The sequence below is a fragment of the Lathyrus oleraceus genome, chromosome 4 (assembly GCF_024323335.1).
Source record: "Lathyrus oleraceus cultivar Zhongwan6 chromosome 4, CAAS_Psat_ZW6_1.0, whole genome shotgun sequence".
NCBI lineage: Eukaryota > Viridiplantae > Streptophyta > Magnoliopsida > Fabales > Fabaceae > Lathyrus > Lathyrus oleraceus.
In genome coordinates, this window is record NC_066582.1 from 183,669 (window position 1) to 255,757 (window position 72,089).

Below are 72,089 nucleotides of genomic sequence, written 5' to 3' on the forward strand. Positions count from 1 at the left end.
TTTCTTCTTTAGACAGACGTCCTTCACTGACTCCTTCTTTTAACCTCGTCCTCATGTTTACCGTTTCATAATAAAACAAACTCAGCGTTTTCAAGAAGATCTTCGTCATCTCCTTCTCTTCCAATGGTGGACTTATCTAGGCAGCAAGCTCTCTCCACCTCTGAGCATACTCTTTTAATGTCTCCTTATATTTCCGAGACATAGACCTTAGTTGGTCTCTATCGGGCGCCATATCAACATTGTATTTGTATTGCTTAACAAATGCCTCGCCTAAGTCGTTGAAAGTACGGACACTTGCATTGTCCAACCCCATATACCATCTCAAAGCAGCACCAATTAAATTGTCTTGGAAGTAGTGAATCAGCAACTGATCATTATTAGTTTGAGTAGATATCTTTCTGGCGTACATCACAAGGTGACTCAATGAACAAGTGTTTCCCTTATACTTTTCAAAGTCAGGGACCTTGAACTTCAGCGGGATTTTCACATTAGGCACTAGGCAGAGCTCGGCAGCAGTCTTCCTAAACAAGTATTTTCCTCTCAGAGTCTTTAACTCTTTACGCAGCTCAAGGAACTGGTCCTTCATTTCGTCCATCTTCTCATACACGCCTGGGCCCTCAAATGGCTTAGAATGGTAAATAATATCCTCAACACGAGGCTGAGTATGAACAACTAGAGGTGGCACTGACATGACCAGACTAGTGCCGGCAAGGAAACAAATGTGGGTGCATACCCTTCAGGCATAAAATTTGATGGCATTCCCCAAGGGAATCCAGCAGGCATAGAAGGACCGGATTGGATGGCAGCAACAGGTACAGTCGAGGTAGCAACCTCAGAAATAACAGTCCTCTGGGGAGGAGTTGCGGGAGTTGGTGATGTCTGGTTCTGCGTAGCAATAACGAATTACATCGGTGATGTTAACCTGGAAATTTCATCCTTCATCTCTTTGTTCTTTTGCTCTAAGTGTTCCATGATCCTCGGTTGATTAGCACGAGTGTTGTATCAGTGAGTCAACTTGGCTGAAGCACAGAAGAATGACCGATAAGACATCTGGCGGAAGAAAACCTGTTATGCAAATGATGCATGAAATGCAATGTTTTTGTTTGTTTAATTTCAAGGAACATATGAAATTCTATTTGCAAATATTAAATAGTAACAATTTTATTGACCATAAAATCTCTTTTTATTCATAAAATTTGGAAGGATTACACTGAGTACAATTTCAGAAACTAAAGTACAAAATGCAAGAAAAGGAAATTAATCATCCTAAGGATCCCCTAGCAATGGTATCAGATGATCTGGTTGCGGGCGCGTACTTCCTTTGGATGTGTCATATCTCAGACTCAAAAGATGTCTTCATCTGAGCTTTCTCAAGAACAAGCTGATCAACAATCTTCTTCCAAGCACCGGAAGGCTGAAGCATACTAGAGGAAGGTAGACCCTCTAGCTATCTCTGTCTCTTCACTGCTCGATCTTCAAGAAATTCAATAAGCGAATCCTTGTCTTTCGACTCAAGTTGCAACTTCTCATGCTTTCGGCTCAAAGCATGGAACCGCTCTTCCCACATATCTCTCTCTTGCTTTATCTTGGTGAGTGCGTCTTCCAACTCCTCTACATCTTGATTAGGGAGAGTTGATGGCTCAGGCACAACCAAAGACATAGTTATTTCACAAGCATATGGCATCTTCAGATCGAAAGCTCTCTTCTTCACCCAAATAGTGTAAGCTTCCAAAGCTACATGGTTGCACGGACCAAACTCGGATCTTTCTTTCCTATGCACTTTATGCCAATCATGTATTATCTTCTGCTTCAAATGTTGGGGATCTTTACCCTCTTGATAGAAAAGACCTTCTAACTGAGTGTTATTAGGTTTGTCTCTCAAGGGTAACTCAAGTTGGCGACGAGCCAAAGTAGGGTTGTAGTTGATTCCTCCTTGTGTCCCAATGAGAGGCACATTAGAGAATTCACCACAACTATCAATAATATCTACACTACTCAATACAGAATCGTACCAAGTAATATCATCGTTACTGAGAGACATAAGTCTCTGAGACCACCGTAGACATTGATTGTTCTCTAAAAAAGCAGGTGTCTGTGGCAAGTGCGAAATAAACCACTTGTACATAAGAGGAACACAACACACAATCGTCCCACCACCTTTAGAATTCCTTAAATGCAAAGAGAAATACATGTCACCCAACAGAGTAGGAACAGGATTCCCAATTAAGAAGATTCTAATGGTGTTATCATCCACAAAACTGTCAATGTTAGGGAACAAAGCTAGACCATAGATGAGCAATACAAATATGGCTTCAAAAGCATCCACTCTACCGGATTGAGCAAAGACAGTAGCTTTACCAATGAGGAACTCAAAAGTCAACCCCATAATACCTCCTTTCTTCACCAAATGAGATTCAATCTCAGATTTCTTCAAATGAAGAGCTTCAGCTATGATATGAGATCTAGGAATCTCCTCCAATCCACTAAAGGGTACCTTGTCAGATACAGGTATTCCCAAAAGATGAGCATACTCCTCTAACATAGGCACAAGCTGATAATCGGAAAAAGTGATGCACCGGTAGAGAGGGTCATAGAACTAAACCAAAACACTCAAAAGGCCTTCAACTACATCAGCAGATAACACAGACAAAAGTGTCCCATGATGTTGCTTGAATTCCAAGGGATCTAATACAAAGGAGGATGACAACTTCCTTAGCTCTTTCAAATCAGGACATTCGAAAATGTACTTCTTAGTGTTCCTTCGTCCAAAATCCATAGTCTGGAAACATTTGCAAATAAGACCTCAGTTCCTTGAAATTTATTTTTCTGTGATGAATGTTATGATGTGCACGTATGCATGAATGCAACAATTACAAACAAGGGATCACACACAAGGCAAACACAAAGAAAGGTCAAGGGATGGATCAAGTCATCCAAAAAGCTTTATTTTTGGCATTGCACACTTGCACCAGCACGATTTAATCTCACACCTTTTGCGCTTGCACATATGCAATATGTTGCTCACATGACTACATATGTTATCTGCATCGAAGGGCTGATCACATCTTTATCCCTTGCGATGAATCTTCATGATGAGTTGGTCACGCTAGTGCCATTGCCCACACCCTTTCTTGATAAGGATTTCTGCCATAGTATGCGCATGATAAGTAACAAACAAGATGGTAGGTATTATTTGATGGTTAGAAATAAAGTTGTTAAGAGTATTATCCTTCCTTGCTCCACAAGGATTGATATCCAAAATGAGCAAAATTTAACTTTTGATTAAATGCCCCAGAACCTGGAAATAACATTGACGTTCAGGTTAATTAGGGCCATGATATTGAAGATGATTATGATGATTTGAAGCATGGTGCTCTCGAAACCTCTACACACTCATACACCGCACACGGTATTTCTAACACTTTTGCAGGTACATCCTCCAGGCGTCAGCCCCATAAGAGGGATGATTATGCCATTATCAGGAGCTCTCTTGACTATTTCCTTTCTGAGATGAGACATTGCAACACACTGGATGTCGTATGCGATCAGATGATGTGTGACATACAAGCTCAACAGCTTGAGATGATGATGCACATCTAGCAGATCCAGCAGCAACAGCACGACTATGCTAGTAGGACCGAGCATAACATGACGAGCTTGATTGACGAGATGGCGGAGATGAGGGTATGTGTGGAGGATTTACAAGAATACATCCATCATGTGGGTATGCCATATTACCAGCATAGATGAGGTGGGCATGGATGAGCATGAGGCAGAGGTCATTAATAGCCGTCATTTCTAGGTTTTCAATTCTTTTTCCACATGCTATCAAAACATTGGGGTCAATGTTTGGTTTAAGTGTGGGGGAGGAACTTTTATCGCTTTCTATATTTGTCTTATTTACTGCTTTCTAGTTTAATTTTTGTTTTCATTTTATTTGCTTCTGGTCGAGTCGTAACATGTGTTGTTGAGTCCTGTTTGACTGATTTTGTTCACTTGTTATTGAATTCCCTTAGATTTGACCCCAACAAAAAAATAACTTTGATTCATTGCACACACTTGAAAGTATGTAGGTTGTCACACTTTAGGCTTGTTAGAAAAACTTGGGAAAGTTTCAGTAACACCAATACCATTCTGACATCCTAAACCCCCTCGTTATGTGATATCGATTTGAATAACCATTATCTCAATACCTTAGGATCCGAGTTTTCAAAGTAGCTCCTAAATAGTTTATAATAGTAGTCACCATCATCCTTATGCACGCACTACGTAAGTAACCGATGCAAATATATGTACAATCTCTAATCCAAATTGAAAAGAAATTGAAAAAAAATTGAGATAGAAAAACGAACGATGGGATATGTTCCCTCTAGGTGGTTCTCACCCAACCACTTAGTCTAACGGAGCGGACTCTTTGAAATCGATAAGCGGAGAAAAAAAAAGAAAAAAAGAGAAGAAAGTTCAAAATGAGATCATTAAACACTAACAGGTTAACTTACCATGTACGAGAAGGGATAACGGGATTAATGTGATTGCACTTCAATGAAAAGGAGTGAAAGAGAGCGAGAGACATAGGTGGAGTTATAATGGCATGATTCTGATTGGTTTGCATAAAGACAGAGTTTTTGAAAAATTATGGTGTTACGGTATCCTTGGTCTTGATTTTTATTCCTAGTTGATTCAAATAGCCTAGAAATCACATACGATTAGAGTCTTATGTGTTTTTGTTTTGAACTGCGCTTAATTCATTTTCATCCAAGTTGGTTTATTGCTTGAGGACAAGAAATGGTCTAAGTACGGGGGAGTTTGATAGCGTGAAAATGCATCATGTTTTTAGACTCGTTTCACATGTTATTTATCGTTATTTTACTATGTTTTGTCACTGTTACATTTTGTTCTGTCTATGTTTCAGATACTTGTTAATTATGTAGCATATGCGTGTACGAAGTGGAAAAGGGAGTGAAATGATGAAGAAAAGTGCAAAAATGTAGCATTCGTGTGCATGGCGTTTGCCATGGCCTTATGGCGTCCGCCATGGCACCGAAGCACGTCAGCCTCTTCATTAAAGCTCATGGCGTCCGTCATGAGCCTTATGGCGACCGCCATATGACTTCGGAAACAGAATACATGAAAGTGAGTTGGACTCACTCCTTCCCACTTCCCTACTTGTCCTCAACTTCCTTGGAACGTGAATGAAGAAGTCATACAGTATTGTAGCTCTATATAAGACGCTCTTGTACCTAGTTTTCGATATATGGAGATATATGCGAAGCGTTATCAGTTTAGTTTTAGCACAAAATTACATTTTTTCAAGTGATAATCACTCCATTGAGAGATTACGACGAATTAGTTTTAGGATATGCTTGTACTCTTGGATCAACAACCTTGCTGTTATAATTGAAGTTTATTCCAGTTCCTCATTTACTTCCAGTCCCGCATTTATTTTTCCACATTTGCAGGTTCTTTATTATATCGCTTTATTATTGTTATCGTATTCTATAATTGTTTAAGCATGATGTTTTCAATTGCAGTTACTATGTCTAAGTTGTTTTCAATTAAGATTATGTCTAGCTAAATCGTTTTGAGTCTGGTTTGTGAGGACTGTCGTTTCCGACGGGACTCGGTAATGAAATTGGTTTAAAGTCTTTATTAAATTTTGTTTTGGTCTTTGTTTCTAAGTTAAATTAATATGATTTGTTACGAGAGCGAGAATCAATTAAGGTTCGAGTCGGCACTGCGAGAGTGTGGGGGTCGAACCAAATAGTAGGAACGGGGCATCGATCCTAAAGAGGCCGAGAGCGTTTTAGGCATCGATTAGGATTTGTTAAGTTTTCAAAATGCTTTTCTTAATTAAAATGGGCGAGCGAGAGCAAAATCTCATTGTTAGGGAGCGTGGCTTTATTCAATAGCGCCAGAGTGAGAGGTTTAGTCTGTAAGTTGATATTTTATACGGAACACGATTTAACCGTAAGTCTGAGTTAAACCGTTGCAGAGTCCCTGTGATGTGCGGAATCCACATTCTCGTCTCTCTCTCTCTCTTTATTATCATATTTTCTAAATTAACTTTAGTTTCAGTTTTTATTTGTTTAATTAAAGAAATCATTCGCCTTAGCTTTACATAGCACCGATAGATAACATTAGTTTGATTATTAGTCCATGTGGGTTCGATATCTTTTAAAACTATGCGATAGACTGTGCACTTGCAGTCAGTAATCCGACAAACTCATATAGTCACGCGATCAATAATTATGGTTGTCATATATAACACTATTTTACATAATATTCCTACTTTTAAACTTTTACGTAAATCTTAGTCTTGTATTCTTTTTGTCTTGCATTTTCGGATTATTCTATGACAATCAGGCAACGAGCTAGACTGTTTAGGAGGGAAGGCTATGGAGTGATGGATTATGATAACGTCAAGACTGAAGGTTGCTAGTATTTTGTCAAACGTTGATCACATTGCTACTACTACGTAATATTATGTACAGTCGGTATAAGTGTCAGCCTCGTTGGACTTAGAAGGTCCTTTTTGTTGCTTTCTTTTGGGTTTTTTCATGTACTTTGGAAGGCCACTATTCTTAACGGTGTCAAGCTCTATATAATTTTTTGTATTTTATTATAAAGATTTCTAAATTTTAATTAGAATTTCACTAATAGGACATAGACTTATTATTTAAAAGTAACAATTTTTTTATAAAGATTTTTAAATTTTAATTAGAATTTCACTAATGCAGGACATAGGATGTTGAGGAAATTTATGCAAAAGTGAACTATTGTGATAACCATATTGAAATTACAATTAGGTTCAAATAGAGTATCATTTCCAAAAAGTATTACAAACATTAAACACCCACTCCATTTTACTCCAGATTGCACGACTTCATTTTAAGATAGTGCATACAACACATTACAAATGAACTAGAAAGGATAAAATTTGTTGATTCTGAGAAAGTTGTATGTGGTTGCTTCATTAGAATGGTTTTATTTGGCCTCTCTAACAAGAACAAAGAAAGACCCTATCAAATTTTACCATTTAATTTTGGTTTTAAACATGTACTTGAGGTCTTTCGTTGTCATGCACGTGATATAACTGCATCCAAGAATATTCCTTACCATCACGCTATGGATAAACTTAACGTCAATAAAACCAGAGCCACCACCGAACTTTTATTGTTTCCAAAGGAAAAGGGAAAAGTACGAATAAAATCCAAAGATAAGAAGTTTTCAAATCAAAATTAATAAAATGCCAGAGTTATAGGTAAGGGGGTTGGTTACACAGAGGGATGGTGTTAGCACCCAAAGTGTCATAGGTACTCCTAGGGAGCCCTTTTTATTTGTGCATATGTCTTTAGTATAAAAGATATTTGAGAAAAAATAGAGTGTGGGGATGAGAAAACAATTCATTGATTATATTTTTGTGTTTGACAAGACCTTCGGACTCGTGCCTACGTACCAACATAAAAATGAGGGATCAAAACCTCGTAGTTCGTGGTAAAAATTTCAAAGTTGGTGAATTGCTTTTAATAAAAAGTTCTAAATGAGAAGGGGCACAAAGGGCCAAAAACTTGAATGGGGTTGTTAGTTCTTTTTTGCTTTTGAAATTTTAAGTCAATATGATTAAGTTATTTTACAAATTTGATTTAAGAAAAAAAGTTTGAAAATTCATTGGCATAAGGTCAAAGCTTCTATTTAAAATAAAGGTCTAAGTTTGAAATCACAGAGCAAATAAAGTTTTTGAAAAAGAGGGAGAGATTTTGAAATTTAAGAAGTGGGAGGAGATGAAGAGGCTATCCTAAGCATAAAATTAAAAGTTAATAGTTGAAAAGATCTGACCAATGGGATATAATCCAACAGACAAGAATGTCATATAGAAAACCCACTTTACCTTTGGACTTTGAATCAAGCAGTAATCAACAAGCAACTAGCAATATCAGACATCATAAAGATCAAGGCATCAAATAAAGATATCCATATCCAAGAAATCAACTCCATAGCTAGCAGTCTTCTTTGTCTTCTCATGTATCAGATGAAATATTCCTTGATCAACTAAGAAGAAAGCATCAGACACAAGATCAAAATAAGAGTTAGCACAAAGACAAAGTAGCATATGAATTCAAACAGAGTCTAGAGGCTTGCATCAGATGAAGGCTCAGTTCACAATAACTTGGTCTAAAAAATGTTCGCATTGGCCAAGTACTTTTGCATATGAAATGTTGCCTAGTTCTAAGTCCAAAAGTTCATATCAAGATCAACAGTCCACCAAACACTTTTTTAGGGTTTCTGTTGTTTATTAAGTGTTTTAAGGTCCTAAGACCACAAACAAAATCAAAATGGACAAACAATATATACAATCACAAGATATGGCTCAAATGAGCAAAGTAAAAATGGCATAAACATAAACAAGTTAAATGAAATGTAAATTACATTGAATGATAAATGACTGAAAACTAAATTGCATAAAGTATATGACTTGAAAGTAAAGCAATATTAATAAGAGATAGTCAAATGTTGGCTAAGTGTTAGTGGTGTTTTGTTTTTTTAATTGATTAAGTCATTCTTTGGAGAACACTCAACAATCCATTCACAAGCATGGATCCTTAAACCAAGACATCTTCCATAGGAAGGAAAAAAAGGTCAAGTTTCCATAGAATACCATGAAGGATGGGAGACTTACAATTTCTCTTACTAGAATGATATGCCTTTATGGTCAAATTTAGCTCTATGTTAAACAATCGTAATTGGACTTATGTAGAAGTCACAACTATCTAAGGTCAGGCAATAAAAATGTAGGTGTTAATGCATGTTAATGATTTGGTATAATGAACCAAACTCCTAAAACATATCATACACTAAAAGAAAAGATCAAGAGGGATGGACCTATCTCATCCATACTTGTATTGATTCATTTGACACAAGGTCATTAATGAACCAATTAGCCTTAGTACATTTGAGATTTCATTGGTCAATGAAAGGAATGAGAAATAATAGGGAGAAGATGAAGGGGGAGGGGAATGAGAGAAACACAAATTGGTCATGGAAGGAATTTTATCAAATTAAAATCATCCATTCATTTTGGGAAATCAAATGTACATTTCATATATCCCCTAAATCCAATAATTTTAATCCAACAAAAGTCAAATCAACCTTGACCAAGGACCAAACAAATAGTCAAACATCACAAGACCATAAAAATGGCTCAACATAATCTTTACACAATTAATCAACTTAAAAATGCATTAAAATTCAATTTAATTTGGGCAAAACCTAAAATCTCTTCAAAACACCAAATATATGGCCAAGAGATTTATCCTAGGTCAAACAAGGTTAAAGAACCTTAGACAAAAAAATTCATCATTTTTTAAAAGTCAGAAGTATTTTTAAACAATTAAAAATATGCACAAAAACATTCAATTCATGAAAAATATCAAAATTAATCCAAAAAATAATTTTAATTCAGATAATGAAAGAGGAAAATATTTAAAGATTTTTGGTGAAAGCCACATATTTTTTGGATTAAAAATGAAATTATTATGAATTAAACAAAATAAAGAAATTAAACATAAAATCAGAAATTAAAAAAGAAAGTCAAAAAAACAAGGGCCATCAGATCTGCCTTATTAATTGAGGTGGCAGATCTAATGGCCAGAACTGCGCATTCCACCAACACTTGAGTCAAACGTGTGGCATAAGTGGTAATCACATTGAATGATCAGGATTAGAAAGTGGAGGGAAGATCTGATGGATATGAGCAAGCCACCACACCACCGGAGCTAGGGCTCCGGTTGTCTTCTCCGGTGGACCTCACCGGACTGGTCCACCACCAACCACCATGAAAATGAAAAACAAGGACATGGATTTAAAGAAAAAATGCTCAGGAGCTCGAATCTGACCTCAATTTTCTTCAATTCTAAGTATATCAAGAGATACAGGGATTTGAATTTTAAGGATCATGAACTGAGTTGCTTCGATTTGACCTCAAAGCAACTCAATCTTGTTGCCTACATTGGTAGGACTTCAGCCAACCAAATATCACAAAGAATGGTGAAGAATTGAGAGAGAATCAAAGAGATGAAAATTTTGAAAAATTACCTTCGAAAGAGCTTCAACCTTGCTTGATCTTGATTCTAATTGTCCTTGGCTTGGTTTCAGAAGCTTGTAGGAAGTGATTAGGATCAAAGAAAAGCTTGGACTCTTGGAGTTTCAATCTCAAAACAGAATGAGATTTCAAGCTCGATTTTCAAATGAAAACCTCTAAGTTTATCCTTTAATGGTGAGGGTTTGGATTTCATGTTCAAAGCTTGGGCATGAGGTCCTCAATTCTGATCTATGAGGGTTGTATTTATAGCCAATGTGAATCATTTCCACACACTTCCAAATTTTTCCAAATTTAGCAATTTGCATTGCATGCTTGCATGGGCGTGTGATAGGATCGTCAAGTGATGTATTCATGTCCAAAAATGCTTGTGTACAATGCTTAAATCATGTCATATGGCCATGCATTTGAATTTGAAATGTGAAGGTGAAATCCATCCAAATGGTCCTTTGAAAAGAACCCATGTGTAAGTCCTTCATTCCTTAGCCAAATGAAGTGATCTTGGACTTTTTGTAAAGGTGAGATCAAGGGTAACAAATTTCATGTTGAACACTTTTCTATTTGAAGATTTTATCATGATTAATTTTGAGGTGGAAGTTTGGAAAATCAAACATATTTGAAAATTTTCTAAGTACCAAGTCAAATGTTCACTTCTTCCTCCTTAAATAACTTTTTCTATGGACTTCAAATGGAAACAGTTCCTTCATCATATTTGTATCACTTTCAAACCTCTTAAATTTGGTCACAAATTTCACCTCATTTGTATTTTTCATGAAGGAGTTATGCATTTTACAAGTTGAGGAAAATCACTTGTTCAATGGTAATGGCCCAAAATGACCTATAATGTTTCCTCTTGGCACATGCACTTTCAAGTTGAACTTGAACTTATTACAAACATAAAAGTTTAAAAGGACATCTTTAATTTTATCATGGAACTTGAATTTCTTTCATCTCATAAAAATTGAGCAAGTTATGGTCCTTGGAAGTTGACCTCCTAACTAGGGTTCAGACAAAATGACCTATAATCTTTCATCATAAAAAATGACTTTCCAAGAAAAAATAGCTCTTCACTTCAACATGAAAGTTTTTTCTAATGGAATAAGGAGTAACGTTTATCTTGGAATCATTTTCATATGACAAAAATTGTAGGAGATAGGGTCTAGGGAACCCCAGTTTTGACCAATTGACTTTCTCTGATCAACCACCATGAACCAACTTGCAAACTTCACATTATCTTGATATTTGGGTCTCATGGAGGATAATATATGTGTAAGATTATGTAATATGAAGTATCCCTTGAAATATTTGATCAAATGTTGAAGAAACTTGTTGAGGAAGTCACACAAGATACCTAGATGAATTAGGGCTTCCAAGACAAACAAGCTTCAAAATCTTGATGTTTTCTTGATCAAAATGATATGTGAAGACTATGGGGATCCATATATGATGTACATATCCAATGTAAACCATCTCGTTATTAGTCTCCTTGCATTGGGGCTCTCAAACCCTAGATATGAGCTTGATGAGGCATTGGTGGATGTACACACTACCTACAAAAGAAACAAACTATACATTGACATATTTTTGGTTTTTTGGTTAGTAAATAATGACAAACAAAGTATGATACAATAAAATGTGCTAGGTGACCTCTCCCAATGCAAACCCAGTGAATAAGGGGTAAGGGGGATGCCAAGGTGTGATCCCAAAGTCAATGCATATGATGAGATGTCATAAGGGATCGTAGGGCCAAATTTGGGGTCTTACAGGGACTTGATGCTTTCCGCTTCTGGCAGCAACTATCTGGTGAGACCACCACTGATTGGGAAGGTCTCAAATTCACCTGCATTCATAACCCAGCACTCTGTTATTTACACCGTATTATAGCTTATACAATTTTTGGACGAGAAAATAATGGCAAAGTCAATTCCAAAAAGCTTTTTTTTTTGCATTGGACACTTGCACCAGCACGAGTTAATCCCACGCCTTTTATGCTTGCACATATGCAATATGTTGCTCACAGGACTACATATGTTATCTGCATCGAAGGGTTGATCACGTCTTTAGCCCTTGCGATGAATCTTCATGATGAGCTGGTCACGCTAGGGCCATTGCCCACACCCTTTCTTAATAAGGATTCCTGCCACAGTATGCGCATGATAAGTAACAAACAAGATGGCAGGTATTATTTGATGGTTAGAAATAAAGTTGTTAAGAGTATTATCCTTCCTTGCTCCACAAGGATTGATATCCAAAATGAGCAAAATTGAACTTTTGATTTAAATGCCTCAGAACCTGGCAATAACATTGATGCTCAGGTTAATTAGGGCCATGAGATTGAAGATGATTATGATGATTTGAAGCATGGTGCTCTCAAAACCTCTACACACTCATACACCGCACACGGTATTTCTAACACTTTTGCAGGTACATCCTCCAGGCGTCAGCCCCATAAGAGGGATGATTATGCCATTATCAGGAGCTCTCTTGACTATTTCCTTTCTGAGATGAGACATTGCAACACACTGGATGTCGTATGCGATCAGATGATGTGTGACATACAAGCTCAACAGCTTGAGATGATGATGCACATCTAGCAGATCCAGCAGCAACAGCACGACTATGCTAGTAGGACCGAGCACAACATGACGAGCTTGATTGACGAGATGGCGGAGATGAGGGTATGTGTGGAGGATTTACAAGAATACATCCATCATGTGGGTATGCCATATTACCAGCATAGATGAGGTGGGCATGGATGAGCACAAAGAAGAGGTCGTTAGTAGTCGTCATTTCCATGTTTTCAATTCTTTTTCCACATGCTATCAAAACATTGGGGTCAATGTTTGGTTTAAGTGTGGGGGAGGAACTTTTATCGCTTTCTATATTTGTCTTATTTACTGCTTTCTAGTTTAATTTTTGTTTTTGTTTTATTTGCTTCTGGTCGAGTCGTAACATGTGTTGTCGAGTCCAGTTTGCATGATTTTGTTTCACTTGTTATTGAATTCCCTTAGATTTGACCCCAACAAAAAAATCACTTTGATTCATTGCACACACTTGAAAGTATGTAGGTTGTCATACTTTAGGCTTGTTAGAAAAACTTGGGAAATTTTCAGTAACACCGATACCATTCTGACATCCTAAACCCCCTCGTTATGCGATATCGATTTGAATAACCATTATGTCAATACCTTAGGAACCGAGTTTTCAAAGTAGCTCCTAAATAGTTTATAATAGCAGTCACTGTAACACCCCGATAATAATATGATCATTATTTAAATTAAGTTAATAATAGATTTATTAATTTAATTAGATAATTGGATTATTATTATTATTATTATTTTGGAATTATTGAATTATTAGTATTATTGGAATAATAATATAATTTGGAAAACATATAAGTTGGAATTTAGAAAAATCCCATTTTTGGTAAAAAGATTATTTTCACGTGAAAAGGGAAAAGAGGCAGAAAAGGGAAAAAGGGCAAAGAGCCAGAGAACGAAGGTTGAAGGGAGGAAAAGCTTGGAGCTCAGAGACTGCCGGATTAACTCAGGTAAGGGGGGTTTATCATCGATTAATGGGTATTATGGGATAATATGTGATGGGTAGTGAGAAACCATTGGTTTGCCTTTGATTGAATGATGCATGTTGAAATTGTGAAATATTGGATGAACGAGTTTGGGTGATAATTGATGAAAATTCGTAGGAATTAGAGGTAGTAAGGTTAACGATTTGGGAAGCCGAATGTGTATGACCTGTAATTGATAAAACGAACGAACATGTATGAAAATTGAACTGTAGAAGGTTGGGATTGGATAGATCTCGTAGCAGGAAAAGCCATTGCAGATCTGGAAATTCTGGGTTCTGGTCATACGCGTATGGCACTAGGCAATACGCGTATGATATGGCTGGTACGCGTATGGATGAGGCCTTACGCGTATGGGTGAGAAAGATGATGTTTTGAACGTGAAATTGTCTCTGTTAGTACGCGTAGGAGAATGTGGTACGCGTAGCATACGCGTATGGGCGTGGGCGATACGCGTATGGACTTGGTCAGGAATGCGCCATACGCGTATGGGCATAGGCGATACGCGTATGGGCAGACTTGTGGTTTTTCTGAACTGTGGTTGTGCAGTATTTGGTTGTTTAGGCTGAGTGATGTAACTTAGCTGATGTATGACGTAGTAGGGATCATTTCCCATTGTTTTGAGTAGTATAGGTATTAGTAGAGTGTACTAATACTGTGTTGATTATACGGCATGATATGATATGCTTTTGTGATAAAATGTGTTGATGATGCTGAGAATATATCAGTTATGTATGCATATGTCAATAGACTGTTTATGGCTTAGAGTGTGAGCATATGTCTATTCTTGAGTTGTTGTGTTGTTGCATTGCTAGGTGATTAGCATGCATATTGTAGCCTTTGGGGCTGTAGCTAATTCCCATGGTGAGGAATTAGTGAGTAAATCATTGTGGAATTGTTGTTGGTTGTTTGCATGCTAGATGATTAGTGTGCATAGCATAGCCTTCGGGGCTGTAGCTAATTCCCATGGTGAGGAATTAGTGAGTGAGTCATTAGATCTCAAATGAGTGGGACTAGTGAGCTTAGTAGCCGTATCTGGATTTGATCGGTGAGCTTGAATTATATGTTCAAAAATAGTCGGTACCGCATGTGTGGAGTCTCATTGCATAATATATGTATGGCGTATAATATGAATGGATGTATTCCAATATTATACGTGTGTTTGTGTTGTTGTGGAGTATGATTTGAGATTATACTTGTGCTTTATGTTGGTGTTGAATATGATGTTGAACTGATGTGCTGTTACTGATTGCATGTTGCGATTAGGGTGATTAATGTGTTAAATTGCTTAACATGACATTATATTCTATAATGCTTATTATATTGATTGAGGAACTCACCCTTACAACTATTTTTCAGGTAACGAGAAATGAATTGAGTAGAAGTGAATGCTTGGAGTCTAGTGTAATCTCTTTAGTGGGTCATGCTCTGATAGATGTAACATCGGGAGGGAACCTTTTAATTATGTTGTTAATGATTGTTGAACCAGTTTACATGTAGTATGCTACATGTTTTGATTGATTTGATTTATATCCGCTGCGATTTTATGCAAATGTTTGATTGATTAAATAAAGAGCATGACAGTTATTTTGGAACATGGTGTGAATGATTGTGTGACACCCTTAACTGCATAATTACTCTGATATATGTTTATTATTTTAATTAAATAATTGGGGTATTTTAGAAGGGTGTTACATTAGTGGTATCAGAGCATAGTCGGTCGAGTCGAGTCGTAATTATTCTGTTTCCCCTGTACGGTATAGGTGTTGTGTAACCTATCAGTACTCATTGTTTTAGTTTGTTTGGGTTTTCAGAATAGAGATGGCTGGAAGAGGTAGAGATGATGCTGCGATTGCTGAGGCTCTGGGTATGCTAGCTGGAGTACTTGGAGGAAATCCGAATGTTGTGGGAATGGGAGCTGCTCGTCAACTGAGTGAGTTCCAGAAGAACAATCCTCCAATGTTCAAGGGAGCATACGATCCAGATGGTGCTCAGAAGTGGTTGAAGGAGATTGAGAGGATCTTCCGAGTGACTGAGTGTGCCGAAACCCAGAAGGTCAGGTTCGGTACGCATATGCTGTCAGAGGAAGCAGATGATTGGTGGGTTGCTACCCGCACTGAGTTGGAATCTGCTGGAAATGCTGAGATCACTTGGGCTGTGTTCAGAGAGAGATTCCTGAGGAAGTACTTTCCAGAGGATGTCAGAGGAAAGAAAGAGATAGAGTTCTTGGAATTGAAGCAGGGTAACAAGTCTGTTACTGAGTATGCTGCTAAGTTCACAGAGCTGTCAAAGTATTACACTCCCTATAATGAGGCTGCTGGAGAATTTTCGAAATGTGTGAAGTTTGAGAACGGGTTGCGTCCCGAGATCAAGCAGGCTATTGGATATCAGCGGATCAGAGTGTTTTCTGACTTGGTTGACTGTTGCAGGATTTTTGAACAGGATTCCAAAGCCAGAGCAGAGAGCTATCAACAGAGAGTTGATAGGAAAGGCAAGAATCAGAGTGATCGTGGAAAACCGTATGCAGCTGGCAAAGGTTTCCAGAAGCAGAGTGGGATGAAGAGGCCTAGTGGGGGAGACTCTAGTGCCCCTGCTAAGTGTTACAGATGTGGTCGGGCTGGACATCGTGTCCATGAGTGTACCAGTGCTGAGATGAAGTGTTTCAAGTGTGGAAAAGGTGGTCATTTGGCTGCAGAGTGTCGGTTGAAGACTGTAACTTGTTTCAACTGTGGAGAGTTGGGTCATATCAGTCCACAATGTCCTAAGCCGAAGAAAGAGAAGCAGTCAGGAGGCAAAGTCTTTGCTTTATCGGGTTCTGAGACTTCTGCAGATGATCGTTTGATCCGAGGTACGTGTTATATTAATGGCTTTCCCCTTGTAGCTATTATTGACACCGGTGCTACTCATTCCTTTATATCTTTGGATTGTGCTGTGAAACTTAAGTTAGAGATATCTGAGATGCTTGGAAGTATGGTGATTGATACTCCTGCGAAGGGTTCAGTAACTACTACTTCAGTTTGTTTGAATTGTCCTTTGAGTATTTTTGGTAGAGATTTTGGGATAGACCTTGTGTGTCTTCCACTAGTGCAGATTGATGTTATCTTGGGAATGAACTGGTTGGTGTTTAACCGAGTTTCTATTAACTGTTTTGATAAGACTGTGATTTTTCCTGAGATTGAAGAAGGAAAGAGTTTGTTTCTATCAGCGAGGCAGGTGAATGAGGAAGTAGCAGATGGGGCAGAGTTGTTTATGTTGTTAGCGACTTTGGAGGCTAAAGATAAACTGGTGATTTGTGATCTGGCTGTGGTGTGTGATTTTCCTGATGTGTTCCCTGAAGAAGTGAACGAATTGCCGCCAGAGCGTGAAGTTGAGTTCTCGATTGATTTGGTACCTGGTACTAGACCGATATCGATGGCTCCGTACCGTATGTCTGCTGTTGAGTTCGCTGAATTGAAGAGTCAGTTGGAAGATCTGTTGGATAAGAAATTTATTCGTCCGAGTGTGTCACCGTGGGGTGCACCAGTGTTATTGGTTAAGAAGAAGGAAGGTACTATGAGGTTGTGTGTGGACTACAGGCAACTGAATAAAGTGACGATCAAGAATCGGTATCCTTTGCCGAGGATTGATGATTTGATGGATCAGTTGGTTGGTGCGAGTGTGTTCAGCAAGATAGATTTGAGGTCGGGATATCATCAGATACGTGTGAAAACTGAGGATATTCAGAAGACTGCTTTCAGAACAAGGTATGGACATTATGAGTATTCTGTAATGCCTTTTGGTGTGACTAATGCGCCTGGAGTATTTATGGAGTATATGAATAGGATTTTCCATCCGTATCTAGATCAGTTTGTTGTGGTGTTTATTGATGACATTTTGGTGTATTCGAAATCTGAAGAAGAGCATGCTGAGCATTTGAGAGTGGTTTTGGAAGTTCTCCGAGAAAAGAAGTTATTTGCTAAACTGTCTAAGTGTGAATTTTGGTTAGAAGAGGTTAGTTTTCTTGGTCATGTGATTTCAAGAGGTGGTGTTGCTGTCGATCCTTCTAAGATAGAAGCGGTGTCTAAGTGGGAAGCTCCGAAGTCTGTTGCTGAGATTCGAAGTTTTCTTGGTTTGGCTGGTTATTATAGGAAGTTCATTGAGGGATTTTCTAAGTTGGCGTTACGGTTGACGATGTTGACTAGAAAGGGGCAAGCGTTTGTTTGGGACTCAAAATGTGAAGAAGGTTTCCAAGAGTTAAAGAGAAGGTTGACTACTGCTCCTATTCTGATATTACCGAGTTCGTCGGAATCATTTGAGGTTTACTGTGATGCTTCATTGTTGGGTTTGGGTGGAGTGTTGATGCAGAATAAGCAGGTTATAGCTTATGCTTCGAGACAACTGAGAGTTCATGAGAGGAACTATCCGACGCACGATTTAGAATTGGCAGCTGTGGTATTTGTTCTGAAGTTATGGAGGCATTATTTGTACGGGTCAAGATTTGAAGTTTTCAGTGACCATAAAAGTTTAAAATATTTGTTTGATCAGAAAGAGCTGAATATGAGACAGAGGAGATGGTTAGAATTTCTGAAGGATTATGACTTTGGGTTGAATTACCATCCGGGTAAAGCAAATGTAGTAGCTGATGCATTGAGCCGGAAATCGTTACATATGTCTATGTTAATGGTTAAGGAATTGGATTTAATTGAGCAGTTTAGAGATTTGAGTTTGGTGTGTGAGAGTACTCACAATAGTGTTAAATTGGGAATGTTGAAGTTAACGAGTGGTATTCTGGACGGGATCAGAGAGGGTCAGAAATCCGATATGCTTTTGGTTGATAAGTTGACTTTAGTGAATCAAGGTCAAGGTGGTGAATTCAGAGTTGATGAGAATGGTATTTTGAAATTTGGTAGTCGGGTGTGTATTCCAGATGTTACTGAGCTTAAGAAGAGTATTCTTGAGGAAGGACATCGTAGTGGCTTGAGTATTCATCCTGGAGCTACGAAGATGTATCATGATTTGAAAAAGTTATTTTGGTGGCCGGGAATGAAAAGAGAAATTGCGAGTTTTGTTTATTCCTGTTTGACTTGTCAGAAGTCAAAGATTGAGCATCAGAAGCCGTCTGGGCTAATGCAACCGTTGGCTATTCCAGAGTGGAAGTGGGATAGTATCAGTATGGATTTTGTTTCGGGATTACCGAGGACAAGTAGGAATTTTGAAGCTATTTGGGTGATTGTTGACAGGTTGACAAAATCGGCTCATTTCATTCCGATCAGAATGGATTATCCGTTAGAGAGATTAGCCGAGTTGTATATTGAGAAGATTGTAAGTTTGCATGGTATTCCGTCTAGTATTGTTTCGGACAGAGATCCTAGATTTACATCGAAGTTCTGGGAAGGTTTGCAGAGGGCTTTGGGAACTAAGCTGAGATTGAGTTCTGCATATCATCCGCAGACTGATGGTCAGACTGAGAGGACGATTCAGTCACTGGAGGATCTTTTGAGAGCTTGTGTTTTGGAGAAGGGAGGTGCTTGGGATAGTTATTTACCTTTGATTGAGTTTACCTACAACAATAGTTTTCATTCGAGCATTGGTATGGCACCGTTTGAAGCTTTGTATGGTAGGAGATGTCGGACACCGTTATGTTGGTATGAGTCCGGTGAGAGTGTCGTGGTTGGACCGGAGATTGTTCAACAAACTACGGAAAAGATTAAGATGATTCAGGAGAAGATGAGGATTGCTCAGAGTCGTCAGAAGAGTTATCATGATAAGAGGAGGAAGTCACTTGAGTTTCAAGAGGGAGATCATGTGTTTCTTCGCGTTACTCCGATAACTGGTGTTGGTCGAGCTTTGAAGTCAAGGAAGTTGACACCTCGATTTATTGGTCCTTATCAGATTTTGGAGAGGATAGGGGAAGTAGCCTATCGTGTCGCTTTACCGCCGTCACTTGCGAATTTGCATGAGGTTTTTCATGTGTCTCAGTTGAGGAGGTACATTCATGATCCGTCGCATGTAGTCCAAGTAGATGATGTACAGGTGAGAGATAACCTGACTGTTGAAACATCACCTATGAGGATCGAGGATCGAGAGTTGAAGCAGTTGCGGGGTAAAGAGATTGCCTTGGTGAAGGTAGCTTGGGGAGGACCAGCAGGTGGCAATGTGACTTGGGAACTGGAGAGTAAGATGAAGGAGTCTTACCCAGAGTTGTTCGCTTGAGGTATGTTTTCGAGGACGAAAACTCTTTTAGTGGGGGAGAGTTGTAACACCCCGATAATAATATGATCATTATTTAAATTAAGTTAATAATAGATTTATTAATTTAATTAGATAATTGGATTATTATTATTATTATTATTTTGGAATTATTGAATTATTAGTATTATTGGAATAATAATATAATTTGGAAAACATATAAGTTGGAATTTAGAAAAATCCCATTTTTGGTAAAAAGATTATTTTCACGTGAAAAGGGAAAAGAGGCAGAAAAGGGAAAAAGGGCAAAGAGCCAGAGAACGAAGGTTGAAGGGAGGAAAAGCTTGGAGCTCAGAGACTGCCGGATTAACTCAGGTAAGGGGGGTTTATCATCGATTAATGGGTATTATGGGATAATATGTGATGGGTAGTGAGAAACCATTGGTTTGCCTTTGATTGAATGATGCATGTTGAAATTGTGAAATATTGGATGAACGAGTTTGGGTGATAATTGATGAAAATTCGTAGGAATTAGAGGTAGTAAGGTTAACGATTTGGGAAGCCGAATGTGTATGACCTGTAATTGATAAAACGAACGAACATGTATGAAAATTGAACTGTAGAAGGTTGGGATTGGATAGATCTCGTAGCAGGAAAAGCCATTGCAGATCTGGAAATTCTGGGTTCTGGTCATACGCGTATGGCACTAGGCAATACGCGTATGATATGGCTGGTACGCGTATGGATGAGGCCTTACGCGTATGGGTGAGAAAGATGATGTTTTGAACGTGAAATTGTCTCTGTTAGTACGCGTAGGAGAATGTGGTACGCGTAGCATACGCGTATGGGCGTGGGCGATACGCGTATGGACTTGGTCAGGAATGCGCCATACGCGTATGGGCATAGGCGATACGCGTATGGGCAGACTTGTGGTTTTTCTGAACTGTGGTTGTGCAGTATTTGGTTGTTTAGGCTGAGTGATGTAACTTAGCTGATGTATGACGTAGTAGGGATCATTTCCCATTGTTTTGAGTAGTATAGGTATTAGTAGAGTGTACTAATACTGTGTTGATTATACGGCATGATATGATATGCTTTTGTGATAAAATGTGTTGATGATGCTGAGAATATATCAGTTATGTATGCATATGTGAATAGACTGTTTATGGCTTAGAGTGTGAGCATATGTCTATTCTTGAGTTGTTGTGTTGTTGCATTGCTAGGTGATTAGCATGCATATTGTAGCCTTTGGGGCTGTAGCTAATTCCCATGGTGAGGAATTAGTGAGTAAATCATTGTGGAATTGTTGTTGGTTGTTTGCATGCTAGATGATTAGTGTGTATAGCATAGCCTTCGGGGCTGTAGCTAATTCCCATGGTGAGGAATTAGTGAGTGAGTCATTAGATCTCAAATGAGTGGGACTAGTGAGCTTAGTAGCCGTATCTGGATTTGATCGGTGAGCTTGAATTATATGTTCAAGAATAGTCGGTACCGCATGTGTGGAGTCTCATTGCATAATATATGTATGGCGTATAATATGAATGGATGTATTCCAATATTATACGTGTGTTTGTGTTGTTGTGGAGTATGATTTGAGATTATACTTGTGCTTTATGTTGGTGTTGAATATGATGTTGAACTGATGTGCTGTTACTGATTGCATGTTGCGATTAGGGTGATTAATGTGTTAAATTGCTTAACATGACATTATATTCTATAATGCTTATTATATTGATTGAGGAACTCACCCTTACAACTATTTTTCAGGTAACGAGAAATGAGTTGAGTAGAAGCGAATGCTTGGAGTCTAGTGTAATCTCTTTAGTGGGTCATGCTCTGATAGATGTAACATCGGGAGGGAACCTTTTAATTATGTTGTTAATGATTGTTGAACCAGTTTACATGTAGTATGCTACATGTTTTGATTGATTTGATTTATATCCGCTGCGATTTTATGCAAATGTTTGATTGATTAAATAAAGAGCATGACAGTTATTTTGGAACATGGTGTGAATGATTGTGTGACACCCTTAACTGCATAATTACTCTGATATATGTTTATTATTTTAATTAAATAATTGGGGTATTTTAGAAGGGTGTTACAGTCACCATCATCCTTATGCACGCACTACGTAAGTAACCGATGCAAATATATGTACAATCTCTAAGCCAAATTGAAAAGAAATTGAAAATAAAATTAAGATAGAAAAACGAACGATGGGATATGTTCCCTCTAAGTTAGGTGGTTCTCACCCAATCACTTAGTCTAACGGAGCGGACTCTTTGAAATCGATGAGCCGAGAAAAAGAAGAAAAAAAAGAGAAGAAAGTTCAAAATGAGATCATTAAACACTAATAGGTTAACTTACCATGTACGAGAAAGGATAACGGGCTTAATGTGATTGCACTTCAATGAAAAGGAGTGAAAGAGAGCGAGAGACATAGGTTGAGTTATAATGGCATGATTCTGATTGGTTTGCATAAAGACAGAGTTTTTGAAAAATTCTGGCGTTACGGTATCCTTGGTCTTGATTTTTATTCCTAGTTGATTTAACATAGCCTAGCAATCGCATATGATTAGAGTCTTGTGTGCTTTTGTTTTGAACTAAGCTTAATTCATTTTCATCCAAGTTGGTTTATTGCTTGAGGACAAGCAATGGTCTAAGTACGGGGGAGTTTGATAGCGTGAAAACGCATCATGTTTTTAGACTCGTTTCACATGTTATTTATCGTTATTTTACTATGTTTTGTCATTGTTATGTTTTGTTCTGTCTGTGTTTTAGATACTTGTTAATTATGGAGCATATGCGTGTACGAAGTGGAAAAAGGAGTGAAATGATGAAGAAAAGTGCAAAAATGTAGCATTCTTGTGCATGGCGTTTGCCATGGCCTTATGGCGTCCGCCATGGCACCGAAACACATCAGCCTCTTCATTAAAGCTCATGGCGTCCGTCATGAGCCTTATGGAGACCGCCATATGACTTCAGAAACAGAATACATGAAAGTTGGTTGGACTCACTCCTTCCCACTTCCCTACTTGTCCTCAACTTCCTTGTAATGTGAATGAAGAAGTTATACAGTATTGTAGCTCTATATAAGACGCTCTTGTACCTAGTTTTCGATATATGGAGATATAGGCGAAGCGTTGTCAGTTTAGTTTTAGCACAAAATTGCATTTTCAAGTGATAATCACTCCATTTAGAGATTACGACGAATTAGTTTTAGGATATGCTTGTACTCTTGGATCAACAACCTTGCTGTTATAATTGAAGTTTATTCCAGTTCCTCATTTACTTCCAGTCCCGCATTTATTTTTTCGCATTTGCAGGTTCTTTATTATATCGCTTTATTATTGTTATCGCATTCTATAATTGTTTAAGCATGATGTTTTCAATTGAAGTTACTATGTCTAAGTTGTTTTCAATTAAGTTTATGTCTAGCTAAACCGTTTTGAGTCTGGTTTGTGAGGACTGTCGTTTCTGACGGGACTCGGTAATGAAATTGGTTTGAAGTCTTTATTAAATTTTGTTTTGGTCTTTGTTTCTAAGTTAAATTAATATGATTTGTCACGTGAGCGAGAATCAATTAAGGTTCGAGTCGGCACTACGAGAGCATGGGGGTCGAACCAGATAGTAGGAACGGGGCATCGATCCTAAAGAGGGCGAGAGTGTTTTAGGCATCAATTAGGATTTGTTCAGTTTTCAAAATGCGTTTCTGAATTAAAACGGGCGAGCGAGAGCAAAATCTCATGGTTAGGGAGCGCGGCTTTATTCAATTATTACAATTTATTTTTTCCTTAATTGAGAATAAAGAGAAATAAGATAGTATTAAAGACAATAATAAAATCGGAAATAATATATTTTCCAACATTCACTAAGTTAAAATTTTGCGAAGTGTAAAAAATCAACGACCAAAAGCTTTGCGACAAGTTTCTATTCCAACTATTGAAACTTTAATCAAACCTTTAAAAATATCAAAAGTGTTAATATGAAATTTGGCACCAACACAAATTTTGTGCCATATTACAAATTCTATCAGCTAAAGGAAACATGTGACTTCAGGATCTTTACTACAAGCAATCAACAATATTACAAACACTTTTGGGGACAATATTGAAGACAAGGAACTATAAAAGCCTATAAAATACATAATCCATCTCATCCATCCATCCAGTGAACTGTAATGGTCATAATAATTCATTTCAATGTTGGCTTGGTTTCAAACATTCTTAGTATTCCAACCATTTACGTTAACTACTGTAGATAACAGTGAAGGTTGGATACAGATCTAAGTAGATCGATCTATCAGGCAAAATTTTGACAACCAAGCTCTGTGAAGCTGTCAATTGTCAAAGACTACTAATTTCTGTACAAATATTTTGACAGTGGGAACTTTAGGCTTCTTGCAACCTGCTTAAACAATAAGTAAAACATTCTTCTTTGTTATACATGCATCCTAAGCATTGAATTCCCATAATAACAAAGAATTTCTGAGTGTTCAGAGTGAGACATGGTTGTTACCTTTAAGGCCAGGTTTTCAGATATAGTTGATCGATACCGAGTTGAGCCCTCAATTGGGCAGCTTTTTCCTTTGAAAATAAAATTAGCATTACAGAGACTGGATAGTTGCAAAAGAACGTCAGAGATCAGTGAACCATTGCTACATTCAGCTCCTAATTCATTGTTGTTTGGTTCCTCTTCATCATATGGCTCTTCTGCAACAGATACAATACACTGAAAGATGGCTATCAACCTCTCCAATGGGAAAGTTCCAGGTCCTTTCATTAGTAGTTCCTCTTCTAAAATTTCTTTCTTTTCCAGCACTTTCTCGGAGGCCCTGTGCATTAAAAAGAATAATCAGACAACAATAATAAATGAGCAATGCTCAATAAAAATGTTTAGAAATAACAAAACCATTCAGACAAAGGTTGAAGTCTCAAAAATCATATAAATAACATTGTTTTCAGAATAGTTAAAAAAAACGGGGGGTTTTAAATCACCAGACTTACTTCCTCTTTCGCTTACGATTATCAGAACCACCTTTGGAATCAAAAAGTGAAGCATCAAGAGTAGCAGGGTTTCTGGAGGCAAGAAATGATGAAATAAGAAGATACTTTGCACTAGTTGACATATGAAAATCAAGATCACCGATTTCCTCAAATCTCTCTGATCTCTTAGGACTCCCCTTATGCTTTGTCTCTTTACCGACCTTAACTTTACTTGCAGGAGGAGACGAAACCTTAAATACATCATTCAGAGATGAGGCAATATGAGGCTTGATATGATTGAATAGCCTCCTCTTCATGTCTTCAGTAGGGACAACTCCTTTACCCTTATCACTTAAAGGTTCGCAATATTTTTCAAATAGTGGCTTTAACGCAGTAGACAATTCACCAACCTGCCTAGTAATTCTACAGAAAGGCCTCAGAGCTACGCTGCATGAAAAGAAACAGAAGTATTTACTGTATGAGATCCTAGTTGTCAAATGACGGCTACAAAACGGCACTATAGTGTACCAGAATGTGAACAAATTGCTATTGTTCTGCAATATGCTATTTAGAACAAAGCGTTGTCAAATGGCGGCTAATGTGGTGCAATAGCACTGTATTGTAGCAGAATTTGAACAGCATGTTATATTATCTATGATTCGCAATTGACAGCACTATATAAGATCATTTAACGTTCAAAATGGAAACTTATACTAGGGATAAAAATGCCTTACTCGAGAAATGAAGAAAACAACTTCTGGTTCGCTTGGTTTCTCAATAGTATTTGACGGATATCACCTTCAGTGTAATCAGGAAAGTAAATGGGGATGGGCTCAACATAACCCATGTTAGAGTAAAAGGTATCTGGGGAAGTACCACTGATGAAAATCAGACTAACCTCTGGCATCTTTAGCATATCATAGAGATTAAACAATAAGGGCAATATAGTAGAGCTTTTATCCCAATCTCTAACAAGATGAAAATTGTCAAATACTAAGTAGATTATATTTCCCATTCCCCCGTGTATTTTATTTCCTGAGACCAACTTGTCTGATTTCTCCTTCAGATTACTTATAACACTTGTCAATGCTTCCCGAAGAAAATTGACAAAATCAGACGGTCTTTCACAGCGCTTAGCATTTGTATAAGCATTGGCAACATTTTTTCTATGGAGAAGCAACTGATTTAGAACAGACTCGAACAAAATACGTTGATTATAACACGTCCTACAACTAGAATAAACAATAGGCCGGTTGAGATGCCTAAACAATTGAAGAATGATACTAGTTTTTCCAGTAGAAGCACCTCCATACATAAACAAAGGAAGTACCGGTGAATTCAACGGTCCCAAAAGACGTGCGATCTCAAGAATTTGGCTACTTCTACCAGGAAAACTGGCAATTATATCATCTAGGCTAATGGAGTCCCCACCAACTAAAAGGTCATTCATTGTTCGTGTTTCAAGGTTGTTTCCTTTTGTTGCATGTACAATATCTGAAGTTGATGTTGATGCTGAAAACCTGGTCATTCTTCTGGGGGGTTTTGGGGCTTCCTCTTGATCCATTTATGTATCTAAGTATCTTAGCTGCTCACGAACTTAATTTCTGAACAATGAAGGAATAATCGGTTAGAAATGGAATTGCAAAGATCAACAAGTAGGAAACGCACATTATCAGTTAAGAGGGGATATCATATTCATATCCAACCACACACTTGTGACTTACATACTTTTTTATTTCAGTTGTAAACTACAGTTTATCAGGGATGCATAATATAGATACCATACAGATAAATTAAAACCAATGAACCAATTTCTTTAGTAACATTTAAAAGATAAAAACCTAAGCAAGAAGAAATTTGTAGCCTAGGTCCCCAACTAGATGAAATAAGAAAATCAGTAGTTTTCTTAACTCAATGGAACAGCATAGGAGGTAGAACAAACATGGACTCAAACAATAATCGATTAAATGAACAAATATGCATAAAATAACCCGGACGGTTTTTCCCGGTTGACAACAAACTCCGCCTCTGTTTTCCGGGAAGTTGAGTTCAGAACAAAAAACAAACCAACACCATCAGCAACAAAGTAGAATATCCAACTTCATTCGTTGATTTTGGAAGTAAAGACGAATAACGAAAGGGAAAAAAAGAGTTACCGAAAAAGGGGATTCAGATGCAGAACAACTGAACCAGTGGGTGGTGCGGGGTTGAGGGATGAGAAACTGACGGTTGGACTCGAGAGGACGATCGCTGGGGAGAGTAGATGACGGTGACGGTGGTTTTATTTTGTTGACACAATTCGTTTGAAAAACCCTTATTTTACCCGACTAAAAACCCATCAAAATGACCTTAACACATCGGGAAAAAAAATGTTAATCTTAGTTTTTCAAAATAATTTTTATAATATTATTATATATCTTTTGGACTAAGCAAGATATATAATATAATCATTATTTATCACAAGAGAATAGAGCCTAATCTTTTGTCCATCAAATTAGGCGATTGAACATGTTCTCGGTTGAGTGATAAGGATTTTTGGGTTATAATTATGATGATAAAATTCTTACCTTTATTGTTGATTGTATTCAGTAAATAGTCAAAGTGGACAACAACACACCGACTATGGAAAGAGAAAATATGCAAGATTGTGCATTTAGGTTGATCTGACTAAATTGTTATTGGCGATGTTTTCTATCAAAGGACGACACTATAAGGTAGAATATGAAAGTCTCCATATATTATGTCTAATTTGTGATAGGTTTGGCCATAACAAAGAAGCTTGTGGGAGAAAAAAGATGCGGCTAAGACAAGAATTGATTTCGATGAAATAAATGGAGAATCTTGTGCAGACGTTAAAGCAAACAATGATTATGGAAACATAGGATCTTGAATTGTTGTTCAAAAGACAAGAAGGTCGGTCATTGATGAAGGTAAAGTTAACAATGGATATGAAAGTCTATGTATATGATATGTCAGTGCATAACCAATTTGGACAACTTACTCTTATGAGGATTTTCAAACCTATGATAAGAATATTTATTCACTTTGGATAAATATTATAGTTATTTGAATATATCTTTATTCCTGATTTCAATTCAGAATCAAGTATTGTGAGCTCAAATTTTGATAAGAATGTGCTGATATTCAAGCCAATTCATTATTGGATTGTGTTGCTTATTTTATCATTTGTCTTTTAAAGACTTAATTCTTTTCAAAAGAAAGGATTTTTGATCATATTAAAAAATTTGATTCTGAATAAAGAATATCAAACACTGATGTTGATCAGAAGCAACTTCATCAAGAACTGGAAATAATGTTTGATGTGTGTGAAAGGTATCATACTTTGAGACTTATAAAAGGAATAAGAAATTTCAAATAGAATTTAAGTGAAAAATCTTTTTGACAATTGTTGTCATACCCCAAAATTTGTCCTGCCATTTCCATTTTTATCTGACTTTTGACCCTAAGCTCATCTGCATATTCATGTCGTATTCATTCATATACAATTGCATTTCTTAGATAAATATCATTAATTCAAAGGTTTGTGTTCATGGTACAAGTGTTAGATAAGTTCATCTTCATGGTGTTCTTAGAATTAAGTTTATGGTATTTTTGGTGCTACACTACATCGTGGTATTGGATTTGATTATGAAATGCAAGTGTGATTGGCTAATCTTTTATGGACTTGGTCATTTGGTATGGATTCAAGACAAGGTTTTGCAATTTAGAGTCAAGTCAAAGACATTATCTAGGATGCATAAATGAAAAACCCTTATTTTACCCGACTAAAAACCTATCAAAATGACCTTAACACATCGGGGGAAAATGTTAATCTCAGTTTTTTAAAATAATTTTTATAATATTATATATTTTATGGACTAAGCAAGAGTATTATCTCTTCACGTTCACGAATGAATAAATCAGCACACAGTGCTCGTGGAAGGCCCAAGGCTAATATATAATCATTATTTATCAGTAAGAGAATAGAGCCTAATCTTTTGTCCATCAAGTGATGTGATTGAGCATGTTGTCGTTTGAGTGAGGAGGATCTTTGGGTTATAATTATGATGATAAAGTCCTTACCTTTATTGATGATTGTATTCAGCAAATAGTCAAAGTGGACAACAACACACTGACGATGGAAAGGGGAAAATACACAAGATTGTGCATTCAGGTTGATCTGACTAAATTGTTATTGGTGATGTTTTCTATCAACGACACTATAAGGTAGAATATGAAGGTCTCCATCTATTATGTCTAATTTGTGATAGGTTTGGCCATAACACTGAAGGTTATGGAAGAAAAAAATATGTGGCTAAGACAAGAATTGATTCTGATGAAATAAATGAAGAATCTCGTGCAGGTGTTAAAGCAAACAATGATTATGGAAACATATGACCTTGGATTGTTGTTCAAAAGACAAGAAGGTCGGTCATTGATGAAGGTAAAGTTAACAATGGAGGATCCACAACCATTAATGCCATATCTACGGTGGGAAGAAAAGCATTCAATACGAAAGAGCAAGTTACATGTTCCTAATTTATTGCTCTTTGTTGATTCTAAGTGTTGGCAGCAATTTTGGTAAAACAAAGAGTGTTCACAAGATGTCATGTGTGATGTCTTAACATGAGATATCCTATGTACCTGCTGGAGTTAAAGAACATATGCAAGCAGGATTGTTTCAGAATGCCACTTACAATGACAAGGCTTCTGATATTGGTTGTACCTGCTGGAGCTTATATGGAAGACATGTTCATGCAGGATTGTTTCAGATGACATACTCAATGTCATGATATCTGATATGGTTGTACCTGCTATAAAAGGAAATTGGATTATGCAGGATTTTTCCAGGATGTCAGACCCGATGTCCTGACATCCTGTACACAGAACATTCAGTATGAATGTCTGGTGTTTTGTGATTGCACAATTAATGGCAATCATTGGATGATTGAAGATACGGCTAGCTGGCGCATTCAATCATGGATTACAACCAGATTTGTTTATTTTCCAAGGAGATCTCTACAGCTGTTATAAAAAGATTTAATTGGAAAATATATTTAGGGTTTTCAAGATGTCCAATGCTTCTATAAAAAGGGACTTAGAAAACCTATTTGTACACACAACCAAGACTGAGCGAAATAGAGAGAGAGAGCTAGGGTTTGTGTCTGTTTAGTCGTAAGACTTGTAGGTCATTCAAGTCATCCATTGATGATTGAATTGGACTGATTTGTGGTTGTAATTTGTCACTCTAAAGCTGTTAAGCAAGAGTGTGTGTCCACTTGATCAAAGCTGTGAAGCAAGATCAAGTGTGTGTCTTCTTGATCAAAGCTGTGAAGCAGGATCAAGAGTGTGTCTTCTTGATTGAAACTGTGAAGTAAAATCAAAAGTTTGTAATTGAAAAGTATTTTCTTTTCACAAGGGATTGTTGTTTAAAATCACGGGTGTGTGATTGTAAGGGAAGTGAGTGGGTTCTCATATCTAAGAGTGCTTAGGTAGAAGTTGCACGGGTAGAGATTAGGTGAGAAAGACTGTAACTTGGTGAAGTGTACGGATAGTCTTTGAACTAATTCTATTTTAATGGATTTCCTTCCTGGCTTGGTAGCCCCCAGACGTAGGTGAGTTGCACCAAACTGGGTTAACAATTGCTTGTGTGATTTACTTTACAATTCTGTTTATTTATCCATTGTGTATTAACAGATATTAGTGTCGTGACATTACCTTCGACATCTTATATCTGATACCAGAATTTCACTCTTGATGAGGTTAGTGATGAGACCGTTATGGAGGAGCGAGATATCAACAATAAGGAAATCAATGCAAATAACCATGAGATTCCAAGTGTTCACGCAAGAAATAATGTGAAAATTTTAAATGAATCAATACGGACTCAACACGTAGGGGAAAGAGATGGAATTCAAAAAAAGAAGAATAAAACAAGAAGTAATGTTGCAACATTGATAGTTGGAACATGTCGCATCGTAAAAGACAAAAGTAAGGGAGTCACATGTGGTAACAAAATGAATAATTTGGAGAAATTAATTAAGAATAAGGTTGTATGAGATTTAAGGGTTTATAGTTGAATGAGAGGAACACAAATGAAAACCTAAAGAAGACAGAGATAATCAATGGGCCTCGGGTGCAAAATCTCAACCAGATGGATTAGCTTGGCCCAGAAAAATGAGGGCCCATGGATCTAATGAATCATCGAGGAAGGCTAATGAAAAATTAATTCCCCATTTTCCACCTTTACAAAAGGAAGATAGAATCATTGGAGGAAAGGGGAAGGCATATGAAGAGCATGGAGAGAACATGGAATAAGGCATTGATTCAGATACGGACGTTGTTAAGGAAACTCCAAATCAATGTCAATGAGTTGTCAAACTTTCTCATTAAATTCAGCGAACAACTTAAAAAATTTATTTGGAAGTGTAGAAGAGCTGCAAGCAAAGCTTTTCTGCGTGTTTGCAAGCAATACATTCAGGAGAGTCATCCATGTGTGTTTGTTATTATGGAGAGGAGGATAAACCTAGGGAACTTTGCAAGCCTTTTAAACAACTAGGGTTTGATTGTTACGTGTTCTCTGATATTCGTGGTTATGCATGAGATATAGTGATGGGTTGGAAATATGACAGAGTTCAAATTATGATGCTGGAAAAATATTTCCAATTTTTACATTCAAGAATATCTCATGGGAATGTGTTAGCCAAGATATTTCAAAAAGAGGAAATTCGATGGAGAAGCCACTTGGAATTTCTCCAGACATAAGGTCAATGTTCTTTTCAACCAAAAGACCTGTCAAGGGAACAAAAATATTTGACATCGGAGAGTCTGGTTGAGGATTTAGTAAAATTCCAGGAAGTTCAGTGATTCGCCAAGTTTGACAAGTCGAAGAGGTTCGATTGGAGGATGTTAGACGAGGGCAATGATCTAAATGGGGTGAATAGATCGCGATGGGGGCCAATAAAATTTTCTTAAATAAAAAATCAATTAAAAAAATTATTTACTATGGCAAGCAGAAGCAATTCCGGATCAACACTCGTTTATCCTAAACCGTTATCGGAGGAATCAGATATGTGTATAAATCGTAACAAAACGTAAAGCAGTGATGAGAAAAACGAATCAATATGTTTTCCAAAAATATGTTTGAACAAATAACACTTTATAATCAATTTCCAATGAAATAGGAAACAAAAATTAACAAAGACAATTTATCAAACTCTTGTTGTGCAATAAACACCAAATTGATTTTCCTTTGTGTTGAAGATATGAAAACCCAATTGCATTTGTTTAGATTACAATTATCTTTACAAAACAATTTGAATTACTTCAAGACAAACATAATTTTCAATTTATCAAATTGCACACTGAGTGTATTATCAAATTGTAAAGAGAGTGAGAGAGAGTGAGAGAATACAAGGATTTATATAGGTAGTTCTCCAATTGTCCTCAATATGGGTACATCACCCCCAATTCTAAATAGAATTTAGATATGTAATTAACATTTGCAAGAGTTGTATACAAGAGAAAAAATAGCAATCCAAACCCTCAAACCCTACGTTTGATGTTGATCTTAACTTCTTCTCTTTCCTTGATCTTAAGCAAGTTCAAGTGACCGAAGATTTTCATATCGATCCTCCAGTTACCGCTACTCCTTTGATAAAATCATGTTCTTCAAAGCTTTCACTCGGCTGAATCCTCATTACGATATTATACAAAACCCTCTAAATCAACCTTGGTCTTGGAGGAAAAACCCTAACTGGTTTTATCAATGAAACCCCAAAGAATACTCAACCCAATTTGATTACAACAATCCTAAATTGGACCTTTGGACCTTATTAATCTAATCTAGATTTCAACCAACAAGAATAATTATATGTAATTATTGTGTGTAGTATGCATGGAAGAAGATTGAAGATGAAGAGAAAATTCTTTGTATGTTCTTGGTTTCAAAGATGAGAAATGATGCATGAATTCATATTTATATGTTTGTGTATGAGAAATAAAAATAACAAAAAACATATTTTTAGCAAAAATTACAAGTTGGAAAAATTAAAACATAATGGGTTGACCTAAACTTGAGTTGGAATCGACTCGAGCAACATAGTATTTAAGAATGGGTTAAAATTCTATTACAAAAATGTTGAGTTGGTCGATCCTCCCGTTACCGCTACTCCATGGATAAAATCCCGTTCTTCAAAACTTTCACTCGGCCGAGTCCTCATTGCGAAATATTATACAAAACCCCCTAAATCAACCTTGATCTTGGAGGAAAAACGCTAACTGGTTTTATCAATGAAACCCCCAAAGAATACTCAACCCAATTTGATTACAACAATCCTAAATTGGACCTTTGGACCTTATTAATCTAATCTAGATTGCAACCAACAAGAATAATTATGTGTAATTGTTGTGTGTAGTATGCATGAAAGAAGATTGAAGATGAAGAGAAAATTCTTTGTATGTTCTTGGTTTCAAATATGAGAAATTATACATGAATTTATATTTATATGTTTGTGTAATAGAAATAAAAATAACAAAAAATATATTTTTAGCAAAAATTAGAAGTTGAAAAAATTAAAACAAAATAGGTTGACCTAAACTTTAATGGGAGTCGACCCAAGTAACATAGTATTTAAGAATGAGTTAAAATTCTATTACAAAAATATTGAGTTGGCTAATGTTATTGACGTGGCAAACTTTTTTTTTCTCTTTCTAATTTTTTAGTACCTATTCAAAGAGTTGAACTCATTACAATTAAATCAACATCATAGTACTTAACCACTCTACCATTCAACTAAATTGTTTAATTTATTGCAACAAATGTATACATTACATAAATAAAAATTTACTATTTAATTCATTTGTTTAATTCGTTAACATGTTTAATAAACACTCGAATATATCAACTATTTATTTTATTGAATAATTAGTTTCTTAAATATTCCAACTATTTAATATTTTAATTATTTAATTTATTAAATAATTAGTTTATAAAATATTTTAATTATTAAATATTTCAATATTTAATATTTCAACTATTGATATTTCAACTATTTAATATTTCAACTATTGATATTTTAACTATTTAATATTTCAATTATTAATTAGTTTATTAAATATTTCAATTATTAAATATTTTAATTATTCCATATCATTAAATAAACTAACTAGTATTTCAACTATCTAATATTTCAACTATTAATAATTCAACTATTTATTTTATTAAATAATTAGTTTTTTAAATATTATAACTATTTAATGTTTTAACCATAATTGAATATTTATTTCATAATATTGTGAGAAATACTATTTATTAATATACTGGAATAATTGAAATAATATAAAATCATATTGCGATAAATACTATTAAATAGTAATTATTTAATATTTAATAATATTGTGAAAATAGTTGAAATAACAACAATGAGAAATAATTCTTTAATATTTAATAAACTGATTAATAATTAATAATTTAATCATTAATTACTATTTATTAATAATATAAAATAATATGAAATAATTATTTACTATTTATTAGTTACTATTTAATCATTAATTAATATTTGACATATTAAACGGTTGGATTGTTTAATTTGTAATTAAGACTTAAAATATTAAATAATTATTAATTTATATTAAATAATAATTCAGTAATAAAATATTTAATAATATTTAATAGTTTATATTAAATATTATATTCCAGTAATAAACTATTAAATACTTGATATATTAAAAAATTTATATTAAATAATATATTCCAGTAATATATTTTAGTAATATATTCCAATAATTTATTAAATATGTTAATTAATAAAACAAATGGATTAAATAGTAAATATTTTATTTATTTAATATATAAATTTATTGCAATAAATTAAAAAAATGAGTTGGATGGTCTAATGATTAAGTACAATAATAGTCATGGGTTAAACTCATCTTGACACCATTTTAAAACTAAAAAAAAAAAAGACATAGAAATATTGGGTATTAAAAAAAGAAGAAGAAAAAAAAAGAAAAAAGCTACTTATAATGGAATGGATTATTAAATTAAATAAGATTTGTTTTCATTATGTTACACTCTATGATTTAATTTAATTATTTTATATTAAAAGAATTTAATTAAATATAAATAGGTTGAGATTAATTTTGGAAAAGTCCAAAATAAGAGTATTCGAATATTAGAAGCTCTCTATAAATAGATAACTTTTTCCCCCTCCAATCCCAATTTTAGCTTTCGTCATTCTCAAAAAACGGCTAGCACATCCTTCCACTTTATTCTCGTGCGGACTACATAGAGATGACGATATCTTCTACCATTTATGATTAAAAAATTAAAACACGCTTCATTAGGTATTTTTTGAATCCTAATTTTAGTATTTTGATTTGAGATTAATGATTTAATCAAGAACTACTCATCGGGATTGTTTCACTAAGAGGATTAAATATTTTAAAAATTCCTCTTAAATTCCTTCATTAAGGAGGGTGGGAGAAAGGCTTTTGTTTGGTGGAAAGATGTTTATATAATTAAAATATGGGATGGTGGGGGGTTAGTAATTGATTTGATGAAAATTTGGTGAGAGTGTTAGGTAATGGGATTACTTAGATTTTTGTGTGATTCTTGTTAGGGGATTGTTATATGTGATATTTAGAAGGATTTTTGAGTTAGATGAAAATTGGGTGTTTCAGTTGAAGAAATGAGAAGATTGAGTTGAGGTGTGGATGGTGATTGGTATAAGTGGAGTAGAAGACTTCTTGTGTGGGAGGACGAAAAAATGGAGGAATGTGGTTCTTTATTCTATAACTTTTTTTTCCAGAAAAACAAAGTGGATAAGTAGGTTTGGAAACTCGATTTTTTGTGTAGGTTACTCAGTTAAAGGAGTATAGCAGATGTTGATTATGGTATACTTCTCTTAAATTCCTTCATTAAGGAGGGTGAGAGAAAGACTTTTGTTTGGTGGAAAGATGTTTGTGTAATTAAAATATGGGATGGTGGGGGTTAGTAATTGGTTTGATGAAAATTTGGTGAGAGTGTTGGGTAATTAGATTACTTCGAGATTTTTGTGTGATTCTTGTCAGGGGGGTTGTTGTATATGATATTTAGAAGGAAAGTTGGGTGTTTCAGTTGAAGAAATGAGATTGGGTTGAGGTGAGGATGGTGATTGGTATAAATGGATTAGAAGACTTCTTGCGTGAGAGGAAGAAAAAATGGAGGGATGTGGTTCTTTATTGTATAACATTTTTTTTCGGAAAAACAAAATGGACAAGTAGGATTGGAAGCTCGATTTTTGTGAAGGTTACTCAATTAAAGGAGTATACTAGATGTTGACTTTGGTGGAGAACGTTGACAATTGAGAAATGTTCTAGAGATTGTTTATCTCTTTTTGCTTGGAGGATTTTGAATAATATGATCTCTTCTAAGTATAACCTTGTTCGTCCCAGAACTTTTCATGTAGATTCAACTTTTGTGTATGAGGATATGGGAAAACTAAAAAATTTAATTGTTTGTTTTTTTAAAGTGATTTTCAAAATAAAATAAAAAATAAGAGGTCACATGTTCTTAATTGACTTGGTATCACTTGTGTTCTTCCTTTTTTCTCGTATGATAATGCTTTGTGATTTGGCAGATTGGTCGGGTCTGCTAAAAAGTTTCGTTCATGTTTGCATTTGAATGAATTTATTTGTATTTGAACTATTTGATAAGAAAGAAACTTGTTTATCTTCAAGAATAAGGCATTAACACTTTTGCAGTTGTTGGATAAAGTGAATGTGTTTGTGTTTTGGGGGTTGAAAGCAAAGAATTTACAAAAAAAAAATGGAATTGTACTCATGGTGGCATAACCTTTTGATTTTGGAAAATACTCTTTTCACCCTTAGGGGTACACCACACACCTCTGAAAATCTGAAATTGTCCTTCATGCATTCGTCCGAATGCATCTCCGAACGCACCGAAATTCACACAAATATTTGCCTTTTTGATACCCACCCCATTTTGAACAAAATATGATCTGGAGATGTATCTTCGTATGATATTTGAGTGTATTAGAATATGCATCTTCGAATTTGAGGCACGCATATTTTAGGTCATTTTAGGGCAACATATTTTAGGTTATTTTAGACGATGAATTAGAAGAAAACACGTACATTATTTGATTCAAACATAGTACACAATTATGAAAAAAGTCATACAATTATCAAAATATACCGACCATATATAAGTTGTTTCAAAAATACAAAATAATGCAACCAAATAAAAACCTATTAGATATGTCTAACTCTCTGCCTTCTCCTCCATCTCTATTGCAAGGCATTTCGTGCCTCGGCAATCATGTCTTCCACAAGGGCCAACTTGTCATCCTAAAAAAACCATGTCTCTATGTATGATCTCCCATTTCCAAAATAAGTCTTGACAGATCCCCGACACGGCCTATGTGTGGTCATCCATAACCTCAAATACCTCTTGATTAACTAGTTTGGGTGGTCTTTCAAAAGCTATGGTGTCACGATAGAGTGTGACACTCTATAGAACCATGCCATGTAGTCGTCAGCATAAACTCATTGTAAAGGAGTTGACACTATGTGATACTCCTCTGGTACTAAATGACTCTCAAAATCCTCTAGTGTCACATCAAGATCTCTACGGAAGACATTGAGAGGAGAGGACTTTGTGTATGTCTAAAAATAATCTGCAAATAGTCAAATTGGTGCATCACTCGTTCGGGCAGATAAGGATACATAAGAGATGGCCCACGTGTCATCCATCTGAAGTATAAGGAAATGACGTCCAGCGTACACGTCTCGCGGTGACCTCTGTATGGGGTACATGACGGTCAAGATGCACTCTGAGTGGCTCGATCGCATTATTCCCCTTGTACGGGGTAAATGCGATAACACGTGGTCAATCTTCGGTTTAGGTGTGCACAACTTCTCACCCGGTGATGTGAGGGAAGTTGAGAATGATTCATCCCTAAAAGATGGTTTAGATAAAATATTAATAACAAGTGTAGTAAATAAATTATGAAAATATTAGTAAGAGTAAATTATCATAAGTAACGTGCAACTCCCTGTTATTTGCTTTGTCTTTCAAAGATAACCCTCGCATATCTTAGAGTACAGATAGACCAAATAAGCGGTCCACCTATTGTACTTGTGAATTGCCAGCAAATCGATGAAGTACTGAAGATATACCACATTAACATAAGGTGCACTTTTGTCCACAAAAATGGACGTACCAACCAAGAACAAGAGGCAACAACACTCTTGGCTAATGCTCGCACAAGTAAGAAATGTAGTTGAGTACAATTAATTTATTAGATTTCATTAAAATATAAGACAACATTATTATTCCTTCTCTTTCAAAATGAATGTCAGTTTGAGGTTTTTGCACACATATTAACGAATATAATGATATTGTTATAAGACATCACCCCTTTACTAAATTAAATTTATAAATATGTTGAAAGTAGTATATAATGTAATAATTAAAACATCAATTGAAAAAATAGCAATCACTTGCATATTAAAAAGTGAAAATAACATTCATTTTAATTCAATTTATTTTACTAAAATGACCGTTATTTTAAAACAGTGATAGTGATAGGAAATTCCCCTTTTTATATTTTAATAAACACTAAATCAACCGTTTGTTTTAAGTATATTGTTTGGATGAGTATTTCCAATGCACTTCTTAATATGATTTTGTGAAGCTAAAAAACTAAGAAAACTAAGCTTCTAAAGTAAAGTGGTTTTAGTAAAGTAAACGTCCAACTAAATATATACTAAATGTTTTTGAGTATATTTAGGAGTAGAGTATATTATGAATAATAACATTAAATTGTTTGTAATAGTGAAAAGAGGGGTATATTTTTGTGGCATTTTATTTCTGGATGTTTTAAATTGGAAATGTTACTACAACATTTGGGATAACGCGCTAGTTCTAATAATAAAATAAAATATAAAAATATGCAAATTTAAGAGAAAAACCAACCATAAAACTTGGTTTCTCAGTATAAAAAAAGTCAAGAGTAACTGATTACATAATATAGATGCAAAGTATATAACAATGGTAACCAAATCTAGCTAAGCAATGGTGGTTGGAGCGAGCAAAAATTGGGGAAGATGACGCTCCAAAATCACCAGAAGATCTCTACCATTCGTCGTTTCATCGAAGACCCCATCTCCATCCCCACCAAGCCTTCTTGCGGCTTCAACCAACTGTCCTCTTAGCCGTTGAGAAAACAAGCAACCCCCTGCCTTGACACACTCTCTATAGAGTGGGAGATAAGCAATTGCAACAGTCAGTGGGGCTGGAAGATCTCTCAAACAAATAGGAGATTCGCCCCATTTAATGATTCTCACAAGGTTCATGTAATGCTCTTTCCCTAACCTTAATCCCTCTATGTAAGCTCCTTCTGACCAATGCTCCTTAAGAAAAGCCTTTAGCTCCGGAGCAACAGCTTCATCCTCCAATTTAGCAATAATGTCTGCAACAGCATAAGTAGCTGCAGGATCACCTAAGAAGTCGGATTGGAGGAGAAATGATACACCATCAAGAGATCCACCACTGCGTTCACCGGCAGCTTTCAGAATTTCAACACTAAGCGCTGCAAGAACCTGCTGGGGTACATGGGGAAGAAGATATGAAGCAATGTGAACTTGGCAGCTAGAAGTGGCTGCAGTAAGGGCAAGGCAGAGCTCCATGTCTCGGCAACCCCTCTGCACAAACCACTCAACAACTTGCATACATCCCCTCTCAGCAGCTCTCATCAAAGGGCCCAAAAAGGCTACGGCATTTCCCTCTTCCACCAAACACTCCATAGTGCCTATCTTGCCGTAATGGGAGGCAAAGCCCAGCGCTAAATCGACATCAACATCCAAGTTGTTTCTTTGGGCAATCTGCATCAGTTTGATTCCCAACGTAACACACAAACATGAACCAAATATTTTTAGCATACTTTGCATTATTAAAACATCTAAATCCAGTAAACTTCATTACCTCACTTCACATGTACTTATAAATGAGAGAAAATGAAAATGCCAAAACCTCCCATCCCAAAACTCCTCCAACATATATGTAATAGAATGGCTACCCACTACTAAATTAACATAAACAAGATAAAAACATATCTATACAATCCTTCGATATGGAACTCGGTAATAGTCCAACTGCAATTAAATGCACCGACATTTAAAAAATATGCCTTTAGTCACAGTCCAAAATAGCTGCTTTTAGCTAAATTGGCTAATACCATTTGAAATTTAAAGGAGCTATACTATGAAGTCTAGATAATTCAAAAATGGAACTAGTGTGTCCAACACTATCCGATCCTGGTAAAGTGGTATGTGACCGACACATTCATCTTCAAAACATTTACTCACTGAAGACAGTTTTTTTTTTGCAACGCATTCAAGGTTAAAAGAATATGTTCTGATATAAACATAGATGGGGAAAATAAGTCAACATGTCTGCATAATATGATGACACGCATTTTGGACTTTTTTCTAAATTATGATTCTCATATATTGGCTACTGATATCTTTATGCATTTATGAGCAATTAGCAATGTGAATATCTTTGTACAAGCGTATTTTGGCCGTATCATATCTGGGTTGTTCAAAAATTAGATATCCTTGTATTTGTGCCGTACGATTTTCTTATTTTAGATGTGGAAACATTAATTAACGGATTGATTAAGAAAATAATGATTAGAAGAGCATCAAAGCTAGATCACCTGCAATAGTACACGGACAAGTTCTGTACTTCCAAAACGTGAAGCTTCCAAGAAACACTGATTGACATTGTCTGCACCCCCCTCTACTAACATGGCCAGCAAGCCTTGGATCACGGCAGCGGACATGCCAAATGCCCAACCTGGATCAAATGAGCTTGAGAAAAGAGTGAGAGGAAAGCAAGCGGCATCAAAGGCCTCACTGAAGTCCTTCCCCGTAAGACGGTTGCCAGCAAGATCAAGGAAGGTCTTAAAGGCAGATAATCGGAGCTGGGTCTCCACGGCGGAGCTGTGTATGACATTATCAGTATCATCTTGAAGATTGGAATGGATGCCAATACATTTGAGAGCCCATTCAGTAAACTTTTGCACCTTAGCACCCGCTTCTGCCTTCAAGACTTCATCTCCATTGCATTCCTGGAGACGCTCGTGCAGCCTAGCAAAAAGAAGAGTTCACTTGACTGCAATTAGAATAACTGCAGAAATTTGAACAGACACACTAAAAATGCAATCCTTGTTTCCACATGATTCAAAGCCCTCTAGCATATTATGAGATTACCTAGTTACAGAGGCTGTGATAGAGTAATAGAGAAACTAGCATCCAAAAATGATATAAAATAGTGTGTGACAAGAAACAAGTAAGCATAGTCGGAAAGTTGTACCTCTGAGCCATAACAGTAATGGTATCCACAAGAGTCATTGTTCTGGTCTGGCATGCAGAGACACAGGAAGCAAGGAATGAAGTTCTTAGAGTAGCTCTAGTGAAGTCATAAGCCCCATTGGCAATGATCTTCCTGATAAAGAGTGTGATGGCGTGAAGCTCTAGCTCTGTGGTCAAGAACCAGATGGAATCGAGGGTAATGCAGAGGGCATCATTAAGTATCTGTGGATCAGCAAGAAGAATCAAAGTTTCAGCAAAGTCCCAGTTATGGGAACTGACTGCAGTTTGCAAGAGGCGACCCAACTCAACCCTGTCCTGTCTGGCTATTTTGGTGTGGCTAGTCCCAGGAAGGTGAGCATCGGTGGATTTGAGCTTTTTGGCATTGTAAGAGGGAGAGTCTTTCCTTATAAAGGGTGTTTCTCTTGAGAAAACAAGAGGGGTATTTTGTCCTTTGTCTGATGCATTTATTTGGAATTCAATGTTGTTGTTGTCTTCGTGGGTATCCATTAAAATGTAATTTTGGATCATGAGATAAGAAAGTGCGTCCTGTTGTGTGAAGCTAAAGAGGAGAGAGAGAATCCATGGTGTATGATTTATAGGTTTACATCTGAAATTGTAAGAAAAAAACACACCTAGGGTTTACAGGCAATTGGATGATATAAATGAGGAATTCGATGAAACGTATCGCAATTCCAAAAATATGAAAAGAAACGAAAGAGATGAGAACCTGATTGCGAAACGAAACGAAACGAAACGAAACCCCTACTGCAGGCCTGACCTATCTATGAATTCTTATGCGACTTTCATTTCAATTTCAATTTCAATTCCAATTCCAATTCCAATTCAGACGCCAAATATAGAGACAGCACCAACCAATACTACCCTATTTTAAACTCCCCACTTTATTATTAATAACATCCTCACATTTGCTTTTTCATCTTCACAAATATGTTTTTTCTTTTTACTTTCAATCCGGCTTCAAAAAGATATTTGTTTTATTTGAAAAACAACAAAAGACCTGTGCATTCGCATTTATAGATCGGATGATGGGAATTAATAATTTCAAAGTATATATAAATAGATAAAAGTTGTCAACCATCCTATATTTATGTAGACTAGGGTGGACCATACTCAAAATTGCAAATTTTAAAAATAATGTAAGATACTTAATATAAAAAATAAAAAATAAAAAAAAATCTAGACCAACTTATTCAAAAGTAAACATAACAAAAATCATGTTAATTGTTAGTTGAGCAAGGAACATGAACTGCAGAAAAGAGAATAAACTACAATCTAATCTTTTTGATGTATTCAACAAATGTATATGTGTGTATGCATGGATACATGTCACATTGCACATACGTGATTAAATATTTATCAAGTATATAATTTATAAAGTATCGAAACAAACTTAATATAATTGTGTATTTTTTCTAGTATTTGCCTAATGAAACACACTTATGTATTTATTGATTTAACTGAAGAAGTTTTAATTAATGACATACATAATTGTCTTTTGGTGTTTCTTCGTATATAAAAAAAATAAAAATAAAATAATTTGGTATGATATTAATGTCTAAAGCAAACTCATAGAAAAGTGAAAATCATTTGATAAATCCTATATAAATATAATCAAAATGGTTAAGTGTGTGGGATTAGAGTGAAACATATTCACATATGACTTGAAGAAAGAATGTGTGAATATGATCAAGAAGATCAACATAACAGAAAGATACAATAAAGAAGAAAATATATGCAAGAAGAGAAGAATAATGAAGACTTCATTATTCTACACTTAGGAGCAATCAATTTGTATTAAGCTCAAGAGTGTAAAACCCGGATGTATCTGTTTAACTAAGAATCACACATATAAACACAAGGTTAATACCAGACTCTTTGTTAACAGAATCTGAAGACTCTAGCCTTTGTGCTCAGAGTAAGTCTCTCTTTGATGATTGAGCATTGAAGTCTCATGCTTAAGAGCATAGCAAAGAAGTCTCGATCAATGTGATTGAGTATCGAAGTCTCATGCTTGGGGGCAGAGTGGGAAGTCTCGATCTGGTATGATCGAGCAAGAAATCTCTTTCCGTGGGATTGAGCAGGAAGTCCTGAACAAGTTGTTTAGGCAAGGAAGTCTCTTTCTAGTTTGATTGAGCAAATTGTAATTTGTTGACTATAGTGAAAATCTCTTGTGTTGTCAAGGGGACTGGATTACTCTCAGATTATGAGGAACCATGATATATCATGTGTTTCTTTATTTACTTCTGCTTTTACATTTTGTTATGCAACAAACTCTAAAGTCAGATTCTGATCTAATTCAGCCTTTTACTTAGACCAGAATCTGAGCTTGACATCTTAGGTTCTGAAACAGGTTTAAGAAAAAGAAGTTAACTTTCATATACACAATTCAACCCCCATCCCCCCGCCTTCTTGTGTATAGTTTTCTCACCTTCAAAATGATCTAATGCATTTGTCCCCAAAAACTTCAAACCTATCACCTTGCAACATAGATGGAAAAAATAATCATCGAGAGTACCTAGCTCTGATCAACACACATATGAAGATTATCATGGCAACATAACCACATAAGTGTAAGCTCTTTTCAAGTATCCTAAAGAATGTAGCCTTTAGTGGCATATGAACCTACCCTGGTACTCCATCTTGGGGTACTCTGATTTCTCCTAAAAATTAATACATCAATTTTACAAAAATAAACATAAAAAGATAATTGCAACCAGCTTATTCAATTCCCGCCAAGGTATCACTGAGATCCTAAAGTACTACCCCATTCAATTTAATAAAGCAAGTATAAGGGGTCTTCAAATCTAAATCATGAGATATTTATAATTTAATGAAGCAAGTATAAGTCTTCAAATCTAAATCATGAGATATATTACGGGAGCATTTCAAATGGGATTAAGGCTGGACATTTTAATGAGTCCCTCGCACAGAGGCCAATCGTCTTCATGCAAGAAGTTATGAAGTGGGTCGAATACTACATCAAATGAAAAGAAAGTAATGTGGAGTAGAGGAGTATGGATGCCAAAGATAAGACTCCCTACCAAAATAATTCACCAAAATGGAGAGAAAGTCAACAAAGAAACAAATCAAATTATCGGTTGGACAACAACAGGCCATACAATTTCCCTAAAATCATAGTGAACATTCGAATGAGACAATAAGTAGAGGAGATCATGCACACGAAGTTACTGGATGATCCACCCAAACCAAAGAGTCGGGTGAGCTTTTATGAAATAGTAAGGAGAGAATATTACTAGACATTAACAATTGTTTTCAATTGAAAAAAGAGATCGTGAGACTAATTCCAAAGAGATACTTGAAGAAATATATAAAAGGATCCCTGGTGGAGACGACATCATCCAAATATAGGGACAAACAAACCATGTCGGGGTCATCTCGATCTCCTAAAAGATATAACAAATACCAATAAGGGAAGAATTCAATTCCCGCCAAGGTATCACTGAGATCCTAAAGTACTACCCCATTCAATTTAATAAAGCAAGTATAAGGGGTCTTCAAATCTAAATCATGAGATATTTATAATTTAATGAAGCAAGTATAAGTCTTCAAATCTAAATCATGAGATATATTACGGGAGCATTTCAAATGGGATTAAGGCTGGACATTTTAATGAGTCCCTCGCACAGAGGCCAATCGTCTTCATGCAAGAAGTTATGAAGTGGGTCGAATACTACATCAAATGAAAAGAAAGTAATGTGGAGTAGAGGAGTATGGATGCCAAAGATAAGACTCCCTACCAAAATAATTCACCAAAATGGAGAGAAAGTCAACAAAGAAACAAATCAAATTATCGGTTGGACAACAACAGGCCATACAATTTCCCTAAAATCATAGTGAACATTCGAATGAGACAATAAGTAGAGGAGATCATGCACACGAAGTTACTGGGTGATCCACCCAAACCAAAGAGTCGGGTGAGCTTTTATGAAATAGTAAGGAGAGAATATTACTAGACATTAACAATTGTTTTCAATTGAAAAAAGAGATCGTGAGACTAATTCCAAAGAGATACTTGAAGAAATATATAAAAGGATCCCTGGTGGAGACGACATCATCCAAATATAGGGACAAACAAACCATGTCGGGGTCATCTCGATCTCCTAAAAGATATAACAAATACCAATAAGGGAAGAATTCAATTCCCGCCAAGGTATCACTGAGATCCTAAAGTACTACCCCATTCAATTTAATAAAGCAAGTATAAGGGGTCTTCAAATCTAAATCATGAGATATTTATAATTTAATGAAGCAAGTATAAGTCTTCAAATCTAAATCATGAGATATATTACGGGAGCATTTCAAATGGGATTAAGGCTGGACATTTTAATGAGTCCCTCGCACAGAGGCCAATCGTCTTCATGCAAGAAGTTATGAAGTGGGTCGAATACTACATCAAATGAAAAGAAAGTAATGTGGAGTAGAGGAGTATGGATGCCAAAGATAAGACTCCCTACCAAAATAATTCACCAAAATGGAGAGAAAGTCAACAAAGAAACAAATCAAATTATCGGTTGGACAACAACAGGCCATACAATTTCCCTAAAATCATAGTGAACATTCGAATGAGACAATAAGTAGAGGAGATCATGCACACGAAGTTACTGGGTGATCCACCCAAACCAAAGAGTCGGGTGAGCTTTTATGAAATAGTAAGGAGAGAATATTACTAGACATTAACAATTGTTTTCAATTGAAAAAAGAGATCGTGAGACTAATTCCAAAGAGATACTTGAAGAAATATATAAAAGGATCCCTGGTGGAGACGACATCATCCAAATATAGGGACAAACAAACCATGTCGGGGTCATCTCGATCTCCTAAAAGATATAACAAATACCAATAAGGGAAGAAGGATCACCCTTAACTCATGCATACCATCTATGTTATCTTTAATGGTCATACACACTTGACAATTATACGTTGGCGGGTGGTCATACTAACTGACTACTTCATTCAAAATAGCAACGTGAAAAATGAATAAAATTTAATAACTAGAAAATGAAAGGGAAAAAGTAGTGTAAGAGTCCAATAAAAAATAAAATGAGCTCAATAAGCTAGCATATTACAAGATAGTTCTTACAAAATATCGACCAATAATAACATTTACACCAAAATAATCCTTTAAAGTTTCTCCTCACACCTAATTCAATACCCTTAATCCCATATCGACTAATACAAATGGAGAAATGTATGAGCTATAAAACCTAATATAAACGAGTTTTCCATCCTCGATAGACTTACGTGAATAACCTTCTTGTTAGAGTTTTATGGAATAGAAAACCTGATTTTATTGAAAGACATTGAGGTGGGATATACAGCCTTACACGATATGAATGAAATGTTCAACTCACATCTAAAAACTTGGTAACTGCTACAATTAAAACAAATTATACTCTCCTTGGTGGAACCTAGAAACTAGGAACTTATTAACTTAACCCAGATGAATAGCAACATACAAATAAATCTCAATAATTCCTCCCCTAAACTGATTATCGCATGCATTTAGTTTAAATTTGGCACTTCAAGAACTCCAAGTTGATCTCTTAATTTATGGAATACATCAAGTTATAACGGTTTGATCATGATATGAGCTACCTAGTTTCTTATGTTATAATGGGTCCGGTTCACCACTTTTTCCTTAGTGAGATCCCTCAAAAAATGGAACCTTACATCTATATGTTTGCTTCTACCATGCATGACTGGTTTTTTGGACAAATTAACTGTTGAACTATTGTCATACATAATAACAATACTTTTGCTTTGTGAGATCCCAATCTTCTCCAACACCCTTCTCATCACACACATTGGCAAGCACAAGAGGAAGCTGCCACAAACTCTACCTCTATTATGGACAATGTTACAACAAACTGCTTCTTTGATGCCTATGAGATTGATCCACCAGACAACAAAATTACATAATTGAATATGTTCCTTCTATCGTCAATATCTCCGGCATAATCGTTATCGGTGTAAGCCACCAATTCTTTAACATCTACTCTCTTATAAAACACACTTAACTCCATTGTTCCGTTTAAATAACGAAGAACCCTCTTTACTGCCTGCATACATTAAATCAGATTTCATTACAGTAATTTACATGGGACTCTTAATTAATTGCTTGTAAGTAGTCACATCCACCCTAGCACCTTCTCCTTTCTTTGACAACTTAAAACCAGGAACTATAGGGTTCTTAACTGAATCACAATTCTGCAGTCCAAACTTTTCAAGAAGATCATAAGCACATTTCTTCTGACTTAAGTATATGCCTTATGAATTTCGCAAGACTTCAACACCAAGGAAATATTTCATCTTCCATAAATTTGTCTTATCAAACTCTCTCTTTATTGACTTCTTAAAGCTTTCAAACATGCTTGCATCATTTCTAGTAAAAATTAAATCTCCAACACACAAACTCATAATTATAATTCTTTTACCTTCTATTTTGACAAAGAGATTATAATCATGATTGCATCTTTCAAATCCTTCTTATTGACATCTTGGTTTGCTTTCCAACCTGATAGTTTCCACATATGTTAACTTCTTCGATCTTGAGATCATGTATGTCAGCAATAAATTTTTCAACAATAATCTCCATCATACTATTGAGGTTCAAGTGCTTAAGTTTCATGTTCTACAATCCAGTTTCTTAAACTTTAGATAGTAGACATGAATGCAGTTGATTCCCGTCAGAAAGTAACCATATGTAGCATTTTTCAGTCAATCGAAAACCCTTCACAAGTTGAGTGTGTTTTTTATCTGTAACAATGCATTATTTACTATTAAACTTAATGCTTAAATCATAATCATATAGTTGGAAATGCTTATGAGATTAGTAGTAAGACCATCAACCAATAACACATCATTTCAATAATTTATCCTCTACCACCAATCTTGTGTCTTGAACAACCGCTACCAAAGTATCAGTGTTCTCAAGATGAAACTCTGAGAGGTGCAAGCAATATTGACTTGAAGTTTAGGCTTGATACGCCATAGTTGTTGAGGGTGCAAGTCAGGCTTTGCATTCCACTGAGAGTATTGTTATTTTTTATGCAAATTTTTAACATATAGTCTATAAAAGAAAGGACGAATGTGACAACCCTTACCACAATAATGACATACCCAAGGCGGTCTAATTATGGCCTTAGTATACTAGTAATAATGTGTGGTAGGTTATTGCAACATTATACCAAACATCTTGGTTTCTACTTTATGTGTAGGAGTAACAACACATTTTTTGGTAGATGATCCACAAGTATATTCAAGTTTCTTCATGTTCTTTGCAAGTTTCTCATACTCAAAATGGCATCAAGTTTATCAACCATGTAATTTAGCATGCACATAAGTTTGACCATTCTTTCAAGCTCAGAATTGAGATGTCTAACTTCTTGCTTCAACGGTAATAGTAAGCACGAGTCAAGTTTTGTCTTAAAGAAAAGCTTCAATTCTTTCCTTCTATTTTTCAATCACTTGGGATTCTTCAATCCACTTTAAATAAAGAGTTTTATATGCTTCAACAATGGCATTATCAAATAACACATCTTCATCACTTGTATTCTCAGATCTTCTATCAAGTCTTCTCACAACCATGCTAAAAAATTTAGCAATCATAGTAATAGATTTAGTAATATTTTATTCAATGTCATGGAGACTAGGTCTTCATAATCAACCGTGTTAGCTTTAAAAGTTACTTCTTTACTCTTTTTCTCAAATTTGTTATCAATGTTCATCTCAAAGGTGAGCAAAGAGTCAATCAATTCATCAACTTTAATTGTGGATACATTTTGTGATTCCTCGATGGTGGTTATCTTCATAACAAACCTCATCGACAGAGATCTTAGAAACTTTCTCACATGCTTCTCGTTTTACATCTTTTATTTAGAGCAAAGGAGTTATTCGCAGTGTCACAAAGACAAACATTCAATTCAACAACAGTTGCATCCTCAAGCATCTTCAAGCTTTCAAATTTAGTGGTAAGGAATTGAAGTCTTGACATCTAAACTTTAGAAGTTCTCTCTTTGAGTTAATTCAAGAGTTTCTCATGCCTCTTTAGCACTAGATCAAGTGTTGATGATCCTGAAGATGTTAGATGTTTTTGTCAACTCCATTGTAAATAGCATTAAGGGCGCTGAAAAAAGATCAAAAATAAACTACACCAAAATTAAGTTTGGCCTCTTTTTAATATATAAAAGATTATAGATAAATAGAAAAGACCTATCTTAAAGATGCGTGGGAACTAAGACTAATGATTATTTTGTGAAAACTATAGTTTATCATATTAGTATATTCACTTAAATACAAAGTGGAAAATATTAACTTAAAAGTGATACCACTATTTGAAAAATGCAATTACATAAAAATCATTAATGTTGTATTGAAAATTGAAATACATCACTTATTTTAAAACAAATTTATTTGATCCTTTTGCAAATAAGTGAGTTATTTAGATTGGAGCGTATTATTTTACAGTATTTTGTGCAATCTTGCCCACAGCTAAGGAATTAAATCAAATAGTCAGTCAGCATGATCTTAGCAAAGGTAACCATATTTTTTTGTTAAAGTAAATGAAAAAAATGGCCATCTTTTAACATATAAATTGCATGGAAACTTTCCTTAAATGTCCCATCTCTTCTTAACCCGAAACATTAACACTGAAGATTTTATGTCATCTTGTGGCACTTGAAGCATGAATTGAACTTTCATCTTCATCGGAGCTGTTTTTGCTTTCCCACCTTCATCTCCAACCTTAATGAATCCAATGTTGTCAAAGTCAACAGACAATTAGTAATGTATGGCCACAATTAGAAATACAAAATTGACTCAGAGTATTTAGACATCGGTTATGAAAAACAAAATAGCAAAACGAGATACATACCCAAAGGGAAGCCCAGCCAAGGCGAACCTCTGAATCATAACCAGCTTTAAATTTGAAATCTTCACCATAAGTATGCTTGTAGACAGCACTCCAATAGTTGGAATCACAATTGTACCAGTAACTATCCATAAATCGCATTTTAAGAGACATATCAGCAACGGCACTAGCTTATTATTTTAAGGGTCTTGTTAACAAATTCCCATAAGGGCGATTTGCAAAGAAAGCACAAAAATAAGGGCTCCAATGAGTGTCTTTGGCCAAAATAACTTTTGTTCATGACATACCCTAACCCATCAATGTCTCTCCAACGAAGAGGCAGGGGAAAAACAAACAAACCATAGCCAAAAATGAAAATTCTAACAATCAACTAGGCACAGTTAAATACCATCCATAGCTGCGCTATACGCCTATATTGCAACGGCGTAGCAGAATTTAGACAAACTCCTATTGTTCTGCGATATGCTATTTATTACAAAATGTTGTCAAAACGGTTATAGTAGTACTAGCACATTCTTGGGTAGTGATATTTTAACAATTCACTATTTTCCATTATCCGTGATCGACAAGATTGCTTTTAGGTTGACTATTCAGTGCCTAAAAGCAAATCCTTGGTACTAAGATTAACCGGTGTCCACATTGTAGTTGGTTAGTATGTGTCATTCCAAATGTAAAGTAGTTGATTAAAGTTGTAATCAATTCATGGAAATTTCCTGGAAAAGGAGTCGGTAATTCTTATAAAAGTCTATTGAGGGGCATAGTTCTGATTTGCAACAAATAAAAAAAGCAAGGACTAATTAATAGGGTGTTGTTGTTGTAAGCTCTAACCTTAACTTGTCCGAAGGCCCAAACCTACGCTTGAAGGCAAATGACAAAGCATTTGAAGGGAGAGAAAGTATTGGAAGAAATGACATTTCGTCGTCCTGCATTTATTCTAAACATTCAATACTAATCTCAATTGAGTGAGTGTGAAAGGACCAAGGAGCAAGAACAGTAAGAAAGTACCTTGTAGCGATATCTTAACTTGAATTCTTGATCCTTGTATTGGGCAGTGCAGAGACCCTTCAAAAGTTGACCTTTAAGAGTCCCACTGACAGACAATGAGTTTTTGACCTGTTCGTCCTCGTCATGATCATTTATCTCTTGTAAGGAAATTTCACCTTGAGGAAATTTGAAGGTTGCTTTGGGCTGCGAGAAATAAAGGAGGGCATATGAATGATAGTAGATGCAAAGGAGATGAAAGGTGGAAAAGAAAACAAGATACCAAGGCAATGGATGGAAGTGGCGTTGATAGTTGAAGTGCATAGCCAGGGTCATCAAGGTTTGCAACCATTGTAACCTCTCCTTGTTGAGCCTTAATAATAGAAAGTCAGAACATAAGATAAGATAAGATAAGATATAGGTTATTCAATTGAAGTACTGACCTTGACATCGTGAGTACCGATGAGTTTCAACTTGGGACCAACGTCAACGGAACTCTTAACAAGAGCGCTGTGATCTTCAAGGTCGTAGTGAAGACTAAGGTACTTGGATACGAAGCTGATCTGAGGCTCAGCGATCTCGCCTTTACTGTTGTTATGGAAAGCGAACTTCAACTTGGCAAGGCTGTCGAGAAACTTACAAGATATTTTATGGAAGAAAACGGTGCTTTCACTATCGAACTCGGTGGTAATTCTGAGGGCAGGCCTCTTCGGAAATGAAAAGATGGGTCGGCTGTGAATCGGATTGGTTGACGGAAGAGGCTGAGGATCAACCTCCGGAGAGTAATTAGGGTTTCGCGTAGCAGAATCCATCTCCACCGTCCACTCACTCGATTCTTCTTATCTCACTCTGCAACACTATCACCTCCTCACTCCGCGGGTTTCCTTCCATAATTAATAATACAGATTACTTATTATATACAGTCAAATAAAAATCATTTTTTTAAAATATATTAGTGATTTTGATTAAGTGACAGTATTTTATATCATTTAAATTATTAATAATAAGGTATTAATTATTAAAATTTAATTGAAATGTACGCATAATATAAAAGATATTTTATACAGTTAATTATAATTATTTATTTATTAAATAAGTTTGATTTTTATTATAATAATATTAAAAATAATTTAAACGGATGAGGGTGATATATTGACGGTATAAATTCTTTTATACCAACAATGTATAACAATTAATCTTTAATTATTATATCAATATAAAAAGTTATACACGATCAATGTAAAATATTTTTGAAATATGTTTTATTAATAAAAAAAGTCATAATAATCTCATCATCATATCAAATAGATATAAGTTACAGAGTATTACCTTCATTGTTTTTTACTTTTTCTTTAAGTATCTTTTTGAAAAAAAAAATTATTTTCAATTCTTATTTCAAAATTTAATATAATATTAATTATAGTATTGTCAAACTCATAATCATTTATTATAGAGAAAAAAATAAGTTAAATAAATTATTAAAAAAATTAAGGATGTTATGAAAAAAAACTTATTATATAAAAAATAATATGTGTAAAAAAATTAAAAAATGAAACTTTAAAATTTTTTAGAGTATAACATAATCTCAACAAAAGAAAATGTATTATGCACGGTAGCAATGTAGAAGGAGGAGAAATATAACATATTCAGATGATTTCTCAATCTTTAAGTGATTTTAATCTTATAGGTTTTCAACAAATAACTATATACAACGATTAAAGCTAAGTCGTGATTTAAATATTCTTCAACTCTTTTTTTGCGAATAATATTAAAGTTAAGCTAAAGAAAAATAACTATATACAAAACTTATATTTCAAATAATTGACTTGGCTTCTTATATACTTGATAAGTGCTAAGTTGAGCTATAATTGATATATAAAAATTTGATATCTTTCGGATTATTTTGCGGTTTTGTTGTTGAACTCTCCATGTTTGCCACTGAATGTCATATAAATTAGAATTAGCTTCGGTATCCTTGATTTACGTGTTAGCGTGTAGGAAATGGTACAAGAAACCAAAGAAAAAGACACAAAACAAAGAAGAGGGAACAAAGCTAAGAATTGGGGAAGCGAGCTCGTCGGGCGAGCTTTGGCGAGGCAGGAACGAGCAAAAAGAATTATATTTCAGGAGCAAAACTCGTGATGGTCGCCCGACGAGGATTTGTGATTTTGAGTTCGCCGAGCGAGGATAGATATTTTTGCCAATGACGATTTAATGTGCTCTGATTGTCAACTGGGCCAAAAAGCAACTTTCGTCGTGCGAGACAACAAATTTTTAACTTTGTATAAATAGATCCAAATCATATTTTTTGATCTTTTCTATGATATTTTTCTTGAGCTCTCTTGGAATAGCCAAGAGAATCCATTTTTGGAGAAAGGGTGCTTCTTGAAGATCTGGAGTTGGATTCGCTTCTATCATTGGGAAATCGCGGTGGGTGCTTGTTCCAATTCATCCTTCTTTTTTTATCTAGCTACTATATGTAGCTAAATCTCTCTCTTGTTGGGATTGAATATAAGTTTACTGTTATAGTATGTATATTTATTAATCATGGTGTTGTATACAATCTATTCATGAATATATATCAATATTATTCTTATTTACATATTTACCTTATGATTTGAACTGTTACTTAGAAATACTCTTCGAATATGGATCTAGGATAAACATTCTGTTAGATTCTAAACTCTAGACATAAATTTAGGTTTAACATTCACTGTGAGTATTGATTCTTAATACACTGTATTATTTAATAGGCTGAGAGATCGTAGATTAAATAATAAGGTATAAATCTCATTGAAAGTTTAGACAATAACTTTTTTGTGAGCGATACATGATGATATTGACGAATGTTTATGATTGTGTACAACTGATTGGTAAATTACGTATTTGATCGGTAGATAAAATTCAATCCTAACTAGTTATCACCTCTCTGAAACTTTATTTTTCAGTCATCTGTTTTAGATAGCAAAGCTTTAAAATAAAACCTGCAAACCAAGCTTAAATCTTTGTGATTGTTGAACAACATTGATATCACGCTAATTCCTGTAGAGACGAAAATAAATACTTACCCAAGATAGCACCCATATTGTAATCAATAGTACTTCAGACCAATCTTCATTCGTTGTGCGGAATACGGCTTGCTCAGCGAATTCTCCTTTTTCTAGATTTCTCGAGGCCAAAGCAACCTTGATTTCCTATTCAACAAATCTATCATGTTTTATACCTCAAACTCTATATTTTAATTAAGTTGGTTGAAAGTAATTTGTCCAATAAATTAACTTGTTTACCCAACAAATTTTGTAGATTATGGCTCTTCAAGAATTAAGTTCTTTGTTCTTGTGAGACTCAAATTTTTTATGTTACTCCGTAATATGTTGACTCGTGTGGTAACTTATCCACAAGTGCACAGACTTTATCAAATTAATACAAAAGATATCAAACCCACAGGGATTTTCTGTCAACTTAACCGTTATCTATTGTTGCTATGTAAACTTAAGGCTGATCGATTTTTGTTTGAGAGGGAATAAAATTAAAGTTTATTCCAGAAAATAATTAAAAGCAAGACCAAAATGTAATTTTCAAACATTCCTCTAGGACCCAATAAACCTTTGGCATTTATTTTTGGTTTTTGAAATATTTTTCGGAAGAAAATATTAACTTAAAAACACAACTCACTTTCGTGTAGCCCGTGTTATGTTTCGAAACCGTAAAAGTCATGTTGTCGCTCCACATATTACAATTTTGAAACAATTTTTGAAAACTAATAAATTCTAATTAATGACTAAAGTGGTGTCGCTGATTTTAGAAATTAAATCCAATTTTTACTTTCGGGTGACTGGTCTCACATTTTCGCATTGTTGATCAGTACGTGAGTGTTTTCACTTTCGCACAAAACTTTTTTATTTAAAACTAAAAATCAGAACCAAAAAAATAAATTAATATTGAAATTATACGCCAAATTAATTTACCAGTCTCGTCGGAACGATCATCATCACATTTAAAATTTAGGAATTTTAATTGGACATGATTGAAACAAAACTCATATTATTATTATTATTATTATTATTATTATTGCGGAATAGAAACATCAACATGATAAATTTATGTTTATTCAAGATAGTACTACAAACTAGAATGATATATATATATATATATATATATATATATATATATATATATATATATATATATATATATATATATATATATATATATATATATATATATATATATATATATATATATATATATATATATATATATATATATAGCGAACGCTACATGCAGAAAACGTCAATCTTGAAGTGCTTCATGCTTATGTGCTCTTTTCTCCCTTCATTTCTCAGCCAATTTTGCTTCACTTTATCTCATGCCAACTCCAAATGGGGAATCTCTGCAACACAGTCAAAATATAAACATAACATTACATATAAACTCAAAATGGATATAAAAACAGATAAAATGTATGCGAATTGAGTTGGAAAATGCTATAAGTTTCATAGTTATCAAACTCCCTCATACTTAAACGTTTGCTTGTCCTCAAGCAATGTTGTTACACATATGGAAAAAAAACTTTGAAAATCGCAACTTCTAATTTTTAGACTCAAGAAAAGAAATTGCATTCAAATATTCATACTCGGCCACAAACTCTACTTCGGTTAGGATTTGTATTGATAGGTACTAACTCGTACACTAAAGATATCGTAAGAACACAATTCTGGAACTGTGCGGTCATAAGACTCCCTCTTATGCAAACCTAACTTAGAAGGAACACTCATTTTCATTAAAAAAAAATCTTTCTTTTTCACTTTTAAGTTTAAGATCATACACTTATTTGCATCGACTTCTTGTGTGGTGTGTGTTTTAGGATGGTGTTGACTGCTAAATAAACTACTTAAGGACTATTAAAGGATGAGAATTTAAGGCTATTACATAATAATTACTCAAATCGACTTTCATATTCAGGAGACTTAAGGTGTTAAAAAGATATCGAATTTGTAGGGTTTTCCCAAGTATCTACAATTTATCCTCAATTTTATATGTGGCATAATACTTTCTAATCATGCAATGATTTTCAAAGTATTTTTTTTGTTATGACTCAAGAAAATGGGAGAATCAATAAACCACGTAAAAAGATCCGGCAACACATGCATTGACTCTACTAACAACAAATAATAAAAATGCAAAGTACTAATAAACTAGAAAAAAATGATAAATCTAACTAAAAAGCAATAAAGTCAAAAGCAACAAAATTCCTCCCTCATACTTAAACCAAATATTGTCCTCAATATTTTGATCAAAGTGGGAGAAAGAAGAAAGATCCTGGGATGAGGTGGAAAAATGCCAATGTCAGCCACGACCTCGGCCTTGGCCTAGATTTCAAATATGCCTTCCATCATGCCTACCCCGACCATATCCTCCACGCCTATGTCTGCCATCTATCAAGAACTGGAAGCTAGTGAGTCACTCAGATAGAGCATCCAACTGATTGTTACTTTGATCTTCAACCGCTTGGGAAAACCGAATATGCTCTAGCATCTCTTGGTGGAGGTGTTCCATGGAGTTCTGGAAGGTTTGCCACTGTTGGGCTTGCTCTACCATGGCGATCTGTGATATCTTAATCTATTGAATGTTACCAACTATGGTGTTTTGTGATACTCTCATGTGACGCACACGCCCTAAAAGTGAGGCATGGGTAGCCTGTATCTTTTGCACATTATCCTTCATATTTGCCCTAAAAGCTTGCATCTGACTCATCTGCTCTATCATGGTTGTTTGTTGTGTTTACATTTGACTCATATGTTGTATCATATCCATCTGTTGTTGATGCATGTTATAAATCAGGTTGTCCCTCTCATCATCCATAACACTCTGGGCACGCATCTCACTGAGTATGTCATCAAGTGAAGCATGTGCGGCTCCGAAAGAAGTACGTGTACAACGGTCAAAAAAATGTGTGGTGTGTGCAGGTGAAATAGGAATATGTGGGGAGTAATATGGTGGAGGCTCATGTATAGGAGAGACTCGCTCTCTCTGGTCAAACTCATCATCGGTGGCACCATCAACAACGACATTCTCGGGAATGTCCATGGGCACCGGTCCGGCATCAACACCAAAATTCAGGTTATAAATCCAATTGGCCCTCACCTGCATATCGGTGCGGTCTGGGCAAGGTAAAACAATACTAGGCACCTTTATATTCCCTATCATAAAAGAATATCTCTTATCTCTCTTATTCTTAATTAATCGCATATGGCGACATGCATCTATATATAGGGAGATCATATGTAGTGGGTCTAGCGTAGAAAGCTCCCTGTTTAAGCCTAGGGTGCGATCTATGGAGGTAATCTCTCATCCAAATGAAATGGGACCCTTCTTTGCGGTGCGAACCGCTTGCATGTAGGCCAACATGAACAAAGCTGAATTAACTCGTGTATGCTCAAAAACAGAATGTATGAAAAACAATTCCTTGGGATTAATTCTACTTTTATTATCCCGACCAAAAATAGTGTGTGCCAAAATTTGGCGAAAATAACGTATGGTCAGGTTATGAATTTGAGTCGCATTGTTGCCCTAAAAACTATCAGCCGATTTTCGTTAACTAATCCCAAAATAGACCAACTTCAAGTACCCAATCAGTATCTAAGGGTGTTTCAAAAATAACACCCTCTCCATGAGGAAATTGTAACAAGTCAGCAATTCGATAAGGTTAAACTCATATTCTTTGTTAAACATGCAGAACTTAACAGTGCCTACTATGCTAGCAATCCAACTTTGCATCGTGTAAACTAGAGAGCTAAGAAACTCTAAAGTTAAACTAACGAAAGTAGGATCTCTTCATGCACAAAAATAGGTTAAACTCAACCTGTCAAGTATAACACCCCGATAATAATATGGTAATTATTTAAATTAAGTTAATAAAATATTTATTAATTTAATTAGATAATTGGATTATTATTATTATTATTATTTTGGAATTATTGAATTATTATTTTATTGGGATAATAAAATAAATTGGAAAATACATAAGTGTGAAATAAAGAAAAAGAGCCCATTTGGTAAAGAAAAGGTTTTCACGTGAAACAGAGAAGCGATTGAGAAAGAGGAGAAAGGGCAAAGAGGCAGAGCAATAGGAAGAAGATTGGAGAAGAGAAGAGCTTGGAGCTTGGAGATTTTCGGATTAACTCAGGTAAGGGGGGTTTATCGTCGTTTAATGGGTATTATGGGTTAGCATGTAATGGGTAGTGATAAACCTTGAATTGACCCTAATTGGGATTGTGAATGCTGAAAATGATGTTGGATAAACTGTGTTAAAAACTGTAATTGAATCGATAATGGTGTGTGTCGTAATCTACTGGACGTATAGCTTTTTACGGAATTGGAATCGGAGGTCCGGAAGTCCTCTAACGGCGGAAAATGCGGAGAATTCTGCATTCTGCTTTGTGTTAGCGCAGGAACTGCTGTTTTATCTGCGTTAACCGGTTAACCCAGGGTGTTAACCGGTTAACACTGTTACGAATTGAGAATTAGTGTTGTTTTGCCTGCGTTAACCGGTTAACCCAGGGCGTTAACCGGTTAATACTGTTAAGTTTTGGGCAGTAAGCGTGTTTTGCCTGCGTTAACCGGTTAACCCAGGGCGTTAACCGGTTAACGCTGTTGCAGAGTGGAAAAATTGTTAATTTAAATGTTGTGTGCCTAATTGGTGGTTGCCTATATCAGTGTGTGATATGGTAGGGATTATTTCCCGCTGTTTTGAGCAGTATAGGTATTAGTAGAGTGTGCTAATACTGTGTTTAATTATTTGACATGATATGATGTGTTGATACATGTGTTGATGATGTATGATGATATGCATAATGCTGTGAATATATATATTATGCATGTATTTGTGAATGGACTGTTGTATGGCTTAGAGTGTGAGCATCTGTCCCTTGTGAATTGTTGTTGATGTTGCATTGCTAGATGATTAGCGTGCATAACATAGCCTATGGGGCTGTAGCTAATTCCCATGGTGAGGAATTAGTGAGTGAATCATTGTGGATTTGTTGTTGATGTTTGCATGCTAGATGATTAGTGTGCATAGCATAGCCTTTGGGGTTGTAGCTAATTCCCATGGTGAGGAATTAGTGAGTGAGTCACTAGGTCTCAAATGAGTGGGACTAGTGAGCTTAGTAGCCGTATCTGGATTGATCGGTGAGCTTGAACTATATGTTCAAGAATAGTCGGTACCGCATGTGTGGAGTCTCATTGCATAAATTATGTATGGCGTATAATATGAATGGATGTATTCCAATATTATACGTGTGTGGTGTTGCTATTGAGTATGAATATGAGTTGTATTGGTGTTGAATATGATGTTTGAGTTGGTGTGCCGTTACTGAATGTACGAATACGATTAGGGTGATTAATGTGTTAAATTACTTAACATGACATTATATTCTATAATGCTTATTATATCGATTGAGGAACTCACCCTTACAACTATTTTTCAGGTAACGAGCAATGAGTTGAGTAGAAGCTAATACTTGGAGTCTAGTGTAGTCTCCTTAGTGGGTCATGCTCTGATAGATGTAACATCGGGATGGGATGTTTTGAATATTTTATTGGTTGGTTGTGAACCATTTTACATGTAATATGTTACATGTTTTGAATGATAATTTGATTTCTATCCGCTGCGTATTATGCAACTGTTTTATTTGATAAATAAATGAGCATGACAGGCTACTTTGATGAATAGTGTTAAATGTTGTGTGACACCCTTGGATGCATAATTACTCTGATTTATATATGTTGTTATTTTAATTAAATATTTGGGGTATTTTAGAAGGGTGTTACATTAGTGGTATCAGAGCATAGTCGGTCGAGTCGAGTCGTAATTATTCTATTTCCCCTGTACGGGATAGGTGTTGTGTAACCCTATCAGTACTTATTGTTTAGCTTGTTGGGTTTTCAGAATAGAGATGGCTGGAAGAGGTAGAGATGATGTTGCGATTGCTGAGGCTCTGGGTATGCTAGCTGGAGTACTTGGAGGAAATCCGAATGTTGTGGGAATGGGAGCTGCTCGTCAACTGAGTGAGTTCCAGAAGAACAATCCTCCAATGTTCAAGGGAGCATACGATCCAGATGGTGCTCAGAAGTGGTTGAAGGAGATCGAGAGGATCTTCCGAGTGACTGAGTGTGCCGATAACCAGAAGGTCAGGTTCGGTACGCATATGCTGTCAGAGGAAGCAGATGATTGGTGGGTTGCTACCCGCACCGAGTTGGAATCTGCTGGGAATGTTGAGATCACTTGGGCTGTGTTCAGAGAGAGATTCCTGAGGAAGTACTTTCCAGAGGATGTCAGAGGAAAGAAAGAGATAGAGTTCTTGGAATTGAAACAGGGTAACAGGTCTGTTACGGAGTATGCTGCTAAGTTCACAGAGCTGTCAAAGTATTATACTCCCTATAATGAGGCTGCTGGAGAATTTTCGAAATGTGTGAAGTTTGAGAACGGGTTGCGTCCCGAGATCAAACAGGCTATTGGATATCAGCGGATCAGAGTGTTTTCTGACTTGGTTGACTGTTGCAGGATTTTTGAACAGGATTCCAAAGCCAGAGCAGAGAGCTATCAACAGAGAGTTGATAGGAAAGGCAAGAATCAGAATGATCGTGGAAAACCGTATGCAGCTGGCAAAGGTTTTCAGAGACAGAGTGGGATGAAGAGGCCTAGTGGGGGAGACTCTAGTGCCCCTGCTAAGTGTTATAGATGTGGTCGGGCTGGACATCGTGTCCATGAGTGTACCAGTGCTGAGATGAAGTGTTTCAAGTGTGGAAAAGGTGGTCATTTGGCTGCAGAGTGTCGGTTGAAGACTGTAACTTGTTTCAACTGTGGAGAGTTGGGTCATATCAGTCCACAGTGTCCTAAGCCGAAGAAAGAGAATCAGTCAGGAGGCAAGGTCTTTGCCTTATCGGGTTCTGAGACTTCTGCAGATGATCGCTTGATCAGAGGTACGTGTTATATTAATGGCTTTCCTCTTGTAGCTATTATCGACACAGGTGCTACTCATTCCTTTATATCTTTGGATTGTGCTGTGAAACTTAAGTTAGAGATATCTGAGATGCTTGGAAGTATGGTGATTGATACTCCTGCGAAGGGTTCAGTGACTACTACTTCAGTTTGTTTGAATTGTCCTTTGAGTATTTTTGGTAGAGACTTTGGGATAGACCTTGTGTGTCTTCCACTAGTGCAGATTGATGTTATCTTGGGAATGAACTGGTTGGTGTTTAACCGAGTTTCTATTAACTGTTTTGATAAGACTGTGATATTTCCTGAGATCGAAGAAGGAAAGAGTTTGTTTCTATCAGCCAGGCAGGTGAATGAGGAAGTAGCAGATGGGGCGGAGTTGTTTATGCTGTTAGCGACTCTGGAGGCTAACGATAAACTGGTGATTGGCGATCTAGCAGTGGTGTGTGATTTTCCTGATGTGTTTCCTGAAGAAGTGAATGAATTGCCGCCAGAGCGTGAAGTTGAGTTCTCGATTGATTTGGTACCTGGTACTAGACCGATATCGATGGCTCCGTACCGTATGTCTGCTGTTGAGTTAGCTGAATTGAAGAGTCAGTTGGAAGATCTGTTGGATAAGAAATTTATTCGTCCGAGTGTGTCACCGTGGGGTGCACCAGTGTTGTTGGTTAAGAAGAAAGAAGGTACTATGAGGTTGTGTGTGGACTACAGGCAACTGAATAAAGTGACGATCAAGAATCGGTATCCTTTGCCGAGGATTGATGATTTGATGGATCAGTTGGTTGGTGCGAGTGTGTTCAGCAAGATAGATTTGAGATCTGGGTATCATCAGATACGTGTGAAAATTGAGGATATTCAGAAGACTGCTTTCAGGACAAGGTATGGACATTATGAGTATTCTGTAATGCCTTTTGGTGTGACTAATGCGCCTGGAGTATTCATGGAGTATATGAATAGGATTTTCCATCCGTACCTAGACCAGTTTGTTGTGGTGTTTATTGATGACATTTTGGTGTATTCGAAATCTGAAGAAGAGCATGCTGAGCACTTGAGAGTGGTTTTAGAAGTTCTACGAGAAAAGAAGTTATTTGCTAAACTCTCTAAATGTGAATTTTGGTTAGAAGAGGTTAGTTTTCTTGGTCATGTGATTTCAAGAGGTGGTGTTGCTGTTGATCCTTCTAAGATAGAAGCGGTATCTAAGTGGGAAGCTCCGAAGTCAGTTTCTGAGATAAGGAGTTTTCTTGGACTTGCAGGTTATTATAGGAAGTTCATTGAGGGATTTTCTAAGTTGGCGTTACCGTTGACGATGTTGACTAGAAAGGGACAAGCGTTTGTTTGGGACTCCAAATGTGAAGAAGGTTTCCAAGAGTTAAAGAGAAGGTTAACTAGTGCTCCTATTCTGATATTACCGAGTTCGTCGGAATCATTTGAGGTTTACTGTGATGCTTCATTATTGGGGTTGGGTGGTGTGTTGATGCAGAATAAGCAGGTTATAGCTTATGCTTCGAGACAACTGAGGGTTCATGAGAGGAACTATCCGACACACGATTTAGAGTTAGCAGCTGTGGTATTTGTTCTGAAGTTATGGAGACATTATTTGTACGGGTCAAGATTTGAGGTTTTCAGTGACCATAAAAGTTTAAAGTATTTGTTTGATCAGAAAGAGCTGAATATGAGACAGAGGAGATGGTTAGAATTTCTGAAGGATTATGACTTTGGTTTGAATTACCATCCGGGTAAAGCAAATGTAGTGGCTGATGCATTGAGTCGGAAATCGTTACATATGTCTATGTTAATGGTTAAGGAATTGGATTTGATTGAGCAGTTTAGAGACTTGAGTTTGGTGTGTGAGAGTACTCACAATAGTGTTCAATTGGGAATGTTGAAATTAACGAGTAATATTTTGGATGAGATTAGAGAAGGTCAGAAATCCGATGTGCTTTTGGTCGATAAGTTGACTTTAGTGAATCAAGGTCAAGGTGGTGAATTCAGAGTTGATGAGAATGGTGTTTTGAAATTTGGTAATCGGGTGTGTATTCCGGATGTTACCGAACTTAAGAAGAGGATTCTGGAGGAAGGACATCGTAGTGGTCTGAGTATTCATCCTGGAGCTACGAAGATGTATCATGATTTGAAAAAGTTATTTTGGTGGCCGGGAATGAAGAAAGAAATTGCGAGTTTTGTTTATTCCTGTTTGACTTGTCAGAAGTCAAAGATTGAGCATCAGAAGCCGTCTGGGCTAATGCAACCGTTGGCTATTCCAGAGTGGAAGTGGGATAGTATCAGTATGGATTTTGTTTCTGGTTTACCGAGGACAAGTAAGAATTTTGAAGCTATTTGGGTGATTGTTGACAGATTGACAAAATCGGCTCATTTCATTCCGATCAGAATGGACTATCCGTTAGAGAAATTAGCTGAGTTGTATATTGAGAAAATTGTAAGTTTGCATGGTATTCCGTCGAGTATTGTTTCGGACAGAGATCCTAGATTTACATCGAAATTCTGGGAAGGTTTGCAGAAGGCTTTGGGAACTAAACTGAGATTGAGCTCTGCATATCACCCGCAGACTGATGGTCAGACTGAGAGGACGATTCAGTCACTAGAGGATCTGTTGAGGGCTTGTGTTTTGGAAAAGGGAGGTGCTTGGGATTGTTATTTACCTTTGATTGAGTTTACCTACAACAATAGTTTTCATTCGAGCATTGGTATGGCACCGTTTGAAGCTTTGTATGGTAGGAGATGTCGGACACCGTTATGTTGGTATGAGTCCGGTGAGAGTGTTGTGGTTGGACCGGAGATTGTTCAACAGACTACAGAAAAGATTAAGATGATTCAGGAGAAGATGAGAATTGCTCAGAGTCGTCAGAAGAGTTATCATGATAAGAGGAGGAAGTCACTTGAGTTCCAAGAGGGAGATCATGTGTTTCTTCGTGTTACTCCGATAACTGGTGTTGGTCGAGCTTTGAAGTCGAAGAAGTTGACACCTCGATTTATTGGTCCTTATCAGATTTTGGAGAGGATAGGGGAGGTAGCCTATCGTGTCGCTTTACCGCCGTCGCTTGCGAATTTGCATGAGGTTTTTCATGTGTCTCAGTTGAGGAGGTACATTCATGATCCGTCGCATGTAGTCCAAATAGATGATGTACAGGTGAGAGATAACCTGACTGTTGAAACATCACCTATGAGGATTGAGGATCGAGAGTTGAAGCAGTTGCGGGGTAAAGAGATTGCCTTGGTGAAGGTAGCTTGGGGAGGACCAGCAGGTGGCAATGTGACTTGGGAACTGGAGAGTAAGATGAAGGAGTCTTACCCAGAGTTGTTCGATTGAGGTATGTTTTCGAGGACGAAAACTCTTTTAGTGGGGGAGAGTTGTAACACCCCGATAATAATATGGTAATTATTTAAATTAAGTTAATAAAATATTTATTAATTTAATTAGATAATTGGATTATTATTATTATTATTATTTTGGAATTATTGAATTATTATTTTATTGGGATAATAAAATAAATTGGAAAATACATAAGTGTGAAATAAAGAAAAAGAGCCCATTTGGTAAAGAAAAGGTTTTCACGTGAAACAGAGAAGCGATTGAGAAAGAGGAGAAAGGGCAAAGAGGCAGAGCAATAGGAAGAAGATTGGAGAAGAGAAGAGCTTGGAGCTTGGAGATTTCCGGATTAACTCAGGTAAGGGGGGTTTATCGTCGTTTAATGGGTATTATGGGTTAGCATGTAATGGGTAGTGATAAACCTTGAATTGACCCTAATTGGGATTGTGAATGCTGAAAATGATGTTGGATAAACTGTGTTAAAAACTGTAATTGAATCGATAATGGTGTGTGTCGTAATCTACTGGACGTATAGCTTTTTACGGAATTGGAATCGGAGGTCCGGAAGTCCTCTAACGGCGGAAAATGCGGAGAATTCTGCATTCTGCTTTGTGTTAGCGCAGGAACTGCTGTTTTATCTGCGTTAACCGGTTAACCCAGGGTGTTAACCGGTTAACACTGTTACGAATTGAGAATTAGTGTTGTTTTGCCTGCGTTAACCGGTTAACCCAGGGCGTTAACCGGTTAATACTGTTAAGTTTTGGGCAGTAAGCGTGTTTTGCCTGCGTTAACCGGTTAACCCAGGGCGTTAACCGGTTAACGCTGTTGCAGAGTGGAAAAATTGTTAATTTAAATGTTGTGTGCCTAATTGGTGGTTGCCTATATCAGTGTGTGATATGGTAGGGATTATTTCCCGCTGTTTTGAGCAGTATAGGTATTAGTAGAGTGTGCTAATACCGTGTTTAATTATTTGACATGATATGATGTGTTGATACATGTGTTGATGATGTATGATGATATGCATAATGCTGTGAATATATATATTATGCATGTATTTGTGAATGGACTGTTGTATGGCTTAGAGTGTGAGCATCTGTCCCTTGTGAATTGTTGTTGATGTTGCATTGCTAGATGATTAGCGTGCATAGCATAGCCTATGGGGCTGTAGCTAATTCCCATGGTGAGGAATTAGTGAGTGAATCATTGTGGATTTGTTGTTGATGTTTGCATGCTAGATGATTAGTGTGCATAGCATAGCCTTTGGGGCTGTAGCTAATTCCCATGGTGAGGAATTAGTGAGTGAGTCACTAGGTCTCAAATGAGTGGGACTAGTGAGCTTAGTAGCCGTATCTGGATTGATCGGTGAGCTTGAACTATATGTTCAAGAATAGTCGGTACCGCATGTGTGGAGTCTCATTGCATAAATTATGTATGGCGTATAATATGAATGGATGTATTCCAATATTATACGTGTGTGGTGTTGCTATTGAGTATGAATATGAGTTGTATTGGTGTTGAATATGATGTTTGAGTTGGTGTGCCGTTACTGAATGTACGAATACGATTAGGGTGATTAATGTGTTAAATTACTTAACATGACATTATATTCTATAATGCTTATTATATCGATTGAGGAACTCACCCTTACAACTATTTTTCAGGTAACGAGCAATGAGTTGAGTAGAAGCTAATACTTGGAGTCTAGTGTAGTCTCCTTAGTGGGTCATGCTCTGATAGATGTAACATCGGGATGGGATGTTTTGAATATTTTATTGGTTGGTTGTGAACCATTTTACATGTAATATGTTACATGTTTTGAATGATAATTTGATTTCTATCCGCTGCGTATTATACAACTGTTTTATTTGATAAATAAATGAGCATGACAGGCTACTTTGATGAATAATGTTAAATGTTGTGTGACACCCTTGGATGCATAATTACTCTGATTTATATATGTTGTTATTTTAATTAAATATTTGGGGTATTTTAGAAGGGTGTTACATCAAGCATCCAATACAGACTGCCATACAATCCTAAACTACCCAAGCAAGAATCATCTGCATACCTTGTCAAAACAATGTCTCCATTTAGCAAAGCCTCGTACTTCTTCTATTGTCGGTCGCCATCTTTACTTTCATGAAATACAATACCATTAAAGTCAGCATTGCTTTGTGCCATTGTTAAGAATTTGAAGAGAAAGTTGAAGAGTTTGTGTGGAATGACGGTTTGTAAGAATGTGAATGTGGTGGGAATGGAAGTGATGAAGTGTGGTTTATATAAGGTTAATAGAGTTGAAGTTGGGAGGGTGAAGGAATGTGGATAGGTTTTTGAAGAATGGGAGAATAAATGTGGGTGGTTAGCACTTTGAAAGGCAAATAGTGATTAAAACTGCATTTTTACGTGTCTGAGGGTCGTGGCGAACGCCATGGGGTGCGTGGCAAACACCATGTGTATAGAATTTGATTTTTTTTTAATTTCTAGCTTGTGGCGAGCACCATAAGGTGTATGGAGAATGCCATGGGCATATTTCAACATTTTTGGGCTCCTATTGGCTTCTAAACTATTTTGACCTACATCATTATTAGTGGTGCAGAATTTGCTTTGGAAACAAATAATAACGTACATTAAAAATAATTGAAATGCACACAAAAATAATTTTTCTGTGGGTTGCCTCTGTTAGAATAAGATTTGGTTTTGTATCTATACCTTGAGTTTTGATGATAATAATGTTGTATTTGCGTGAGAACAATTTTGGTATCCTAATGGTTTGTTATGACGTAGCTTTAACAGCCAATTCTGATTCGGAGTATATGACGTGCAACATCATCAGTTTCTGAACAATTAAGTTCCAAATTCCGCTTTTGTGCTAATCATCAGAAGTTCTGAAAGATATCAAGTTGTTGTTGCAATGTTATTTCTGCTTCTATGTTGATTCACTCCTAAGAAATTTATGAAGAGATGTTAGGTTGTTGCTACAACATTCTCTCCACTTCTACTTCTGGACGTGACTTTGATCGTCAAACTTATGAAGTATGGCAAGCTTCTGAAGTTTTGTTTCTAAGCTGAAGATTCTGAAGATATCAAGCCAGACGTTGAGGTTATCAAGGTTCTAAATAAGATTCTAAATACTCTGAATATTTTGAAGATATTGAAGATCTCAAGCCAGATTGCCGATGTTGCCAAGGTTCTGACCGAAGATTTTGAAGTTTATGAATCTAGCTTTATGTTTCTTCATTTCATGCTTCATCGACTTTCATTAGAAGCCAATGAACTTGAAGATAAGATCAAATGGACACGTGATCAAATAGTACATAGTAAAAATCAAATGTTCATTCCACTACATGATATCATGGGCAAGGACAATACTATACATCACACTTATCACTGAATTTATGCACGAAAGACAATACACAATATCACTCCTTTCACCATCCAACAGTGAACAGTCTCTCTATTTGGTTTCCCCAATTTGCCCTCCAACGGTCTTCTTGTTATGCTATATAAGTAGGACTTGAAGACATGAAGAAAACAAGAATTCTGCTGAAGCGCTACAACTTTTGACAAACGTATTTTTTCTTTGTGAAAAGCTATCAATTTTTGTACACATTTTTTCTTTAAGTGTTTGTATTTCATTTGTGTAAAATCTGCTTGTGTAGAAGTATCTTGTAAACACACAAACTTTTATTCAAATTATTTGTTTGATATTCCTTAATAAGGCTAGGGTATATTCAGATCCTTGAGAAGACAAATAAGGGTATTGTAAGCCCCCAATTTTGACTCTAAGATCCCTCATGCTATCGCATCATTTGCATTGGCTTTGAAATCACACTTGTGTATCCTCCTCACCCCGTATTCATTAGGTTTGCATTGGGAGAGATCACCAAGCGCATTTGTGATTGTATCATACTTTATTTTATTTTGTTTACTAACAAAAATACCAAAAATATGTCTATGTGTAGCTTTGTTTCTTTTGTAGGTATGTGTGTGTTCATTTGTGCCCCCACCAAGTTCATATCTAGGGTTTGAGACCCTCAATGCAAGAGATCAATCAAGAAAAGGTTCACAATGGTTCTAAGTATCATATATGGATCCCCATGTTCTTTAATTGTCATTTTGATCAAGAATTCATCAAGTGTTTGAAGCTTATTTGCCTTGGAAGCCCTAATTCATCTGGGTATCTTGTGTGACTTCCTCAACAAGTTTCTTCATCAATTGGTCAAAGATATCAAGGAATACTTCATTATACATCATCTAAAGCATATATGATTCTCCATGAGCCCCAAAGATCAAAAGAACTTCAAGTTTGCAAGTTGGTTCAAAGAAGTTGACCAGAGAAAGTCAACTGGTCAAATATAGGGTTCCCTAGATCTTATCTCCTACATTTTTTCTTGCTTGAAAGCAATCCATGTGGATCCGATATTTTTATTACTTTGATATTATCTGTACACTTGTCGAGAAGTCATCGTGCTTCTTTAGGTTTGAAGATAATGTTATACGGTTTGTTAGGGTTGAAATTGGTTTTATTTCGTTATGATTGAAAATGGTATTGTATGGTTAGGTTGGGGTTGAAAATCGCATTGTTTTGTCTAGGATTGTTTCTTGATGGAAATGAAAATATGGAACTAAAAAGACAAGTTAGCTAGCTCTCTTTAAAGTGGGTAAATCATATCATCACGGTTGTTTATTAAAACTGTTGTGATTTATGAAGAAATTTTATAAAAAAATGTCAGGTTTTAAGCAATTAATTTTTTAAAAAAATAATGAAAATTATATTATATTGGTGTTTTTAGACAACCGTGGTGATATAAGATTTACATTAATTATATTTTATAATAAAAAACGTCCGATTTTAAGCAATTACAAGTTTTAAAAAATAAGGAAAAATATATTATAACGGGTTGTTTAGACAACCGTGGTGATATAAGATTTACATTAATGATATTTTATAAAAAAAACGTCAGATTTTAAACAATTAAAAGTTTTACAAAATAATTAAAAATATATCACAACGGTTAGTTTAATAAATCATTGTGATATAACTTTCTTATTTAAATAAAAATGAAAGGTTGTGATAAAGTACTGAAGAACTCACGAATTAGCCAACGCTGAGAATCGATTTTTTTTTAAAACCCGTGATAATAAATTAACAATGTTTAATTAAAAACAAAAAAATATATAGGTGTCTGAATTTAGAGATATAACCACGATCCTTCAAATAACCGTGGTAACGGTGGCGTCATTGTATGTACTTTTTGTAATAGTGATTATTTTCAGACTTTGTCTTGATCACTTGAATATAATGTATAATAAACCTTCATTCTTCACGATTTTCCTGAATAAACAAAAGCAACAAATATCATAGTAAAAATAGAAATAAAACCAAATGAAAACATGAAAATGATGATGCTAATAAGCTTAAAAGAATGATAAAAATCATATTTAGCAAACTTCCTCGTGTTTGAATCATTGTTTATCCTCAAGCCATTTATTTAAGTAGCAATTATTGCGACAGAATAATTTTTTGAAAAATTTGAGCACATATATGCAGGTATGGATACTATTTCAAAATTCAAAGGTTCACTTACCTATGTTTTAAATTAGAGTGTTTTAAGGTTCATTTAGGTTAAAAGACTATTTTCGCAATAGGCTTGATCATAAACCTCATATTCCTACTGTTTCTCTTTATGAAAGAAATCATGATTTTAAAAGACATTTTTGTTCTATGATACCATAATTCTGAATTATTTAGTACCTTCCTGAGCAAAAATGCATATATTTTTTTCTTTTTCTTTTGTTTAGTGACTAATCAACTTTTGAGAAGAATAATTAGGTGTGATTTATCCTACTTACTTCGTTTAATATCCCTTAATTTTTTCATAGTTATTGGGGATCAACCAATATTTGGGTTAAAACATCAGGTTACTCTACTTAACAAGTTCAGTTTTCTTTTATCGCCTTTATTCATATTCAATTTTTTTTTCTTTTTAGCTCAAGAAAGAATACACAAATTCATACAAAATTTTCAATTTTGTAATGTCAAATTATATCATTCACGCTTCAATGGAAATCAGTGATAATGGAGGTTACTGATCAAGTTATGGTAAAAACATAGCCTAATTAGAAGGTACTAGTTGTTAGGATATGAATTGATGACTATATGAATTGATGACTAAATTAAACTTGTTATCCATAGGATTGATTTTCCTATGAAAGTTTCATATTAACTATATGTAAACATATAAGTCTTTATTCAAAACAACTAGATTTTTTTCTAAAAAAGAAAAGTCTAATAATTTTGTCCATGCAAAAAAAAAACATACAAACTAAAACAACACATAAACTAATGCAATTAAAACATCAAAACTCTCATGATGCTTAAATTAAACAGTGTTTTAAATGATCTTTCTTTCAGCAGTACCATTTTATTGATGAATGTATGGTGGTACCACCTCATGCATAATTCCTTCTTTTGTATATGGTGTGTCGAAATCTTTCAACAAGTACTCTCCACCTCCATTTGTCCTCAAAACATTAATCTTGTGATCACTTTGTCTTTCAACCATTGCTTTGAACTCTGTGAAAATATAGATCACATCACTTTTCTTCTTGATTAAGTAGGTTTACAGCTTTCAGCCATAATAATTAATAAATGTAACAAAGTACTTGTTACCTCCAAGTGAATCTATCTGGAGAGGACCACACGTCTGAGTAGATTATCTCGAGAGTGGATTTCAACTTACTTCTTGCATCCTTGCTGAAGTTATTCTTGTGTTGCTTTGCTTGAACACATTTTTCACATACTTCTTAAATATGGATTTCTAGTAGGGATGAAACCATATTTTTCCTCTTTAGATTACTAATGTCATTAAAATTCAAGTGACCAAGTTTGTAATGACATAACTATTCATCTCTGCTAGTTGCAGTCGTCAGGCACTTGTGTTCCAACAAATCAAGTTCAATTCTAAAGGTTATATTCTGAGACATAGAAGCCTTCAAGATTAACTTGTTTGAGTCGATCACTTTGATCATTTTATCTTCGATCAATACTTAACAGATTACATTTCATACCATATAGGTATAACGCATTGGAAATTACTGATCATTTATCATTATTTCTCCTTATCATAACATCCCCAATATCTTCAGCAAATAGGGTATTGTCGTTTGCAAATTTTACCTTGTTCTTTGACGAGGGAGTGATGTTGATAAACCAATTTTTTCTTCCAATCATGTGTGACGAACAACCTGAGTCGAGATACCATTGATCTTTAAATCTTTCTTTTTCTTTTGTTGTGACCATTAACATCACTTTGTCTTCTGCAAGTTTGCATTACTCTCTTGATCTTTCTTATTTCCTCGACATTGACTTGCATAATGGTCATACTTTTGACAATTGTAGCAATGAATATGACTTTTCTCATATTTTTTTCCATCGTCTCTTCCTCTACCTGCACCACCACCTCTGTGATTGCCTTGGTTAGAAGATTGTCTTTGATTTGATGAACTACCCTCTTGATGGTTTCCTCTACCTTTGCCTCAATTCCATTTTTCTCTACCTTTATTTTATTTAGTTGACTGAGCTTGCAAAGCCACGTCAGTCTTCGACTTGCTTGCAGTTCTTTCATCCATTATTTGTTTGTGAGA

General features: G+C 35.7%; 3 protein-coding genes across 3 annotated transcripts; all 3 read right to left on the reverse strand.

Moving 5' to 3' along the window:
- Positions 1–23,751: 23,751 nt before the first annotated feature.
- Positions 23,752–27,203, reverse strand: LOC127138227 (origin of replication complex subunit 5). The gene is made up of 5 exons (XM_051064621.1): positions 26,990–27,203; positions 25,568–26,437; positions 24,855–25,280; positions 24,367–24,682; positions 23,752–24,255 (listed from the first exon to the last, which is right to left on the reverse strand). Exons 2-5 carry the CDS (start codon positions 26,395–26,397, stop codon positions 24,205–24,207), a joined length of 1,623 nt encoding a protein of 540 aa, XP_050920578.1. The 5' UTR covers positions 26,398–26,437; positions 26,990–27,203; the 3' UTR covers positions 23,752–24,204.
- Positions 27,204–38,799: 11,596 nt separating this feature from the next.
- On the reverse strand, positions 38,800–42,230 carry LOC127138228 (ankyrin repeat protein SKIP35). Its single transcript, XM_051064622.1, has 4 exons — positions 41,947–42,230; positions 41,221–41,826; positions 40,562–40,994; positions 38,800–39,725 (listed from the first exon to the last, which is right to left on the reverse strand). Exons 2-4 carry the CDS (start codon positions 41,745–41,747, stop codon positions 38,910–38,912), a joined length of 1,776 nt encoding a protein of 591 aa, XP_050920579.1. The 5' UTR covers positions 41,748–41,826; positions 41,947–42,230; the 3' UTR covers positions 38,800–38,909.
- Positions 42,231–49,614: 7,384 nt separating this feature from the next.
- LOC127138229 (outer envelope pore protein 37, chloroplastic) lies at positions 49,615–51,990 on the reverse strand. The gene is made up of 6 exons (NM_001427736.1): positions 51,555–51,990; positions 51,395–51,484; positions 51,136–51,318; positions 50,959–51,053; positions 50,134–50,254; positions 49,615–50,003 (listed from the first exon to the last, which is right to left on the reverse strand). The coding sequence occupies exons 1-6, from the start codon at positions 51,921–51,923 to the stop codon at positions 49,872–49,874; spliced, it is 990 nt and encodes a 329-aa protein (NP_001414665.1). The 5' UTR covers positions 51,924–51,990; the 3' UTR covers positions 49,615–49,871.
- Positions 51,991–72,089: the final 20,099 nt, after the last annotated feature.

Bases quoted from the DNA above. Each gene is read 5' to 3' on its own strand.
- LOC127138227 (XM_051064621.1), bottom strand. From the start codon at position 26,397: ATGGATCAAGAGGAAGCCCCAAAACCCCCCAGAAGAATGACCAGGTTT. The intron at 25,281-25,567 runs GTAAGGCATTTT...CTTTTCATGCAG, and splicing joins TTGTTTTCTTCATTTCTCGA to CGTAGCTCTGAGGCCTTTCT. The intron at 24,683-24,854 runs GTAAGTCTGGTG...TTTAATGCACAG, and splicing joins AATCGTAAGCGAAAGAGGAA to GGCCTCCGAGAAAGTGCTGG.
- LOC127138228 (XM_051064622.1), bottom strand. From the start codon at position 41,747: ATGATCCAAAATTACATTTTAATGGATACCCACGAAGACAACAACAAC. The intron at 40,995-41,220 runs GTACAACTTTCC...TCTTTTTGCTAG, and splicing joins ATTACTGTTATGGCTCAGAG to GCTGCACGAGCGTCTCCAGG. The intron at 39,726-40,561 runs GTGATCTAGCTT...AAACTGATGCAG, and splicing joins TTGTCCGTGTACTATTGCAG to ATTGCCCAAAGAAACAACTT.
- LOC127138229 (NM_001427736.1), bottom strand. From the start codon at position 51,923: ATGGATTCTGCTACGCGAAACCCTAATTACTCTCCGGAGGTTGATCCT. The intron at 51,319-51,394 runs GTATCTTGTTTT...TATTTCTCGCAG, and splicing joins CACTTCCATCCATTGCCTTG to CCCAAAGCAACCTTCAAATT. The intron at 50,004-50,133 runs GTATGTATCTCG...GGATTCATTAAG, and splicing joins TTGGCTGGGCTTCCCTTTGG to GTTGGAGATGAAGGTGGGAA.